The 72,089-nt window shown below is 45.5% G+C and overlaps 3 protein-coding genes and 2 long non-coding RNA genes across 5 annotated transcripts; 2 read left to right on the plus strand and 3 right to left on the minus strand.

The window, feature by feature from the left end:
- Positions 1-8,799: 8,799 nt before the first annotated feature.
- Positions 8,800-16,381, plus strand: LOC127326244 (malonyl-CoA:anthocyanidin 5-O-glucoside-6''-O-malonyltransferase). The gene is made up of 2 exons (XM_051353102.2): positions 8,800-9,596; positions 15,527-16,381. Exons 1-2 carry the CDS (start codon positions 8,928-8,930, stop codon positions 16,220-16,222), a joined length of 1,365 nt encoding a protein of 454 aa, XP_051209062.1. The 5' UTR covers positions 8,800-8,927; the 3' UTR covers positions 16,223-16,381.
- Positions 16,382-18,948: 2,567 nt separating this feature from the next.
- LOC139833378 (uncharacterized) lies at positions 18,949-20,196 on the minus strand. Its single transcript, XR_011749037.1, has 2 exons — positions 19,378-20,196; positions 18,949-19,311 (listed from the first exon to the last, which is right to left on the minus strand). It is a non-coding gene; the product is annotated as an uncharacterized lncRNA (long non-coding RNA).
- LOC127326229 (protein NRT1/ PTR FAMILY 8.3) lies at positions 19,796-22,380 on the plus strand. The gene is made up of 6 exons (XM_071823647.1): positions 19,796-19,865; positions 19,993-20,095; positions 20,180-20,397; positions 20,473-20,914; positions 21,226-21,319; positions 21,552-22,380. Exons 1-6 carry the CDS (start codon positions 19,812-19,814, stop codon positions 22,378-22,380), a joined length of 1,740 nt encoding a protein of 579 aa, XP_071679748.1. The 5' UTR covers positions 19,796-19,811.
- On the minus strand, positions 21,233-23,980 carry LOC139833377 (uncharacterized). The gene is made up of 3 exons (XR_011749036.1): positions 23,561-23,980; positions 21,522-22,980; positions 21,233-21,279 (listed from the first exon to the last, which is right to left on the minus strand). It is a non-coding gene; the product is annotated as an uncharacterized lncRNA (long non-coding RNA).
- Positions 23,981-26,988: 3,008 nt separating this feature from the next.
- LOC127326223 (nuclear transcription factor Y subunit B-11-like) lies at positions 26,989-27,944 on the minus strand. Its single transcript, XM_051353087.2, has one exon. The coding sequence runs from the start codon at positions 27,865-27,867 to the stop codon at positions 27,142-27,144; it is 726 nt and encodes a 241-aa protein (XP_051209047.1). The 5' UTR covers positions 27,868-27,944; the 3' UTR covers positions 26,989-27,141.
- Positions 27,945-72,089: the final 44,145 nt, after the last annotated feature.

Raw genomic sequence — 72,089 nt, forward strand, 5'->3', positions numbered from 1 at the left:
CAAAGTACCTTTCCGGTATAAGTGATTTACATGATCTCATGGTCGAAAGGACTAGGTAACTATGTATCGAAAAGCTTATAGCAAATAACTTAATGACGTGATCTTATGCTACGCTTAATTGGGTGTGTCCATTACATCATTCATATAATGATATAACCTTGTTATTAATAACATCCAATATTCATGATTATGAAACTAATCATCTATTAATCAACAAGCTAGTTAAGAGGCTTACTAGGGACTCATTGTTGTTTACATAACACACATGTATCAATGTTTCGGTTAATACAATTATAGCATGGTATATAAACTTTTATCATAAACATAAAGTTATATAATAACCACTTTTATTATTGCCTCTTGGGCATATCTCCAACAAAACCATAGCCTCATAGTCCAAAATCTCGATGCATTGCAAGAAATTTGCAAATCTAACCCAACCATATCAGTTACCCTAGTAGATGTAGTCTACATGTCATCGAAATCACTAGTATTATGTGTGTTCGTTCCAGTCCATGAAAAGGAAGCATCAGAGAAGATATTAGTTGTGCTTACCGCCATTGGAGATGGCTGGTCGTGGTTGAGGTCTAGGTCGCAGTGCAGGCAATGACGCTCTCGCTCTTCCTAGGCCGCGGTGGATGTCACATTCCTCTTGGTGTCCCACCCTGATCTTCCTCGGCGCGGCGAAGTAGTAAATTCGTCGGTGATAGTGAAACCATTGGTGTGATGTGACATGAGGGCAGTGAGAGTCTGAAAAGAGAAGAGTGAGACGAAGGAGAGTTGGCGGTGAGACGATTTATGGCGCGTATTTCCAAAGGGATGAGTCGTCGCCCACTCATCCCCACTCGTGCACCAAGGCCCAACATCCTTGATTCAGTGATAGCTTCGGGCCAGATCAAGAATTGTTTTAACTATCAATAACCGGCGCGGTGGCACGCCGCGCCAGGTCGTGGTAAATGGTACTTATACTGATGGACACATCTTACAAGTTATGTGTGAAATGGCACATAGGCTACATATGGCAACCACGTGGGCAAAAAGAGCTTGATTCATGTCCAATTGATAGATTTAATAAAATTGCAACCCTAATCAACGGACAACAAAATATAAGGTGCAAATTATTATTAGACTGAAGAAATGAGGAAATAGCATGTGTATAGGCGGAAAAACGAAATAAACAAATGATCATAGTCATAAGATAAGAACAGAGTCTTGAAATTATACAATATAAAACATAAGCAGTGCGGGGGAAAGATATGATACAGTGAAAACAACAACTCACAAATCGTGAAGGCTTCTAGCAAAGCCAAACACAACATCTATGAGGCTAAACAGCACATACAACCTAAACACATAGCCTAAACGGTTGATTGACGTAGATACATAAACATGGAAGTGTATTCAGGGCCAGGATTCTAGCATCTCCTCTTTCTCCAATTACAGTGTAAGCTAAAATTTAAAATGGTTACACTAATCTATCAAGTTCTTGCATTCAAATGCAGCTAGAAACTAAAAAAAAACACCAGATAAGTGCAGTGCTTGGGGAAAAATCATTCTGAAAATATAATAAAAGTATGTCCCGCATTTGGTAGAAAGAGACAACAAACCTTTCCTGCAAACAATGACAGACAGTAGCTATAGAACAGAAGTATATCCTGGTCCCAAATCCTAATAGTAAGTTGTAAGCAAAATAATGTGAAAAAGACATTGTTTGTGCAAGATGGATAAAAATATGACAACATGGAATGGAGAGGATTGCTCCAAAATAAAGGAGAGTACCTCTAGGAAAAACTTGCATGTTGCATATCTCAGTTTTGCAAATATACTGTAAATCTAACTGAATCTGTAAAATTAAATGAGAGCACGAGAAATAATATTCAAAATAGATTAATGGATCACATCAAGCTGTCTGCTTGTCAAATTTGTGTTGTACATGCACAAATGTTTTTCTCAAGTTGGTACTATCAAATATTGGGTTTCATGCGACGTTACTTGTATACACATACTAAAGGAATAAGAAAAGATAATTAGGGGGCATGATCAGATCTATTTTTGCAATAGGCTCACATGATTATTCTATTCTTGCAAGCCACACTAATCTTGTGACCTGATCTTCATTGTTCTTTGGTTGCAAAACCATATACATACCTGCTTACCTTACATGGATTAATTGGGCTATTGGAACACTAAATAAATCAAAAGTGGGAACCTACACTAAGCCCTATTTCCCTTGAGCTAACTAACAACTGAATATACAAAATTAGTAGGTGTGCATGAACCAACTTTTGTCTATGTGATATTCACCAAGTGAAAAGTAAGTGGACACTAACTGGACAGAACATGATATGAAATTAGAAGGCAATACCTGAATGTATGATTTAATTTGGGAACCACAGCTCCAATGAAGCACATGCACATCAACACGATCAACTATATGAAAATACGGGATACTGCGTTTAACCTTCGTGCTCGGTGTGTTCATTGTATACCATGCAATTTGACCACAAGAATGATATTTGGCTCAACTAGCAGTTGACCATCACATATGATGATAAACCCAAGAAAGCATCATGAAGCTTGAATGGCCAGCTATCAGGAAGAGGCTATTCAGCCACATGACTATAAATCTAAAAATAGGAAGAAGTAATCCAATTCTTATGCACAGACAATAAATGTTACTCTGCAATAGAATTCATATGAGGGTGTCAAATCCCTAAGAGCTCTAAGCTTCCAGGGTTCCCGGAGCCTGTGGTTCATCGCACGGTGAACCCTCATGTGATGCCATGAACGCAGGTACGTGTCAGGTTACCAACAAAAAAATGTTAATTAAAGTCGGTTCGTTTGGGGTCAAAGCCTGGGGGTCATTCTGAGAAAGAAAAAACGTATGCCATTTGAGAGGGAAGCCGCTGCCATTCTCGTGTTTCGCCGCCGACCCATCGATCCCAGATGGTCAGATGAGCAACGGCCTCCGAATGCACTACGTCTCCTCCAAACCCACCCCCAATCTCGCACACGAGGTGTCAAATCGAGCTCCATCACCCCCGTCGTCGACGGCAGGCACCGTTGCCACCAACATCGAATCGCCGTCAAAGAGGAGGAGCACACGGGGGGCAGCGCAGGGATGCACGGCTCTTGGGAACGCCAGATCCGGTGGTCCAAATCTCCTCCACCGGCGTCCCTTCTCCTTCCATCGGTGGCCCTTCCCTGCACAACAGCGAGGTACGGGGCACAATGGCACGCGTCGCAGTGGCGGCCGTCCACGGAGTCGACCGCCCGATGTGAATCCTCCTCTGTCTCCCTACTTGCCGCTGCTGGCGACAAAGCTGGACTTCCGGCCTCCGCCGATGCATCCTCGACTCCATGGCGAGCGGCAGGCCAGGCATCTGGCCATCGGTGTGTACTTCAGCCACGAGGATGTAACGCGGGAGTCCGCGGGCGACAGCCACGGCAGTGGCTCACTTGCTGCTGTGTCCCTTCGCTGCATCGTCATTCTTCTACGCCACGAAAAGGTCCCTCACCAGCCATCCCCTCCCCTTTCTCAGGACAGTTCATAGTTTCAGAGTTTACATTCAGCTATAAATAAAATTCATGGCCCTTTCACATTCAAATGTACACATTAATTAAAGTGATTCTAGCTTATATTTATTCAGGCTGCCTCAGCTGGCCGTGTGCTATGTACTTACATACAGTCAGCATCAGGTCATGCGTACTTGTTAGTTACTGTAGGAAATTTCCGTCAGGGCATCATCAAGACATCAACTAGACTAGGGCCGAGTCTGACTCAAATGACTAATTTTCCTTTGCACGCAACATTGAGTAAAAAATTCAGTATGCTCGAGAAAAACTACTTCTTTTTATTCATACCCACACCCATTTTGTTGTCACCTGGTAATTAATCACTTCATCAGCCATTCCCTTGCCCATTAATCTCGTGTGTATCATTCCACGAGGTAGGCACCAGATGAGGAACACCCATCTCCTTTGTGTTACTGCAATCACACAGCTGAGGTCTCACTTCTTCCAACTTCGACAGCCTCACAACAAGTTAAAAAAAAGCACCATGCCCTCCTCACAGTCTCACACACCTAGCTTGGTTCTTAATTTGATGCACACAACATGCCTACTATTCCCATGTTTGAAATTTTTGAAGATTCTATGGCTACATAATATCTGACAATTAGTACTTGCATGGCCAGACTGAGAAACTAAAAAAGTGATGAAGAGATGACACTCGGTACAACTTAAGAAAGTATAGCATTCCCTTAAATGTTCACACCATGCTTAGTTTAGACTTCATCCCAAACAGTAAAGTTTAATTGCTAAATACTGGCAATTTTCTTTTTGAGGAAATCCCATATGGGCTTTCGATACCACAGGAGCTCGACGGTGGCGCCTCAGTTGTACTTGTACCTTACCTTACATTTACTGGCTGTAGTATTAGGAAATGATGAAACTACTTGATATTTTATATGTAGAGGATTTGTTTGTTTCATTCCAATGCACTAAGTCCGTCTTCACGATACATCTAATCATTCTGATCTTCATCATTAAATGAAGGTATGATGTCCAAGCTCTAAATATGCATGCTCTGAATATTATGTAACTTACTGTTTCTAATTTGTTCAGGACTGCAGTTTGCATTCTAATTAGAATCGATAGCTCATGCACCCTGTGGTTTTGATTTGCCCTTCAGGGTACTTTAGTGTTAATATAGTATGCATTACCATGGAAGTATCACTAAGATGGTGTTATGATATGCACATTCTTATGCATAAACACACCTAGGAAGTACTAGCTGGTGATATGCTAAACACATTTGTATGCACAACGTACATCCTTTTTTTCTTCACACTTCATCTCATTATTGCTTTACTGGTGCATGTATTTTGAGCATTGAATTTTTTTGCTTTGGAATTGGTTGGTTGGTATTGAGTTGATTGCCAGTGGGCATAGGGTAGACCATCTAGCATTCAGGTAATCTTTCTGCAGGGTATTAGTTATTGAATTTGGTAGTACCGATTATTTATATTGCCATCGCTAACTGCTACTGCGATGCATATAATTATACTAAGTCAATATATATGTTGCAGCGGTCTCATATTAGTGAATACTGGCATTGAGTTTGATCAGATGAAAATTATTTCTTATTTTCCGTTTTAGTATGTTGAATGCTTCACATGACCAAGTGGGCATATCACCATGGTTTTCTTATTGTGAGCATGAGAGTAAATTGAACTCTTTCTGAGTTCATATACTTAGAATTTGTTGCAGACCAAATTAAGAGATCTAAGTCATCAATTGAATTGATGATCATGTTCCATGGCAGGCATGCACCGTCTAGCGCATTGAACCACACAGTCGATATTTGCATTAGACACCAGAATGTGCATTTTCTTATAAATGTTGGCACTGATTACTGCCAAATATTGTGGTTATGTTCGAATTGTGATTACATCATATTATTTGTAAATACTATTAAACCTAATGCTTTTTTTTTCATTCTTTATACTTCGGTTATAGCTTTTTACAGACCGGTATTTGAGGGAAAATTGTATGCTCCATTTTTTCTGTGTTCCTTCTAACAGATAAGTATGTTCCTGAATCCTCCATATTTGAGGGAGAACCGTTATGCTCCATTTGTTTGGTGTTTCTTCTAACTACTAAGTATGTTCCTGAACTCTCCAAGACGCATGCACCGTATCTGTTACCGTCGCTGCTACTGCTTATCTCTGATTATGAGAAACTTCGTTTTTAGTGATGCAAACATGAAATGTATGCTCAATGTACTATTCACTACATAAGAGTGATGACATATTTCTTGTTGCTACAACTTTGATGCTGAATTGTGAAAATATCACCAGAGTTTCTAGAAGTATATATGTTATTTCTATAATGTTAACTCATCTTCTCTTATAGAACCATGGTTATTTAGCTTGAAGACCCTTTTCTGCTGACTATAATATGATAAGAACTGATTCTGAGGTTGTTTGTTGTCCTATGACGGACATTTAATTGAGCATCCTCATACCGAAATTCCATGATAATGATGATTCTGGATTAATGATTATACTTTCCCTAATAGGAAAATTACATGACATTGGACTCTTATAAAAAAAATACAGAGATGTTGAAGAGTCCATAAAATAATTTGTTCCATATCTGCAATTTCCCTTGAGACATATGAACATTTCCTACTGTCCTTATTCTAGAGAAGTATGGTTCTCAGTTAGCGTTGCTTTTTTTTTCCTCGGAACTGGTAAGAATGATAACTTCTATCTATACCTTCTCATCCAAGTATGAAAATGATGAAATGTCGATCATTTCTACTGTAACGTGATATGTATGTTATAGCCACAAGCTGATAATAAAAGCAGATGTGATGTCTCATGCTTGAAATTTGGGTGTTGGAACCATCATGTAGTGATCTCCTTTACGCTAATACTCCTACAATTGTTATTTCTACCTTAATTTGCTATTATGAAGCTTCTTTTGTAGTATCAAACCCATTTATAGAATTATAGTTTCTAAATAGCCAGTGAATCTCTTTCAACCTTTGGTGCCATTGATGCTTTTTTTTTCTCTTGCCACCTATGTCTTAGAGTGTGCATACAATGCCACAAGTGAATACATTTTAATCTGATTCACTCCATTCTACCATGAAAGATTATAGATCACGTATGGTTACCTAGATAAAACCCAACTGAAGCCAAATGCAAAGAAAAACCGAGAACAACAAGAAATGGCGCAGCAGAGCGCGCAAGACCCTTCTAGTAGAGGAGCTATGCAGTGAAGCGCTCGGGAATAACCTATGATATATACGAATTTCTAAAAAAAATAGAAGCAAGGTAGGCAGGATAGGAGAACACCTGCAACACACATAGTCAATCACTGAAACCTTGTCAACGAACAGCGAAAAACCTGCTTCTAATCAAACCTAAGCACTCAGGGTCACACCTCAACATCTGCAAATATGTACACAGAAAAGAGAATAGTGCTCAACAACAACAATACAGGGCATGTATTTTGATTATTATGCCATTATGGTCATCACCACAAAACTAATAGCTTGAATTATCAATAGAAACGAGAAATTACCTAAAAGGTTATTTGTATCTTCTAGAGTATGTGACCTATAGACAATAAACATCCGGAAGAAGAAGAAATCAACAAAGCACGTTTAAAACTGATTTGTTGAGTGGATGGGAAAAAATATAAGTCATCTCCATGCTCCTCCATCTCAATTGACTAACATGTATCATTTTTAATATATAGCGAGACACATTAGTTTTCCATGATTCCGCCAGCTAAATCTGAGTGATATCAAAAGAATCCGCATCCATGTGCAGATGTTAATTATGCAAGTCAGTGGACATTTGAGCCATATATCATATAACACTGACCAGAAAATACAAACACACGAAATCTTTACAACTGCATATAAGTATGCGAATGAATTTCAGCATTGTATAGAAAACATGCACATGGCTTGTATAAAGGAGGAGACCTAGAGAGGATGCGAATGAATTTCAGCATTCAGCCCAACGTTGGCTGCTAACTCCAAGTTTATATAAAAACAAAAGAAGATGGCTATGATACATAATCATGACCAAACGGAAGACCAACATTTGTGTGTGAGGGTGGGGATTAGGCCGTACCTATAGTCTAGAAGGACGAATCCGGCCGTGGGCCGTCCAAGATTTGTGCGCTAAGAAGAGGGGTGGTGTGGAGGAGTCAGAACTTGGATGGCTTCCGTGCGCGACGAAGATGAGCATGGACTGGAGGCGGCGTAGCTCCGACCACCATCGTCGCATGATGAAGAGGGGGCGGCGCCGATCTCAGGCACCCACACGGTGGCCTGCCGTTTGCCCGCATGTCCTCCTCCTTGCACCGTCGGCAGTGGCTCGTTGAGCCCTCGTGCGGTGACCCGTCATGCGATAAAGAGGGGTGGCGTCGATCACAGCGACCCACGCGGTAGCGCGCCTTACTCGTGAGCTCCAGACCCGTGGTCGACATGGGTGTCACCTCCTCTTTGCTCCCTGCTCGCTGCCCCTCGTCCATGCCAACGACGGCACCGCCACTCAGCTCCCTACCGACGACCAAGCCCAGGGTGGGGCTAGTGTTTCGCACGCGCACGTAGGGCCGCGGCCGAGTACCGCAGTGGCGGGGAATCGAAAGAGGAGTAGGAGGCGGCGGTTCGGATGTGGCCAGGGAGGGGAGAGATGGGAGAGGTGGGGAATGAGAGGTGGGAGCATTGGTCGGCTCGGGACCAACGAAGCGTAAAGCGGCTGGGCCACTGTTTTGACCATCTAACAATGCTACAGCCACGCGCTGAAGGAAGCCAGAAAAAACTGCATAGGTGTTTCCCAGCCTATGTAAAAATAACTGCGGAGATGAAACTACCAAGCCCATACGTGCGAACACTACATTAATTCAGAAATAGACCTCAAAATTCTGGAGAAAAAAAAGAAGTTAGTTCCCCTTTGTCATAGTACTTATACTCGTGCTGCCATAACACATATAGAGGCCAAGCAACCAATCGACCTTAGAGGTCCAGGGCCAAGCTCGCCCTAGGAGCTGAGGCCGGCCAAGACAACTTCGTGCCTGCCTGCCTCCAGCGAGCTGCGAGCATATACTAATACTGCCGTTCGGGGAAATACACGACTGGGCAATACAACAAAGAAATACCGACAATCGGCGATCCCGGAACAGGTGCGAACCATAGACATCGCCACATCGCGATCGGGGAGGGGGGAGCATACGAGAGCTCTTCTGTCGGTTGTCGCCAGCAGCAATCGTTTTTATCTTCCTTTTCGGTTCCTTGGACAGTGCTCGACGTCGACGACCACTAAAAAACTTGAGCAATCCAAGGCACCTCCTCGTACTGCCCGGCCGTCTACCACTGCCAACTTGGCCCTCGTCTCGTCGACATGCCATCTGCCAAGATCGTCGAGGTCGCCCGCGTTGTCGTGCCAGCCACCGCCGCGCTGCCGCCTGGCGAGTCGTCGGCGCTCCTCAGGCTGTCCGCTCTGGACGCGCCGTGGCTCCTCGTACCGCTCATCCAGCGCGTGCTCATCTATGACGGCCAGCTCCCTCCCTTCGCGTCGCTCGTCGGCTCCCTCCGCGCGTCCCTCGCGGCCACGCTCGCGCGGTTCCCCCCGCTCGCCGGGAGGATCGTCTTCCTGCCGTCCACCGGCGACGCCGCCATCGACTGCTCCGGCTCCGAGCTGGACGGCGGCGTGCGGTTCTTGGTAGCCGAGATGGACGAAGCGGACGCGGAGAAACTCGCCGGCGACGCGGACCACGACGTGGACACGTTCCAGCAGCTCCTCCCGGAGCTCGCGACGAGCCCGCTCCCCGTGGAGGTGCTGGCCGTGCAGGTCACGCGGCTGCGGGGAGGCGTAGCGATCGGCGTGGCGCTGCACCACGCCGTGGTCGACGGTCGGGCGTTGTGGATGTTCCTGGAGGCGTGGGCGGCGGCCTGCCGCGGGGATGCTGTGGCGGTGGAGCCGACGTTCGACCGTGCGGCGATCGCGCTGCCCGGAGGCGAGGAGCTCACGAGGAGCACGCTGCGGAAGTACATGCCCAATCTGCCACAGGTACGCAGTAAGCTACGCTCCCTCGTATATTTTTCGAGTTCGTTCTTGCGCACACGGTTGGACTGACGATCTGACGCAAATGGTTGCTCTCGTTCTGTAACTCCAAAGAAATTTCTGAATCTTTAATAATTCCTACTCCGTATTAGTAAGAAGTACTTTCTAGCGGAAATGCACCTTGATCGATCAAATTAATGCTCTCAACCTTCAATTCGTATATCATTTGAATTTCCATGTTTCCATCCATTTGAATTTTTGAAGTGACATCATGCAATGGATTCCCAAGGAGCATTTATATTTTCAGAATAAGTAGTTTCAGTTCAGCCTATATACTAGTATGACATGAGGCATTGTCAATACACAAATAGTAACACTCCTTCCAATCTATAATAAGTGGCACCGATTTAGTGCAAAGTTAGTACTTCCTCCGATTCATATTGATTATCATTAATATAAGTGTATCTAGAATTAAAAAATTAATACATTTATATTAAAGTCAGTTAATATGGATCGAAAGAAATATAAAGTTGTAAATGATCAAGTATATATGAGGTAGTAAACAATCAAAGAAGTATATACATTCTTCTCTGAGAGGGTGTCAGTACGGAAATATTAATAACATATATTTCAAAATCAACCGGATCAAGTGCTCAGACTGTAAGCATTTCTATATTTCTCGATTATTGGCATTACACCTTTGTTCTCGAGGCGGGATATGCATTTCTATGTCAAGGCTAACGTAACATCCAAGGGTACCGTGCATGTGTCCATGTAACGTGATGACAACCTGCATGCTGTCAAATGTTTCAGTAATAGCGAATATGCTGTTACTAGTCAGACGTTTAACAGCTAGTGATTCGTCCTTGATAATATCGACCACTCTCAGAGAGGATGAAGATTTGAGACTGTATGTTCTTAACTTGCCTGAATTACTGTTACATCTAAGTCACTATTTTTATCCATTAATCAACACTAAAGTAGACACTTTTAGGCCAACTGATGTGTAACTTTAGAAGGCTAATACATATGAAACCTTGAAGAGCTAAGAATTAGCAAAAACGTTATCTGGTCCATTTAAGAAGTATCATGTCGAGAATTCTGGAAGAACAAAACAATAAAAAGGGCGTGATGTGCGAATCAATTCTTCAGACGCTCTGAACAAAGGAGATAATTCCTTGAACAAAGGAGATATATTATACTTTACCAACTTTTGTGCGTCATCGGTGGCGACATCTTCCCTGAACAAAGGAGATAATTCGTTTGATAGTGAATAAGGAAATGGATATTTAAAATTTATCCTCCATAATTCATTACTTCCATCAAAAGTAGCAAGATTATAACTATATCCTCACTCAAGGGTGCTCCACATAAGGGGATACATGAAATATATTATACTTTACAGGCACTGATATTTAAAGTACTGAAATTAATCTTTGATGTTTCTTTTCACCATAATCTCTACTACGTGGATGTTGTGTTCGTACGCGATGCTTACATCGTTAAATAGGTTTCCCAATATATGTACAGGGTCAAGCACGTACTCCCTATGTTCCATATATATATTACTTGTCACTAATTTGGATGTTACTAGATACATCTATAATATCTAACTAGGAGCAACCTACTAAACTGATTTATCTCAACATGCAAGCATGCTCACCTCAGCAAAAAAAAAATTCTTATATTAATTTTCATTGAGAAGTTCTCATAACATATTGACCATGTATAAATGGTATTGTTGTATTTTGTCTTGCGAATAATTTTGTTTCATATGTATTTAAAATAATTTTGTAGAAAGTGTAAGTGATAATAGTAAAATATGTGCATCAAAAATTTGAAAAACTCAACTGTGTATTAAAGTTTAGAGTGAATTACATAAAACTACCACAATTCGGCTAGGGTAACACTCTTTTGCTATAAGAAATTTGCAAAAATCTATCAGTTCTGGAACGTGTCATTACAAATTGCACGGATACCCATCTAACATCATTTTAATAGCATCCGTGACTGGTTGGATAAGGGCTGAGTTGGAAGCACATCTCGAGATGGAGCTGAGGTGGACGTGGGCATGTTGGATAATTAGGCACAATTTCCATGATTAATTCAGAAAATTAAGCATGACAACAACAACTAGTAATATGTGAAACTCGAACATAATAGATGCATTGATCAACATGAACACTAGTAGGGCATATGATACAACAACCATCACTAAATAGATCGGGACATGTACCGATCTGGTGGTGGTGGTGGAGGTGTAGCAGTCGTTATCGCAGCAGTAATATTGTTGATAACTATGTTGGTGAAGAGGGGTCGAAGTAGACGGTGTTGAAGACGACAGTGGGCAACACTTCTTGACTTGGACGGAAGACGACCCGTGATGACGAGCTTGAACTGTCGCACAAATGGCTTCTCAAAAACCTAATTCGCCCTCTCCCCTACATGATTGCAAAGGCATGCGGGATGGAGTAGGCTACTATGGCGGCGCAAGCAGAGAGGTGGAAAACCCTAACTCGTGTATCAGATATGTTTTTGCGGTAGCCGAGCAATAGATTATATAGGCTCAGGAAACCTTAGGCAACATAGGCCACGCATCGAGTTGGTTATAGATAGACCACGATCCGAGAGCGACCTGAACCGACTAACTGCGACACGTCCATTTAGGACTCTAGTTTTCCTGAACTGCAGAAAAAAGAAAGTCTCGGCTCCAGGCTCAATCAACTCAACATGAGCGCGGCACGCGGGTGCATCGTGTGGAGTCGAGATGAGCGGACGAGAATGAGGGGAGTGCGCGTGTACCACTCCTCATCTCACTCACTTAGAGCATCTCCAACAGAGGCGCAATATTTCGGCGCTGCAAAACGTGCTTCGCGCGCGTTCCAAACGCTTAGCACGCGCTGCGCCGAATTCTCCTCCACCAGATGCTCTATTTCGCATCGCGTGTGGCCCGCTGGAGAAGTGCCCGCAACGGAAGCGCTATTTTACAGCGCCACAAACACATTTTAACGGTACCTAGGCTTAACAGAAGATCTAAAAATACATTGAAAATACATTGAAAATACATTGAAAATAAATAAAGAGTACTTCTAGCTGCTAGTTCTACTCATTGTCGGAGGTGGTCTCAGTCCAAATGTCGTCCACCTATCATCATCGTCGCCTCAAGTCGTATTGGGGTTGACTAGCTCTCGCTCGGCAATATCCCAACGGAGGCACCGGTCTGCCCTCCTATGTGCCCTTATGTCATTGAAGAACGCCGCCTCGTCGATGATGTCGCTCGGGAACTGAACCCTCGACCGGCGCATCAGCTCCTCGTCGTGCTCGGCAATGCCGAGCCGGCGTTGCGCCTAGCGGTGGCTGTGACAATCCTCATCGTCGAGGAGGCGCGGAGGTGGCGCGAGGAACTCGGCCTCCTCGAGCAACTCCACGTCCAGAAAGTTGAGGTCGCGCCGCGGGCGCCGGAATCGCCACACGACCACAACGTAAGCGCGCGACGCTAGCTCCGACGCGTCGTACATGTCGAGTGTGATGCGGAAGGAGCCGACGTGGAGCTAGGCATAGTACGTGTCGTTGGGCCGCGCCCGGACGCCATCGAAGCCGGACGACCCGCGGTGACGCGGCGGCATCCCGACGGCAAAGGAGAAGCGGTGGCGGCGCGTGGGAGAGCGGAGGCGTTGGCGCGTGGCGAGAAAAAGCGGCGGGTGGAAATTTTCTTGCGGTTGGTGTGCGCGCGTTTGACGACCTTTATAGTGTGCGCGCTAGCCGGCACTGCCATATTTGCGTGCGAGATATCGCGATAGCGCGCGGGAAAAGATTCTTTTTCCCGCGCCGGTTTGGTGCCTCCTCTGGAGGAGCACAGGAGCGTTCGCGCGCGCTATTTGGTGGTTCAAACGTGATAGCGCGCCGTTTCCGCCACTGTTGGAGATGCTCTTATAATAGTGGTGGAACAACATACCTTATAAGGTGGTCTAACTTCTTTCCAATTTTTCATGTGGGACTAAACTTCCCACCTCTTGTCATTCCCTTTTAAGCTGCCACCAACTTGGACTCAAACTCACATGGGCTGACACATATGTGGGCTTTGAGATTTAATTATGGGAAATCTGAAATACTACATGGGCAAAGTTTTTATCCCAATATTTCAACAGGGACCTCATGTCAGCCCTATTCTTCCCCCTTCTCCTTCGCATGCCAGGCCCCTTTTCTTCTTTTCCATCCTAACTTCTTATTCCTCCGCATGTCTCTCCCTGCCAAAATCTGGTGAACTGGAAGATCAAAGCGCGATCCTCAGGCCTCCACCGTCGTTCACCGTGCTTTGGGTGTCTCTGCCCCTCTCCTTCCATATCGACCTTGAGTCCCCACCGCCGCCACAAGCTAGAGTCATAGGTCCCGCCACCCACGACCATGCGGGGCGGCCATACAACGTGCGTTGGAGCACGAGAGCATGCAGATCTAGGAGAGCATGATATTCTGCGTGGAATGAGCAGCGCACGCCCCTACAGTCACTGAAGATGGCGTCGGGGAACTTCCAAAAGGCGGCAAACATCTGCGCTCGATGACATCTTGGTATGTAGCCCACGGTGATGAGGCGAAGGGTCCATGAGGACTAGGAACTCACCCCCGTGCTTCTGACAAGGTCGACAAAGGTCAGGAAGGACATAGAGATCGACGACGAGCTCGGTCGGAGCGGAGGAAGACGACGGTCCGGTTGTCGGTTTGTGGCGGCTTGGCTCGATTCGTTCGATGGGGAGGATGCGGAACACTCGTCGGAGTCGATGCAAAGGCCGGATGGGCGTGGGGTGGTCAGCCTCGGTGACGCCACCAAGCAGCGGCGATGTTGGTGGCAATCTCGGGAGCCCTTGAGGAGTGACATGCAGGGGAGTGATGGAGGATGCGGTGAAGCGTTGGAATGGTAGAGGAGAGCTAGGGCAACGTCATAGGCTTGACCCTATCCCTGAAATACAATTGTCTCCGGGGAACTGCGGCGGTGGAGAGGAGAGAGAAGGGAGGAGGAAGAAGAGAGGAAAATATGGAGTTGACAGGTGGGCCCCACATCCACATCAACTCATATTTCACGTGGGCTGCCAACTCGGCACTTACAAATGGGCTCTACGGTCAAATTCCGAATTAGAGTTGTGTCAAATGTCTATAAGTGCGACTTGTAACGCTCCGCTCTACCTTAAACTTGTTGCATTTTTCCAAAAGGTAGCAAAAGTGGTACTAACTTGTTACCCCAGCAGTAAATTGAATTGTGATTGTGATACTTTCAGGTAATTTACTCTAGAGTTTAGGACCGAAGTAGAGAACCTCAGGTTAGGTAGTTATGAGAGTGGTTGTACCTCTAGCCCACTAAAGTTAAAATCCCAGGTTTAACATCTGTGTATTATAAAGGCTGAATATTTATCCAGTGGGAGGCGATGTTTCCGTCGACAGTGAGGCGTATGTGGTGACTTCGTCAATTTCAAGATCCAATCCATCGGCTCAGTCTTCTGGAGATGCTCATAGGGGTAGGTTCTGCGTGTGTACGTTCATAGAAGTGTGTGTATGCGCATGTATGTGAGCATCTGCGTTTGTACTGCGTTTCTCAAAAAAAAATAGAACTGAAGGAGGAACTAGTTGATTTTTTTTACAACGAATTTGTTAGTCATCGGGGCACTTGATCCACTGCTAGTTTAGCAAAATGGTGACTAGAAATTTAACCAAACCAAAGAACAATTTATGATCCCTCTCGCAAAACTTTTAGATTGTTTATGATACAAATATAACCAGTAAACATGTTATTTTAAGAGTTGTCTCTAAATACAAAGTTGATCTGTATAATGCAGCGCATCCGTTAATCGATTGCCAAGTAGCAAAAGTTCCTCTCTAATATGTACCTCAGCAGATAATACTTTTCCCGCTTCCCGCTTCCGCTGACACTCCCAGGTGCCATGCAGGTAGCGCCGTTCCCCGCCGGCCCTATCGTCCCCCGCCGTACTTTCACCGTCGCCGAGGAACGCATCGGCAGCCTGAAGCAGCGCATCGGCCAATTCATTCGCCCAACACACGAGTCATCCGCGAAGGCCGCGCGGCCACCGTCCAGCTTCGTGGCCGTGACGGCGCTCGCCTGGGTGTCGTACGTCCAGTCCAAGCAGCACGCCGCCGCCATCTCCGCCGACCAGGACGTGTACCTCTACTTCTTCTTCGACATCCGCGGGCGCCGCGGCATCGTCCCGCCGGTGAGCGAGAGCTACTTCGGGACGTGCGTTACCGGGTGCCTCGTCAAGGCCAAGGCGGGGGACCTCCTCGCCGAGGACGGGATCGCCACCGCGGCGGCGGCGGTGCAGGGTGAGGTCCGGCGAGCGGTGGAGGACCCGCTGGCCAACTGGGACTGGATTGCCCTGGCGGCTTCGACATTGTCTCGGGATACCGCGCTGGTGAGCATCAGCGGTTCGACGCGGTTCCCGGCCTACGAGGTGGCCGACTTCGGATGGGGGCCGATGGGCAGGACGGAGCTGGTCACCATGAACAGCGCCGGCCAGGTGGTGCTCGTCGCTGCCAAGGGCGGCGGTGGCGGCGTACAGGCGTCCGTCTGCATGCACCCGGATCACATGGAGGCATTCGACAAGCACTTTACTAACTCCTTCGATTAACTAATTTATGTGTACCACGAGACTGCATGCAGATGATCAAATCAACCGCTCTGCTCCCCGGCGGCACGAGTTGGAAGTACAATGCTCGGATACGTGTTTCGCTAAATAATACTGTTGGAATTGAGAAACTAATCGTTGAAGCAGATTTCGAGATTGCAACATCGCCTCCTCTCCGTGATTCGCTAATTCGGTCTCTTTTCAGTCCGAAACAAATGGCTGGTGCTAATTTGTGGCTGGGTATAGAAGACTAAATGAATGGCTAGGACTCTTGATTCAAAGAATTGTTACATTGATTTTTGGAGGATTTCAGTCTTAAAATAAACTCATGTTAGTTCTAGGTCAATCGAGAATTAAGTTAGTTCTAGATCGACTCTGTCACTATTGGATTTGCATCGTAATTTGTACACATGACAATTACACATGGATATGACGTGTTCCATACCTTTCTCTCAACTGTACATGAAATTGGGTGACCGTGAATTAAGTTAGTTCTAGATCGACCAAGAGCTAGTCGTGTCCTTAAACACAATTCCTATTGGGTGACCTTGTTTGAATTATATTAACTTTTCCTAAGGAAATTTCCAACTGAGTTTTCAACTGTTTCCTAAGAGTTTTATAGAAAAAATTCCATTCAAACATTCTTTTTTCCAAATAATAATTTAACTTTTCTTTGATGCAATCGAACAAAGCTTGATGTAAATAAAATCTTGGAGGAGTCAAGTGGACATGAAAAATAGTTTCTCCCCTGTTGCCCGTGTTTTTTTTTTATATTGTCAAATCAAAGAGCCCATGCTGGTGTCCGGGATAAAAGGTCGCTGGTAAGGCATCCGACATAACTTCATCTCATACTACCAGCGATGAGAGTTTTCCTATGCCCTTTTTTCGAGGACAACAAGCGCTCATATTTTCAATTCTTTCCGATGCATCGTCGCTACCACAGTTCCATGATGAAGTCGGCGCTTGTCCATTTTTTTTTTTTATGGAGGCAAAAACTTTGCATCGTGTCATTAATTAAGAAGTTTATGGAACAAGTTACAGTTTTCTATATGTCATGGGAGAAAATCAAGGTTTAAAATAGCGTCGGTCTCCTTCAAACGCTATGGACGCTATATCGTGCTAATTTCGTGCTATATTTTAAATAGCGTTTTGAAAAAATATATTAAATATAGTCTAAAAATAAAGGATTTCGCTAAAAAGGTTTGATATTTAGTCCAAAAAATGACTGAATCATACATACATAATCACATATAACAAATAGATCTCTAATTTTTCAGAAGGCTAACATCAGTATTCCACAAGGCAACAACATAATATAATTTTTTTATTAAGAATTATCAGCATTAGCGATATTAAGTTCTAATCTAGAAAAGGAACCGACATATTGTAGTTCATCACCACGAAAAAGTGAAAGCAACTTAGATTGAAAAAATAGCACGCTAATGCTATGAAGTTTTAGCACGATATATCATGCTATTTCACAAATAGCGCCATAGCGAGCAAAATTACTAAAATTTAGCGTAGACCCTCTAAATATGCTATTGCGTGGCATTAGCGGAGAAATAGCGCGCTATTTTAAACCTTGGAGAAAATACCCATCCCATTTTACACAAACCTACTCTCGCGGCAAAAGTTTACACAAGTGTTTTGCATCCTCGGTCACCCAATTTCTTGCTTCTTCCTTGATCTTCGCGGCAAAGAAAGAAGTGTGCCAAAAAAAACCTCGCAGTTCTTTCTTTTGAAATCTCCTAAGTGACCAACATAACAAGAGAGGTGATGCTTTTGCGTCGGCGACCAACTCCGAGGACAAGGGAGTGCCAGCAATCATGAACCGAGGTGATGGAGGCCCATGGGTTGGTCGTGATCTCCGGAGCTCTGACTCAAGCCTTTATGTTTTCCAAGATCCTAAGCAAGTATCAGCATTGGAGCAAAATATGCACCACGCTCTTAGGAGCTTGCTTACAGAGTTGGCAAAGTTCACACTTTGGCCTATCTCTCTTCGCAAACCTGCCTGTTGTAGTACGCTGTCCACACCTGGTTGTGATAGAAATGGCCTCAGCTCCAATAAACTGGATATTGATGCCGACTTGGAGGTATATTTGCCCAAGCACTTTTCCTTTTCTTTCAGAACACACAACATTTTTATTAAGATCGGAAGTGAATATTTACAGGAGTTTGTTGTTTTTCTACTAGACTAGATTGAAAATTCAGTAGATGACTGCCACATGTAGATGACAATTTAACAGGGTGCAGTGGAAAATATATGTAGACGAATAAGGAGAATTCTTATAAAACGGAGCAGATTTCCCAAATATACACATGTCGGCACAGTTTGTAGCAGTGCGAAAATGTTAAGAATAAACAATACCTAATACACGGGCAAAGAATAATTGTTCACCCTACACCGAAATAGGAGCATTAAAATGCCAAACACAACACGGACAAGCATAGGTTTTGACGGAAAGAGTACCTCACTAGTCGACCAAAGGCACTTGTGGTGATGCAGAGGTCTCTACACCGAGGCCAGCATAGGTTGAGCCTAGGCATGTACGGTAAAGCCACGTACAATGGGGTGTGCTTACGGAAAGGTGCCAGTATCTTCCTTCTGTAAATAAGCATTAGTGTCTAAATAAAACACGGGTGATTTTTCTAAGCATCTCTTTAAGCACCTTGCATTGTACATACCCAAATTATCTCTTACTGACGTAAATTCATGAGACAATAATGAGGACAAAACAGTTGATTACCTTGATTTGTAAACTCTGAATATTTAAAACTTCACAATAAAAACGGTTGTGTGCATCACTTTGATGCAGAAGCTAGAGCAATGCTCCCCATTTCGGAAAAAAAATGCAAAGTATAAAATAGTTATTCTAGTTCGCCAAAAGAGAAATACTAGTTAATGTTAGAGGTAGCCGGCCTTGTGCTGCAGGCGGAACGTCGCCAACTCCGTCTCTCTATCATCCAGATTTTGTCACATCTCTTTTGTTTTGAGCACCTCTGACCATGTGACGCCATTAACCGTCTCAGTAACTGGTCCTCCGGATGGCAGAAGCGCCAATGACCGTCGTCGGCGTCGCAACAACATTTATCTGTAGCAAAGTTTAAACTTCAAAACAGCTCACTTGTATAAAGTGAAATGTGAGCGAACAGTTTACCTTCGGATCTTGGCAGATCGAACTGCTAGGCGGGCGTCATTTCTTTGATTAATTTATCAGTGGCATCGTCGCTGTGTGCCTTTGGTTTGTACGTAGGCGACTATAGACGGCTATTTTGGACATGGAGGGCGACATGGGCATCTGAGACATCCGTCTTTTGTTGTCGCCCAATATACTCCATCTTGCTCTCTCTGTCTCTCATAGTATATGAGGCAGTGTCCTTCTTTCTCTTCTTGTTGCTAAACTTGGTATTGGCGTGCCACTTTTTAATCTTCTGAATGAAAAATTTCTAACCCATCATCTCTTGGAACCAAAATATATTTAAAAAAATGAGCACATGGAACCAACTTTTAGGTGCTTGCCCGCAGATTATTTGTGCTGCCCAGCACATTGCCTAACCCTCCTAGCTACTCCATCTGCTACACGCTAGAGCTATGGAAGCAGCAGATGAGGAGAGGCCTCTGCTTCATCTCCTACCCCATCTTCAGGTATCACCTACTCTTTTTCTTCTTTTCTCACACATGTGAAGAACAGAAGTAATTCAGTTCGTCTCAGTTCTCTTCGAAGATTCACAGTTTCAGATCCCAAACTCAATATCTGTGTACTGTACTATAGGATGGAAGTTCTGAATATGCCAGCGATGGATCAGTTGATATCAACAAACAGCCTGCTCTGAAGCGAAATACAGGCAATTGGAGGGCATGCTACATGATTTTAGGTAATATACCAGACAGAAGTTCAGGCAAACTGCTCCTGTTCTTCTCTTCTTTCCTTGCGGGCTAACCACTTGAACACATCCTAGGTGTTGAGTTCTGCGAATGTGTGGCCTTCTTTGCGATTGCGAAGAACTTGGTAACGTACCTCACCACTGTGCTCCACGAAAGCAAAGTCACTGCCGCACGGAATGTTTCTGCCTGGGTCGGTGCCAGCTTCCTCACGCCACTTATTGGAGCCTTCTTGGCTGACACTTATCTGGGAAGATACTGGACGATAGTTGTTTCCCTCCCAGTCTGCACCGTTGTAAGTGTAACACAGCTAGCAAACCTTATTTCAACTGTGTGATACCTGCATCTCTGAACAATTCCAGTTTGTCAGGGAATGCTGGTTCTCACAGTTTCAGCATCAGTCCCAACATCTTACTACCGTGCTGGTGTTCATCATATCGTGGTCTACCTGGGACTCTATCTTGCTGCATTCGGGAGCGGCGGTATCAAGCCCTGTGCACCAGCTTTTGGGGCCGACCAGTTTGATATTGGGGACCCAATGGAACTAGCTAAGAAGGGTTCCTTCTTCAACTGGTACTACTTCTTGATAAACCTCTGCTCGCTTCTGTCAAGCACCGTGCTTGTCTGGTTGCAGGACAATGTTGGGTGGGGGGTCAGCTTTGCAATCCCAACGGTGCTCATGGTCTTGGGCCTCGCAGTATTTGTTAGCGGCTCGAGGGTGTACAGGTTTAGGAAACTGGGAAAAAGCCCATTTATAAGTCTCTGTCAGGTGATGGTTGCGGCTGCCCGGCAGTGGCGTGTGGAATTGCCAGATGATAACTCGCTTTTGTCCAGGGACATGTTGCCCTGGTCTGATTCTTTCAACGGCAATGGTTTGTCCTATGGCAAACTACATTGGAGGTCCGAAAAGCTGATGATCAGCGATGGAGCCGCGTCGAGCTCAGGTGAAGAGGTGATCTGCCCATTTTTTCCTTGGTGGCTGCTACGGTGGTGCCAAAGAAGATGGATAGGCGTTGGTTTGTCACATAGGTTTATCCTATCTTTCCAGATCTGTAAGATCGGTGTATACGTACTTTGTATCTCGTCTTTTATTTATCAATGAGAATCGTATTACCATGCAAAAAAAAAAAAGATGATAACTCGCTTTTGTATGAGCTGACCAGATCGTCACCAGAAGCTGAATCAAGCCATAAAATTCAGCATACAAATCAATTCAGGTACAGTTAATGACTTAATGCACAATACATGTCAACTTATGGTCAATTTTGGCATTTGAAAACAATTCACTTTCATTGAGCAATTGCATCTTTGGTACGAAAAACAATAATTTACTTGCGAGTTGTGTCATCTTTAGTAGTGAAAACAAGTTTGCTATTGAACCATATGTAGAAAATATATCTATGATTAAAATGCTCTTACGTCTTATGGCTATATGATTGCAATCTTCAGATTCCTTGACAAGGCTGCCATTGTCCTGCCCCCATCAGACAAAACATGCACGGTGTTGCCGACGTGTTCATGGAAGCTCTGCACTGTCACCCAAGTTGAGGAGCTGAAGATACTGCTACGGATGTTTCCCATATGGGCATCTTTCGTGATCTTCTATGCAGTCTCTGGGCAGTTGACATCAACGTTTATCGAGCAGGGAATGGTCATGGACAAGCGTGTTGGCCCTTTTGCAATCCCACCTGCTTCCCTCTCTATCTTTGGAGTGTTCAGTGTCCTCATCTGGGTGCCCATCTACGAAACTGTGTTAGTGCCACTCGCACGGCGTTATACTAGCAATGAAAAAGGCTTCTCACAAACACAGCGCCTTGGAATTGGCTTTGCAATGTCAATGCTGACCATGGTCTACTCTGCATTGCTCGAGATGAAGAGGCTGGCGATCGCACAAGCCAGCAGCCTGGAAGATCAGAATGTTCCTGTGCCAATGAGCATTCTGTGGCAAGCACCATCATATGTACTGCATGGTGCAAGTGAGGTTTTCGCCGGAATTGGCATGACGGAGTTCTTTTATGATCAGGCCCCATATTCCATGAAGAGCCTCTGTGCAGCACTGGCGCAGCTTGCAATTGCCTCTGGATCTTACTTCAACACGCTCGTGTTTGGTGTTGTCGCAGTGGCCACGACACGTGGTGGGGCACCTGGGTGGATCCCAGACAACCTGAACGAAGGGCATTTGGACTACTTCTTCTGGATGATGGCTGCTCTTAGCATACTGAATCTGGCACAGTTTATGCACTACTCCTTGCGGTATAGAGAGAAGACAACTTCTTGACCCAAAATAGTGGAGACTCGCCATGAGCTTAAATCTTTTCTATTATACCACAATATAAAAATATTCTGACGCATTTTGTGTGTATGGTGCACAGCATTTGTAACTCCATCACCATCGTAATGATAGATAATGTGATCTAAGAGTTTATCGTCATATATATAATTGTGTCCTGTTTTCCTAATATTTGATGGTATTTGAACTATTATCTTACTACATATCGTCAAACACATGCGATGATATACCAGTTAAGGATTTAGGATGAAATGAAAAGGCAAAAGGATTTCCAGAGCCATTTTAATATTTGAATTTATACAAGAATCAATAACATAAATAAAGAGAGGTCTGAAGAATCTACTCACATCCAATGCAACGCCCCAACAGCAAAGGAGCTAATCCTTTTGAGAGCAAAGATGCAGAGGGGTGACTGAAATTACCATGATTCATCTGCAAGGTCGTGGGGCAGAGATGGTCCATGAGGAACCAGACTGGCAGGCTCGACCCTCCTTTACAAAATACAACGGAGTAGGATGGCACTCCTCTCCTCCTGGTGTGGGCCTCGACATACTGCAGCCGGTGCAAGAATACTTCTGCCAACAATCCCTGCACTTATATGCCATTAGGATCTGTCAAAGTGCAACGCCAAGCCAGGAGGAGAAACCGAGAAAAAAATAATGTGTTGGTCATGCCGACACACCCTCAAAAGAACATTCAGGTCAAATGAGAGAACTATAAATTTAAGAGATCATTACAAGATGTTTTGTTTCAATAAAGGTGGTCGAATTGGGAGGTTCTTGTAATAGAATGATCTGATGGCCCTCAATCATTTGAGGACATAACACCATGTCAGGGCTGCTTTCACAGTCAATTGCAGGACAACAGAAATAAGAAGTAGCACAACAGAGCATCACGAAAGTCTTTAATTATTTTCCTACATCATAAAAATTTGTCTATTTCAGAACATATACTGTCAATTTAGTAGCAGAATAATTTTTCAACACAATCTAGTAGCAAATTTATTTTTTCGGTGCACTGATAAGATAACTAGTCCCTGGGACTTACAACCTAGAGGCGTGTTCTACAGAGCTCATTTGCAGACATACCTTGACAACAGATTGTGCTAAAACTACCATTAATAAGGAGAATAGATTCAGAAATATCCCAATGATCGTTCTCTAGTTACCTGGTCGTCAGATGCAACTTTTATCTGCCTGTCCTGTGATCCTGTCTCAAGCGCTAAACCGTGCCTAGGCAAATCGACGAACAGGTTCCGTGCGTTCTACGGAAAGGGCAGAAGGCACCGGCGTACGAGAGAAACGATGGCCACTGAATTGGCATCAGGGGCGGGGTGGCAGTGATACTGATCACGCGCGTTGGCTGCTGCAAAGACCGTGGCAACCAGCGCTTATCACCGAGGTGGAAGTGGCGGCGGCGGGGACAAGCGCGAGGCTGGATACCTGCGTGCAGGAACCGCCAGTGCGGCGGCGGCGAGGCTGGTTCGCGCGGTGGCCGCGTGGGCCGGTTCGCATGGAACAAACTACTTAACCGATCAGCGACATTTCTTTACCAAAAGGGGAAATACACGGGGCAATACTGAGAAGTTCATACTGGAAATTGCAAAGGAAAACAGTGGATATCAGGCTCAAACAAACGCATAAATAAACTACTGTACATATTCAGCGGCACTTCTGATAAACATTGGCAATAGAGACTTGCTTATGTTGTATACGGATGGATATTCCTAATACAAAAACCTATCTCCAAGCCACGTGCTCCCAAAAGTGGGTATCAATAACTTTTCCAACCAAAATGAACCCCTAATAAGGCCTCAACCCATCTTTATCCCGGTGGCGTTACTAGAAAGGTGAACCTCTAGTTTTGGTTGTCACTAGTGAAAACATTTTGGAGTTATGAAATTTGTAGCAAAGTAACTCTTGTCAAACACCTTCCTCATTCAACATCTTAAACAAGCATTTACTTATGGTTTCTAGGTCAATACATCAATTTCTAGCCCCTGGTCTTTAAATTAGCCACTAAATAATGTTCCACTTAGTTTCTCGAAACAGGCTTCCGGCCGCCCTCTTTATAAGTAAAGCCACATAAGGTCGAACCGATACAAGGTTATGAGGAGAACCTCTTACACATCAGATCAAAGATAGATAAAAGAACAAGAAGAACTTAAACTTTCCACCCAAAGCCCTAATGCGTAGAAGGTGCCATCAAAGCCGCTCCCAAGAGAGTAACGACACCCGCAGGCATCGCCGACGTTGGCGTCGAAACGCGGAGCTTTGGTCCGGAAAAACCTTCGCCCACGCTCGTAATCGGTCTATGCTTTGTCCCCTAGCTTGGGCTTCGAAACGTGATCCGGGAGATGACATTGCCTAAGGTTCTCCATCATTAGGGACCCCCGTTGTTTCCTCCTTGTCACCCATGTCACCAAAGGACATGACCATCGCCACGTCGCCCACCGTAGAGCCGTCCCCGTGATCCACCTTCTAGGGCCACCACCCCGATGTTCGTGGGCTCAAGAAACGATAGGCAACACGGGTGGGTCAGCGAAGGAACAACCGTCGAACATGGCCACGGAGCAGCCCATCAAAGGGGTCCGCCCTCCATCACCGAAGGCGGTTGTTGATCTGATGCATCAGCAGGGACACACCAGTTCCAGTGAGTTAGACGATTTTTTTTTGTTTATGTTCATCACTTTGTGAGAATAATCTAGATCTCTAAGAATGTAATCTTTTGTGTGCTCTTCTAAGAAAACATAGAAATAGGAAAACTAGTTAGAACATCATTAAGAATAACTAGGCGGGTTCCTATAGAAGCGGAATTTGCTTTTCCAACTACTCCCTTCGATCCTTTTAAATTGAATCAGATTTAATACAATTTTATACCAAATTCGAGTCAATTAAAAAGGACCTATATTAAGATGACTAACATTAGTGAACTATTTTAGAGACATTGGAACATCTTGGCCTAGTGACTTTTGAGTTATAAAAAATAGGGAACAGTCTTGTCATTAACTTTGCTGCAAATATTGCCACCGCATGCACATGCTTAACCTTAGAGCATGTCTAACAGGCCCCTTATAACCCGCTCACCCCGTAAAATTCCGGCGAGATACGGGGCAGGCGCGGTTTGGTCCGTCTAGCAGGCCCCGTATTCGGGCCGCCCCGTTTCGGCGGAATACGGGGCCCAGGAAATCGGCCCCTCCGCCCACTACTTATACTGGGCGCAGGTGCGAGTGAGGAGTTAACCCCTCACTCGCAACCCTAGCTCCGCCGTGCGCCGCTGCCGCCTCCACCCTGCTCCGGCGAGCAATTCCTCCCTCCCCCGCGCCGCATTCGACCCCAGCCCTGGCATGGACGCCCGCCGCCGCAGTAGCGCCTCGCCGACGAGCGGATCGAAGCGATCCCGCTCGCCGGACAACGTGGAGGACGCGTGGCGCTTGAAATGCAAGCGCTCCGCCGCGGGGAGCCGCCGTGCGGCCTGCAAGTACGGCGGCGCGTATTACATGCCGGACTCGCTCCGGGAGTTCGCCGCCGGTGGGCGGTGGTACCGACAAGATCCGCCGCTCAAGCCGATGAGCGGCGCCGCCTTCGAGAAGTGGCGCGCTGAGTGGGAGCGTGAGCGCGCGGCGAAGGCGGCATGGGCGGCGCGCATCGGCAGCACCAGCGGCGGAGGAGGCGGAGGCGAGGAGGAAGCGGAGGCCGGCGAGGAGGAAGCGGAGGAGGCAGAGGAGGACGCGGCATACTTGCGGGCGGTGGCCGAATCCGAGGTGGAGGCCGCCGAGAAGGCGCGGGCGGAGGCAGACGAACAGGCGGCGGCCATCGCCGCCGTGGCGGAATTCCAGGCGAAGGAGGCTGTCGCCAGGGCGGAGGAGGAGGCTGCCGCCAGGGCAGAGGAGGAGGCTGCCGCCAGGGGGCCTTTCGTGCCATTCATCATCCTCGAGTAGCTAGGATCGCAGTAGATCGCTATGTATATGTATGATCCAGTGTATGATCAATGAAGATGAACTATGGTTTCATTTTCCCGGGGTTTTAATTTTTAAAAATACAGGGCGAAATACGGGGTCTGCTAGACGGAATGGTTCAGCAAGACGCACTTTTGGGATACGGGGCGAAAAACTCGCGTTATACGGGGCAGAGAAATAAGGGGCCTGTTAGACATGCTCTTAGCTCGCTGAGACCACTTAGCATCTCCGTGTCACTTTGAGCATGGCTACGTGCTTGTCAGCCCCCTCTTGGGACCGGGTGCATTTTGAGAACTACGTTGATGCGATATGAAATGCGAGCCAAACTAGTGGTGAGTCTAATGACATTTTTTTCAGAGTATCAAAAAGTTGGAGTGACAATTTTCTTAAGTTAGCTTTTGCGGGTGACGCTTTCCGAATTCGGGAAGTTCGGTGATATATATCGAATTTAACCATATTATTGTTCTTATGATTACGATTTGTGAATTAAGAGTCTGCCTCTCGGGTGTACACAATTTGCAAGTCAACGCATCAGGCCGGCGTTGTGATGGTGACACTCTTCAGACTAGGACATGTATATAGATAGAATAGCTCATATATTTCAACCTGCTGCTCATGGAAATGTTTTGTGGAGAAAATTCGATTAAGGAAACTACATACTCCTGGAGTGATTACAGCAGGAGCATTACTAAGAACGCTCGTTAATTTGCTAGCGAGTACGCTAGTCGAGAATACATATATGTATGTATTTAGTGCACCGCCTTGAGGCTGAGCGAGTCCTCTTCGATCGATCACCATTGCACGCCGTGGAGGTGGCCAGCGAACCCCCTCTCCCCTCCCGCGCCGTTCGCCTCCTGATCCCCACCGAAGGCGCCCTCGCCGCCGCCGTACGCCCTCCGCTCGTGCGCCGCGGCGTAGAAGGTCGTCCCTGTCCCGGCGCTGAACCCCACGTTGACGCCCATCATGAGCCCGACGTCGCAGTCCTGCCCGACCCCAGACGCGCCGCCGCGGTCGCCGGACCCATGCATCGCGGCCGCGGAGAAGGAGGAATGCGCGTCTTCGTCGCCGTGGTGCAAGCTGCTGCCTCCGACCACGGCGGCCTTCTCCCCTTCGACCTCACGGTAGCGGTTGAGGTAGGCCTTGAGCGGCGCGACGTAGGCCTCGAAGCCGAGCGTGGTCATGGCCCAGAGCAGGTCGTCCCCGTTGATGGTCTTGCGCTTCTCCCGCTGGCACTTGTCGGAGGCCTCGCCGGTGACGAAGCTGATGAACTCCGACACGCACTCCTGCACCGTCTCCTTGGCCTCCTTGGAGATCTTGGCGTTCGCCGGGAGGGAGCGCTTCATGATGCGGCTCACGTTCGCGATCGGGAGGAACCGGTCCTGCTCCTTGGACGGCGAGTCGCCCCCGCCGCCGCCGGGCGTCGCTGCAAGGCCGGACTCGTTGTCGGACGGCGGGCTGCCCACCGGGCTCAGCAGGTGGCTCTGCTGCTGCTGCCCGTAGCTCTTCCTGTTCTTCATCCTGGTGCACGCTAGCGAGTACGTGGAGTGAGAAGAGGAGGCTTTTGGAATTGTGGAGGTATTGAGCTCTCCGGTGCGATCTCCTTTTAAGGCCTTGTTTACTTGTCCGGTATATTTGGGTTTGGAAGGGTAAAATACCGGCCCACGACCGAATCCCGAAAGTTACCCGATGGGCCGTTTACTTCTCTGGTTTTTTGTGTAACATCCCGGCCCATCCCAGATCTTCCCGACCCGGTAAGCTGCACACTCCGGTATTCTCGTCCACGAGGTCGACCCCGTGTATTGGCTCGTGAAAAGGGGAACGAGGGAGGGAGGCGACGCAACGGCGGCGACAGGCGGCGGGGAAACGCAACGGCGGCGGCGGCGGCGGGGAAAGAACTTGCAGATCAAGACGGCGCCGACGAGATCCTCCTCCGGCGACCGGTATCCGGTGAGTCACCGCGCCCCCTCCCCTTTTCCCCTTCTCCCTAGATAGAGTTTCTTGGTGTCGCCGCCGTCCGCGACGGAGCTCCCGGAGCTCGCGGCTCCGAAGGCCATGGGGTGCGGGCGCAGACGAGAGTTCATGCAGTACATGTCGTGCCCGTCGCATCTATTGTGATGGATGTACTCCAATCTCCAACCGTGCAGCGACCGTGCGTTCGTGCGCAAGTGGGGACTCCGTGAGATTTCGTCATGTTTCGGGAAGTACTGGTGCGCCCAATAGCTTATTTCTGCCTCATAGTACTTGGATTGACTAGTTCAGCTAGTACTATATCTGCTAAGGGAGATGAACTGTGGAACTGCTAACTTGGAAATAATGTTATGAAGTGTTGGATTCCACAATATTCAGGAGATATATGCAGGGCCTCTTTGGATTCAAAGAATTTCATAAAAGTTTGGAGGATTGCAGTTTACATGATTTTTTTTCCTATGAAAGTCAGCTGGACCATAGTTAGCACAGTGGTTCGAATGTAGCATGGTTAGTTTTTCGGTACATATATGTACTGAGTCTGTAAGCACGCATTTTGTAGTTTCTAGTTATGGACTGAGGTGGAAAAAGGTTCAGACTTGTGATACATGTCCATTAGTTACACAGGACCAATTAGAAAGAAAAATGCAGAGGACAAATTTGGATGCATACATTGTTCATCCGATGTGCCATCCAAGTGGTCCAAGGGTCAGATTGTATTTTTTTCTGCTGAGCCTCTATTTTAAAGAGAGATTGAGCCATTAATATGCAGCAAGACTTTGCCAGCAACAAGAATCATGCGACCATTAATTTTCCGAGTTAGCTTATGTGTCCTAGTCAGATAGGAAATGTACATGTATGCCATGTGCACAGGGTGCGGTGCAGTTGGTGACCGTTCTTGTCGAATGGTATTTGTTGGTAACACAATGTTATCTTTTAAAACAAAAAGGGCTAACAGTGTTGTTGAGTTTGTTTGCTGGTTGATATTAACAAGTGTATAAGGATGCTCCCCAAATTGCTATACATTTGAACTATCTGTAAGCTATGTCTATGTATCAGTACTAAGTTTTACCTCTGCGTGTATTTCTAGCTGGAGGTCCTCTTGGCGGCAGCGTGGTTTCCGGCGTTTGGCGGCAAGCGCGCCATGACTTCTAATGTTCTTCAAACTACATGACACTGAGTTTATGGCGGCGGTTGCTCATGTGTTGGGTCGAGCATTTATTTATATGTTTATTCTTGTTCGAGAAAATTGTATGATAAAATTGCATGACACTGAGTTTATGGTGGCGGGTTGCTCATGTGCTGGGTCGAGCATTTATTTATATGTGTGTTCTTGTTTGAGAAAATTGTATGACAAAATTGCATGACACTGGGTTCATGTAAAGACAAAAAATTTAATTTACTGATTGTCCATTATCATCTCTTGGGATGAAAATATTGAGTTTTTATTATCTGAGCTCCATATCCCCTCTCATCCCCAAAACAAAGTAACTAGAGATTGTGGGGAGGATGTGGGGAAATTAGGGGAAATTAGGGGAAAAATGGGGATTGGGTGAAAGGAGGGGTTTCACCCAATCCCCTCTCATCCCCAAACCCCTAGGGGATGAAAATACCTGAGGAGTAAACAAGGCCTAAAGGTGGAGGAGGTGGGGCGCGGAGTGGGAGGACGGCATCGATGCGGAAGCAATCCTGGCTTTAGGGCATCTCGAGCGGCCCCGATGCATTTTAATGTCCGCGAGCGTATGTTTGCGTCGCGCTGCAGAGCAAAAATGACAGTTTTTATCCGTGCGTCCGTTCTGGGTCTGCTCCAGCGGGGTGACGCATTTAATTTTTTTTCCTTTTTTCCCTCTTCTCCATTTAAACATAGTTTCAAGGAAATATAACATTTTGAAACATGATTTTACACAAACTAACACATAGTTTGGAACATGGTTTACACAAACTAACACATAGTTTGAACCATGGTTGACACAAATATAAAATTTAAAAAAATAGAAGCCAGTTCTGTTGATTTCCGTATGTTCGCTGCCAAGAAAGAACATTCAAGGACACCCAGTCACCCAAACTGGAAAAACCAGCGGAAGGAGATGGTGCCCTTGTTGGTTCTACCAATGAAGCGAACATCCAGAAACCTCGACTACTGGCTTCGTCTGGCCCGTAGCCAGATTCGCTGCAAAGAAAGAACACTCAACGTTCTAACTATCGGTGTCGGAGCCGGAGTCGTCGGTGTGGTAGTGCCTGCGGCAGGCTGTGTCGTCGAACACCTTGACGATCATCTCACCGTCCCCCTCGTAGAGGAAGGTGATCTGGCAGCCGGGCTCGAGGTCGAGGTCACGGGCGAACTTGTCCCACCCCGTGTGCAGGTACATCTTGCCCTGCCCGTCGAACAGGACCTTCACGGTCCAGCGGCAGAAGTTGCAGCTGGCCTCCCGTAGCTGCAAGTGCGCCGGCTCGACGCTGTCGATGAACTCGGCGAACTTGTCCAGTAGCCGCTTGATGGCGAGTGGGTCGTCGTCGATGCGGAGGAGGAACTCGAAGCAGCGCTCCTCCTGCGAGGACGAGGAGGGCGCAGGAGACGGCGAGCGTGGGGCCGTAGCTGCTCCACCACGGCGGCCCCTGCCCCGGCCACGGGGGCGCCCAGGGCCGCGGCCTCGACCGCCTCGCCGGCCACCAGGACCGGCCATGGACTTCCTCACGGGCTTGGCTGCGTCGCAAGAACACCTAGGTGGCGCTACGGTCGAGCTTTGTGGCGGCTAGCTAGGGTTTCTTTGGAGGAGTGGATGAGGAAGAAGAACGCGCGCCCCCTTTATATAGGCCGGCGGCATGCGGTGGCCGCGGGACGCGTGTCGTCGCCATTAACCTGGTTCGCGGAGGTGGGCGGCCGCTCGGCAGCCGAGGCATCGTCGCCATTAAAGTGGCGCAGTGTGCCGAAGCGATGCAGCGACGCAGCTTTGCAGTCGCTGGCGCGTTTGAGAAGACGCATCGACGTAGGGTCGCTGTCAGGCGGGCCAGCCGAAACATCCGCCAGACACGAGCGGACGTTTCCGGACGTCCGCAGAGACGCATCGCTGGCGCATATTTGGGCCAGGTTTGCGTCTCCGCGGACGGCCCGGTCACTTTGCGTCGCCCAGCTGGAACAGGCCCCAGACGCATTTCCGGTCACGGCGGACGAAAACGGTCGCCGTTTGCATCGCGCCGCTGGAGATGCCCTTAGCTTAGTATATACACAACAGGTTTATACGAACTATTGTTTGTCTGAAGGCGCATCGGCTACCTATTTTCCCTCGTAAAAACTACCAGATGAATTTCCTTGGCATACGTCTGCTACGGGATTTGTGTGACGCACACAACAGACCATCCTCATAGCTCCTTTCGTCGTTCTCGCGTTGAAATATATCTGTGTTCTTGTATAATTCTTGTCATAGTTTTAGTTCAAGTTTAAACTAAAACCAAAATTATGGAAAGGCATGGGATACATTGCAGTAGAGAAACAGATGAAAAATGATACTGTACAGTAAATTATTAGCACATTAGAAACACACAATTTGGTCGACGAAAATAGAGAGTAGGAAAAAAAACATTTACAGTGTACAGAAATAGAAGTTGCACATTTGAAAATGTGCGACTAGGGTATATACTCAAAGTGCAATTGGCCAAATGAAGATTTGAAAACATATTTAGCGGTGTAAATATATTATTTTGCATATTTAAGTACCGCATTGCACAGTACAAAAATACTAGTTGCACATTTTTGAAATAAGCAACTAGTGTATATTTAAAATGCTACCAACATGACAAGTGAGCTTACATGTATCTAGTATTTTGGATCCAAAATACTAATTGCAATACATAAGTGGGTTTTCATTTTAGGGCGAAGGGAGTAGTATTAGGTATCTTTTCACATCCCGTCGGGCATGCACCCTTCGACACATGAATCCTACCTCACCAGAAACACACGTAAAGACGTACCCCAAGGGGATAAGGGCATCTCCAGCGGTCCCACGCAAACAGACCGATGCAGTTTATTTGTGTCCACGCCGACACGAGGAGAGAAACACCTCAGCCCAGTTGTCCGGCACAAGCAGACTAGCATGTTCGCGCCGACTCATTCATGGCCTAAATTTGGGTTGGAATTGCTTCGGTGCGGACACGTTTCTAACCTAGCGTGTGTTCGCACTCAGTTTCCTTGGACCCGTCTGCTAGTGACCCACACACGCTTTGCATTTTGCGCGTCAATGCGAGCGGGCGGCAACGATGCGACTTTCATGCTGCATTGATGAGCCATGGTTTGGCTTTTGCGCGCCAGTGGTGGTGGGCGGTGGTGGGCTTCCACGCCAGACATTGATTGCGGTGAGCATGCCCTTTCTTTTTAAGCCAAGCGGCCACGGCCATTTTTACCTAGGCCCGCACCATTACCATTGTCATTTTCCTTCATCTATAGACCAGCGAGAGCCACCATGGGTGATTCCTAGCCATTCTGAAAGACGAAGAATGACCACGAGGCCGGCAATTTATGCGGCCTCAAGAAGAAAAAGGAAGGACCGGCATGTGCCAATGGACTACGTGTGCGGCCTCTATGATGTGGCCCGCCTCGTGTCATGGCCAGACATCAACCTCCCTGGAGGTTGGCTGCTGAATTTGTGGCGGGTGCCCATGTCGCCCGTGCCGCGGGAGGGGCCCGAGCAACGCGATGAGATCCGTCGCTGAACTTCGGGGGGACCCAACTTACACGCTCGGCAGCTAGGCAGCTACAACAGGGACACATTCGGCTTGTGTGAGTTGGACCTCCATGCTGAGTGAGTTACACCTGGGCGGCGTGACCTACCTCAATGCCTTGTTAGGTTGTTGCCTCTTCGACAACCACAATGCCGAGGACGAACACAAGGATGCGGAGGAACACGAATACGGTGGGGGTAATGATGGTGGGCATGTCGATCTTCCCATCATCAACCCTGAAATCTAGCCACGAGAACTGACCAAGGAGGAGGCCATCTAGCTCACCATGGCGCAGAGCGAGCTCAATGAGCTTGCCAAGTGGCATGGCCTTGCCACCCAGATGTGGGAGTCCCTGTTCGCGCAGGACATGCTCGTGACAGCTTCTGTCACTCCTACGCGCGGCGCACCGCCACATCCTCCCGCAACAACGCCTTTGCCGCCACTTCGGCCATGGCGCTAGCACCGACGGCTAGACCTCCTCCAACGCCATACTGGCCCTAGCCATGGGCGTCGGTAGTCTTCATCTACCTCGGTGATGACGACTAGGAGGCAGACATGGCGTGAACCCTAGCTAGCTAGGATTTTAGTTATCTATTTTATTTTATTTTTTCTAGTATTGTGTAATATGTAAATTGCACTTTATTAATATAATTGTTTTGGAAAAAGAATGTGCCAGACCGCTGAGCAGCCTTCACACTAATGGGCACGTGCTGAAATTTAGCCAATTTTGTGTGCGTGTTTCGACCTAAACAAACCAAAACAGACACATTTGAGCTTGGAATAAATCAGACGGCTGGAGATGCCTTAATAGAGATCCGCAAACGCTAACTTGATATGACCATAGTTATAAATAAACAGGAAGATCGGACACAAAATTATGCAGTTGGTACTATAAAATTCCAAAAATGTTCCCCAATTTATATAGTGCAACACATTTCACAGGCTGCACCACTAGCCATGTCACCTCAAAGAAATGGTATCGACGAAGATTTGAGGTTCCTAGGCCAATGCCAAGGCATCACATTAGTGGAACTGATGCGCGACAACCTTTTTACCAAAAAAGGGGTGATCGTACGTCCCCTGCTTTGGCTTCACACAAAAAAGAAATGCAAGAAAAGCCCTTTGTAATGACGGTATCTGGAAAACCAATCATATAACCAACATGAATCGATTATTCTTTTTTTTAATAACGAATGCTTTATAACATAATTGCATCACTAATATGCATACAGCCAAAACAAGTTTAGTAACAAAAACAATGGTGAAGTACAAGCAGTCATGAAGAAACTGTAAAGCACCTATGATGATGGAGGATCAATCCAGAGGTAACGCTATCATCTATGTTAAATAAAAATATTTCTCAGCATGTTCTCCATAATGTAAAATGCAAATAGGTCTCTACTCTCTACATGTTATAGAGATTGTCGCTAGGACACCCCCTTCATCGTTCTTATAGGTTTAGCGAGTTGTCGCCAGAAAGCTGGTTTCGAAAATATCTTTGTATTCCTCTTCTAAGATTTTATGAATAATCTAATGAACAAAAGTTGTTGGATGCAGAGACTGGGGCAATGCTCTCATTTCAAAGAAAAAAAACATGTTATAGAGATGACCATGAACAATTAATCTAGGACACGTAAGAAGAACATAGTTCCTAATTGATAGTAGTAGACAGACTAATTTACTAGAACTGGGATTTACATAGGAGATTCGGTAACCGGGAGTTGGCAAAACTGCCATGTTTTCAGCGACCTTCGGACAGAAATTGTCATGAAGCTGACTATTTTAGATTGGTGTCACTTTGAGCCTTTAATAGCTATATATAATTCGTGGATAGATCCATGAGTCTGGAAGGAAGCCAGCGAGCAATATTTATGTGGAGCTCGGACGGCGGCCGGACTGTGTCAATATTACTATTTCTTATCTTGTTTGTCTGGAAAAGGCTACGTACTACTTGAAGCTACATACTCAGTATTATTTGGTGAGTAGATTCCAAAAAATATCTTTGATCGAATATGGTATCTTGTGCATTCGCAAAAGGGCAGGACAAAGTGCAAAGGGTCATCGTGAGAGAGATGCCACCCTTATCCCTAGCTCTCTCCCAAGAACATTATTTGTTTTTCCTCTCTTCTTCTTTTTTCCGAGTTCAAATATTCGCGTGATCACATCGCGCAATAATAGAAGAATATATGTGAGGACAACTTGTGTACCGGCGGAGGATTGGATTAACCTAATCATGGGATCAAGGCCGAGTTAGTTAAGTTGGTCTTTCAGTAGCATGCAGGCTTTGCATTAGGAAACTATTTAAGATGCGACTACGCGTAGTCCTTTGGAGGTTTGAATGATGAACGGCTGATTAAACTAGTTTCTAGCATCTGGCGATCAATTTTTTTTTGTAGAAACACCTGGATTCTGCCATTTGTCGCGTTCGTGGGCGCTTGCGGCCATGCTTGTTTGTTTTTAAGTGCTTAGGCGCCTATTCTTGGTTAATATAGTGTTAAGTAATGGTATTTTTCCTCCATAGTAAAAGACAACCATACGTTCAACCTAAAAAAGACCAAGATGTGCTTGAGCGAATTTGAAGTCGATCTACCTTTAGGATGACCTGTTCATGGCAGCCGGCCCTCTAGCATATACTACCTCTGTTTTCAAATGTAAAAGAAATAGAGAGCTATTTTGGAACTCCAACAAGAAAATTCAACTTAATCACCCCGTCTGCCCCATCAAATTGATCGGCATTAAAATCTGCACCAATGTCAAACTTCAGAAGATTGAACTACTAATTTCAGGCGCAAATTTAGGGTATTTCGTCCTTGAGTCCATGTGAGTACTTATTTCATTCCTCATTTTTCCTCTCCCCTTTGCAATTCAGCCTCACAAGCACTTAGATGGGGCGTTTCTGCCCGGTCCACACCATGGCTGGGCTACGATCATGGCATAATTAGGACCCAAAAGCTTATAGGTGACGCATGAGGGTGAAATGTTCTTTTTACCATCAACTTTGTAGTACAAATGAAAGATCTAAGACCCGATTGGGGCCGATTAAAAGCTTACAAGTGGAACCACATCCCGACGACTGACATGGTTATTTTTGCCTACACATGTGAGCATTGCACTAAGAACCTTTGGAGTAGCGGTAGTACTGTGGGAAAAAATCAAACCCAAAGTGCAAAAAAAAAAAATCATTAAGAGACAAATTAAATTGGATTGCCAATCTCATTGCATCGGTTGTTTATATTAGCTTCATATTGCACAATTGTCCGTTTGTCCTTTCCTTTACAAAATTGAACAACGGTTAAAAAAGACTCCCTCAGTAACTCATGATGAAATATCTATAGGCAAGCTTGTGATATACTTTTGGTTGCATGTCCATCTATTTATCTAAAACTACACGTGTATCTTCCTAGTTTAGCACGTACATAATCTCCAGTCACTTGATGCACGGTAATTAGGAAAAGACAAACTGTAATTAGGTTGGTCTGTAGTTTTTATAGCCTGCTATTTAAAATAGGGGCGAAGCTCCCAGTAGGGTAAGGTAGGGCATCCATCCTACCTTGATTTTTGGTGAATTCGTTACATGCATGTGTTTTTCTCAACAATTTGAGTGGCCATACGTCAAAAACGGACTCCGTATGAAAACTTTATGTGTGTTTTAGTAAACACTACGTAAAACCAACTCCAAACCGAAAACAAGGACAAAATACCAAAAAACATATACTTGTTTTCAAGGTTCAGTGTGAATAAAATTGTTTATCATGGATTTTACTATATACACGATAACCTTTGAGCTATCCATTATTCATACGCGAAGAATTTGAGACTTTAGAGATTTCTTGATATTTGAAGCCATATCATGTTTCCTCTGAGTTAGTGTTGCTTTTACTGGTGTACCGACAATAATTGACTGATTTTTCGTAAACCAATATCATTAATATCGACTTGCGCATCAAGCGAGGAATATTTAGAAGTCTTGCTAGAATTACAAAACATTTTCAAAAGAAAAGGTAAAACTTTGCAGCATTATTCGTATGTTTGTAGGTTATACTTATTAAATATATTTCTATTTTTATTATATAGGTGATTGTGTTAGAATCATAGATATAAAATTAATGTCTCGGAATCATTTTGGTGTTTGCATCATTTTCTAAAAATTCGCTCTACCTCATATTATTTCCGTCCTTCACCACTGATTTAAATCATAAGGTTTGTGTGTATGATGCAGTTGATTTTTCGATTTGTAATATCCGTCAAATGATGTGTTCCAAATTCATTTACAATGGGCATTGTAGTTTGTTTGCATGGTTTCCCGTTGAATTTGTTTTGTCTTAGCTTTAGACTACTCGCTTTATTTCATATCAGGGCAGAAGAGTGTGGATTTGCTACACACAAGGGTAGCTGCGCACGTACTCCTTATCGTTGGATTGGCCTTCAGATTCGCTCCGCGCCACGAGAAGCTCATGGCCATCAAACGGACGTGAAATCTACTTTTATTCCTTTGTGCTAGCTATTCTGCACTGTAGGGCCCAATCTCGCTGTGCGCTGTCTCTCCTTCCCAATGGATAAAAATATCCCTGCAAAATCTCTCTGCGTGCTCTCTTTCTCGTATAGAATTGACTGAGAAATAAATCGCCTTTCACGATATTGCTATATGAACAAAGATTAGAATGTTTCTGCCATCGAATCACAGAAAGCACGAGCCAGAGCAGCAGTGGTGGACACCTCTGGCTCCTCCTCATCGGCGTCACCCGGTGACATAGGCATCCCCAATGGGCCTGTCGAAGATGGTACCCGGGGTTTACTGAAGACCCTCGACCCGAAGTATAAGAAGAATCGGAAGTCCAAGTTGCTAGTTAAGGAAAGCTAGAGTTGTATTAGGAGATAGCACTTATAATATTGCGGGATGAGTTGGAAACCCTTCCGGACTCTGTAACTTGTGTATTACGAATCCCTCGGCTCCACCTCCTATATAAGGGGGAGCCGAGGGACAAAGAAGGCATCGATTCATTGTCTCACAAACCCTAGCTTTCATATCGTCGAGCACTTTTCGGCTGAAACCTTCGAGATCTACTTGCCCTCTACTTCTAACTAAAACCCTAGTCTACAACCCGTATGCATTGACAAGTTAATCCCTTGTCAATTGGCGCCGTCTGTGGGAATTAGAGGCGTCAAGGATCTGATCTCGATGGCACGTTCAAGATCGTCGACTTCGTCAACAGCAAGCAACGCGATGGATCGAGATGCGTATCTGGAGGAGCCCATGGAGATGACGTTCGGAAAGTTCCACTTCCGCGTCGAGAAAGAAGGAGCGTATCGTCTCGAAATTCCGATTTCATCGGGATTATCGGCGGTCGATTCCGATTTTTCGAGCTCAACATCGTCAACCGAATCAGGCGACGAGGAGACTTCATCGCCACGCTTCATCAGCACCAGGGCAAGCGAAAAGCTCGCCAAGATCTTCAGCGACATGTCCTTCGAGTCATCTGCGGACTCAGATATAAACGATGACTCAAACAGCTTCGACAGCTTCAACTTCATCGACAGATCCACTACCGTTGGCAAGGTCTTCACCAATCTCTATGATGGTGTCACCAAACCCAGCAAGGTTCAGAATTCAAAATATCATCAGATTTATGCCATTGGAGAAACAAGTCGCGATCAGGAGGAGACATCAGAGGCTTTCGACGAATTGGGAAATCCATATGTCGATCCCTCTGACCTAAGGCGAGGTTTAGGCAATAAATATGTCAAGCCTACACCACGTGTTAGGGTTCAACTTCCACAAGCAGCATGAGATAGAGCCGCAAGAGCTATGGATGGTTCAAAACCAATGGCCACAACCGCTACGACGGAAGAATTGCAGGCATACCAATATAGGCTCGCTCGAGCTGGAAGGGAATTGGAAAAACAGACAGCTGCTCTGAACAGAAGAAGGGAGGCAGCTTCCGCATCAAGCAGGCAAAGGGCGGAGTTAGTCGACATTCAGGAACTTCGGGAGATATCCACAGAGAAGCTCGGAACAGAGCAAGATCTAGGCTGCAAAACATACCTGAGGCTGATAGGGAAAACTTGGTTCAAAACCTCGATATGTCCTTTATGTCGATAGACACGAGAGGGAATATTATCCCTAAGACACCGGAAGCTGGGTACATGGCGACGCAAGCCTTTATCCTTGCATCCAAGCCACCCCCCGGAGATCCAAGAGAGGCATTGTACAATATGGCCATGGCAGGAGTTGCGGCCATGGGAACGGCGTTTGCAACGACGCCTCCCGAAGGATCAGCAAGGCTAAATAGTCCACGACCTGCTGCAGCAGCACCAGTTCCCGAGAGAACAAGTGGAGGAAGAGACACAGCAGCGCAAGCAAGGGTGGACAGAGCACGACAAAATAGAAGGGAACATCGGCACTCCCCAGAGATAGATGACGAGGATATGTGCGGGCTGCCGTGCTTTACAAGGAGGGTCCGGAAAACTCGAGTTCCTTCGGGGTTCAAATTACCCGATAACTTCAAAAAATTCGACGGCCTGCAAGATCCAGAGGATTGGCTAGTTGATTACCTCGAGACGGTGAAGCTGATAGGAGGAACTAGAGCGACAGCCATGCAAAGCATCCAAGTACATCTGAGTGGAGCTGCGTGATCTTGGATAAAGAAACTTCCTCCGGGTTCTATCGACAGCTGGGATAGCTTCGAGGATGTGTTCATCAAGAATTTCCGATCCACCTGCAAAAAACCCGCATCGCTAGAGAAGTTGAGAGCGTGTCGACAAAAGCAGGATGAGTCAATGAGAAAGTACATCCAAAGGTGGAACATCATTAAAAACTCTGCAGAGAATATATCTGACGAGAGAGCAATAGATGCGTTTGTAGCTAGAATTCGACGAGGAGATTTTGTCGAAGACTTGGGGAGAACCAACCCAAAGACAATGTAAGCATTGATGGAGATAGCAAACAGATGGGCAGATGTAGAAGATGCTGTCCACAATAAAAGGCACAGGTCGCTAGAAGAGGACCGTGGTCGAAATTATCAAAATAGGCGACGATTTCCTCGGCAGTACTCGAGCTATGATGCTCCTGGCCAAATTTCGGTGGCTTCCGAGGAAGCGCTGGCAGAAGCAATAGAGATGACTATCAAAGGAGCAACGAGCAGCGAGGAGACAATAGAGATGTCTCCCGAAATAATAGACAAAATAGTGGGCTGATACGTCTCAAACGTATCTATAATTTCTTGTGTTCCATGCTACTTTATTGATGATACTCACATGTTTTATACACACTTTATGTCATATTTATGCATTTTCCGGCACTAACCTATTGACAAGATGCCGAAGAGCCAGTTGTTGTTTTCTGCTGTTTTTGGTTTCAGAAATCCTACAAAGGAAATATTCTCGGAATTGGACGAAATCAATGCTCAGGGTCTTATTTTTCCACGAAGCTTCTAGAAGACCGAAAGAGATACGAAGTGGGGCCACGAGGTGGCGCCACACTAAGACGGCGCGGCCAAGGAGGGGCCCGCGCCGCCCTGTTGTGTGGGCCCCTCGTGACGCCCCTAAACCTACCCTTCCGCCTACTTAAAGCCTTCTTCACGAAACCCCAGTACCGAGAGCCACGATACGGAAAACCTTCGAGAGACGCCGCCGCCGCCAATCTCATCTCGGGGGATTCAGGAGATCGCCTCCGGCACCCTGCCGGAGAGGGGAATCATCTCCCGGAGGACTCTTCATCGCCATGATCACCTCCGGAGTGATGTGTGAGTAGTTCACCCCTGGACTATGGGTCCATAGCAGTAGCTAGATGGTTGTCTTCTCCTCATTGTGCTATCATTGTTAGATCTTGTGAGCTGCCTAGCATGATCAAGATCATCTATTTGTAATGCTACATGTTGCGTTTGTTGGGATCCGATGAATATGAATACTATGTTATGTTGATTATCAATCTATCATCTATGTGTTGTTTATGATCTTGCATGCTCTCCGTTGCTAGTAGAGGCTCTGGCCAAGTTCATACTTGTAACTCCAAGAGGGAGCATTTATGCTCGATAGTGGGTTCATGCCTCCATGAAATCTGGAACAGTGACAGAAAGTTCTAAGGTTGTGGATGTGTTGTTGCCACTAGGGATAAAACATCAATGCTTTGTCTAAGGATATTTGTGTTGATTACATTATGCACCATACTTAATGCAATTGTCTGTTGTTTGCAACTTAATACTGGAAGGGGTGCGGATGCTAACCCAGAGGTGGACTTTTTAGGCATAGATGGATGCTGGATATCGGTCTATGTACTTTATCGTAATGCCCAATTGAATTTCACACTACTCATCATAATATGTATGTGCATTGTTATGCCATCTTTATTTGTCAATTGCTCAACTGTAATTTGTTCACCCAACATGCTATTTCTTATTGGAGTGACACCACTAGTGAACTGTGGACCCCGGTCCATTCTTTTACATCGAATACAATCTACTGCAATACTTGTTCTTACTGTTCTTTGCAAATATCATCTTCCACACTATACATCTAATCCTTTGTTACAGCAAGCCGGTGAGATTGACAACCTCAGTGTTACGTTGGGGCAAGGTACTTTGATTGTGTTGTGCAGGTTCCATGTTGGCGCCGGAATCCCTGGTGTTGCGCCGCACTACACTCCGCCACCAAAAACCTTCAACATGCTTTCTTGACTCCTACTGGTTCGATAACCTTGGTTTCTTACTGAGGGAAAACTTGTCGTTGCACGCATCATACCTTCCTCTTGGGGTTCTCAACGGACGCGTGCTGTACGCGTATCAAGCAACGTTTTCTGGCGCTGTTGCCGGGGAGATCAAGACACGCTGCAAGGGGAGTCTCCCACTTCCAATCTCTTTACTTTGTTTTTGTCTTGCTTTACTTTACTTTATTTACTGCTTTGTTTGCATTATATCAAAAATACAAAAAAATAGTTACTTGCTTTACTTTATTTACTATCTTGTTTGCGTTCTCTATATTAAAAACACAAAAAAAATTAGTTACTTGCATTTATCTTATTTACCTTTTGCTTATTTCATCATGTTTCCTCCTAAGTTCACTCTTAAAGATGTACCGGTAGGACGAGGGTCTATCATTGGAAAAGATAATATAGAAGATTTTTTCACTCATATTAGTACGGTTGAAGATTTTGAAGATAGACACTTGGTAGAACTTGCTCCTACTTATGAAATTGCTGCTTCTTTAGTACACATGTTAGAAGCTAGATTTGTTAATCTCAACCCCGTAATGCAACATATGTTTCTTACACTCTGTGATATGGAAGAAGGAGAAAAGAAAGATTTTGTCTTAGAAACCCTTCTTAAAGAATTTGATGATGTAACAAGAGAAGCTAGAAAAGTCCTTACTAAATATAAGATGCTTGGCTCTTATACCAACTTTGCTAGTACCCTTGAAAAGATGGAAAAAGATAGACAAAAGTACACTAATAAAGTTAATTATGAGGGGGATATTAAAACATCAATACCTTGCAAGCTCTTAGGAATGTGCGAGGCACTAGAAAAGAATTTTGATTGGATTGTTCCTGAAAATTTGTTTGATGAGAGTAGCAAGCCTAAGAGTAATGAAAAAGGAGCCTCTGAAACTTACATATATAAGATACAATTAATAGTTGAGAAAACTCCAAACCCCGATGTTGATGCTCCATCTCTTGATAATACTTGATACAAACTTTCTGCGCCTAGCTGAAAGGCGTTAAAGAAAAGCGCTTATGGGAGACAACCCATGATTTTACTTCTGCACTTTTGTTTTATATTTGAGTCTTGGAAGTTGTTACTAATGTAGCAACCTCTCCTTATCTTTATTTTATTGCATTGTTGTGCCAAGTAAAGTCTTTGATAGTAAGGTTCATACTAGATTTGGATTACTGCGCAGAAACAGATTTCTTGTTGTCACGAATTTGAGTAGTATTCTCTGTAGGTAAATCAAAAAAATCTGCCAATTTACGTGCGTGATCCTCAGATATGTACGCAACTTTCATTCAATGTGAGCATTTTCATCTGAGCAAGTTTAGTGCCCCAGAAAAATTCGTCTTTACGGACTGTTTGGTTTTGACAGATTCTGCCTTTTATTTCGCATTGCCTGTTTTGCTATGTTTGATGGATTTCCTTATTCCATTAACTTTCAGTAGCTTTGTGCAATGTCCAGAAGTGTTAAGAATGATTATGTCACCTCTGAACATGTGAATTTTTGATTATGCACTAACCCTCTAATGAGTTTGTTTTGAGTTTGGTGTGGAGGAAGTTTTCAAGGATCAAGAGAGGAGGATGATACAATATGATCAAGGAGAGTGAAAGTTCTAAGCTTGGGGATGCCCCCGTGGTTCATCCATGCATATTTCAAGAAGACTCAAGCATCTAAGCTTGGGGATGCCCAAGGCATCCCCTTCTTCATCGACAAATTATCAGGTCACCTCTAGTGAAACTATATTTTTATTCCGTCACATCTTATGTGCTTTACTTGGAGCGTCTTTATGTTCTTGTTTTTTGTTTTGTTTGAATAAAATTGGATCCTAGCATTCTTTGTGTGGGAGAGAGAGACGCTCCGCTGTTGCATATGAACACATATGTTCTTAGCTTTATTCTTATTGTTCATGGCGAAGGTTGAAACTGCTTCGTTAATTGTTATATGGTTGGAAACAGAAAATGCTACATGTGGTAATTGGTATAATGTCTTGAATAATTTGATACTTGGCAATTTTTGTGCTCATATAGATCATGTTTAAGCTCTTGCATCATGTACTTTGCACCTATTAGTGAAGAAATACTGTAGAGCTTGTTGACATTTGGTTTGCATGATTGGTCTCTCTAAAGTCTAGATATTTTCTGGTAAGGGTTTGAACAACAAGGAAAACAGTGTAGAGTTTTATAATGCTTGCAATATGTTCTTATGTAAGTTTTGCTGTACCGGTTCATACTTGTGTTTGCTTCAAACAACCTTGCTAGCCTAAGCCTTGTATTGAGAGGGATTACTTCTCGTGCATCCAAAATCCTTGAGCCAAAAACTATGCCATTTGTGTCCACCATACCTACCTACTACATGGTATTTCTCTGCCATTCCAAAGTAAATTGCTTGAGTGCTACCTTTAAAATTCTATTCCTTGTCTTTGCAATATATAGCTCATGGGAAAATAGCTTAAAAACTATTGTGGTATTGAATATGTACTTATGTATCTTATTTCTTAATAAGTTGCTTGTTGAGCGATAACCATGTTCCTGGGGACGCCATCAACTATTACCCTTTGTTGAATATCATGTGAGTTGCTATGCATGTTCGTCTTGTCTGAAGTAAGGGTGATTTATCATGCGTTGAATGGTTTGAGTATGCATATTGTTAGAGAAGAACATTGGGCCGCTAACTAAAGCCATGATCCATGGTGGAAGTTTCAGTTTGGACAACAATCCTCAATCTCTTATGAGAATATTATCTGTTGTTGAATGCTTATGCATTAAAGAGGAGTCCATTATCTGTTGTCTGTGTTGTCCCGGTATGGATGTCTAAGTTGAGAATAATCAAAAGCGAGAAATCCAATGCGAGCTTTCTCCTTAGACCTTTGTACATGCGGCATAGAGGTACCCCTTTGTGATACTTGGTTAAAACATATGTTATGCAATGATAATCCATGTAAATCCAAGCTAATTAGGACAAGGTGCGGGCACTATTGGTAATCTATGCATGAGGCTTGCAACTTATAGGATATCTTATACATAACACATATGCTTTATTACTACCGTTGACAAAATTGTTTCTATGTTTTCAAAATAAAAGCTCTAGCACAAATATAGCAATCCATGCTTCCCTTGGCGAAGGGCCTTTATTTTACTTTTATGTTGAGTCAGTTTACCTACTTCCTTCCATCTTAGAAGCAAACACTTGTGTTAACTGTGCATTGATTCTTACATACTTGCATATTTGCATTCATCATATTACTTTGTATTGACAACTATCCATGAGATATACATGTTACAAGTTGAAAGCAATTGCTGAAAATTAAATCTTCCTTTGTGTTGCTTCAATGCCTTTACTTTGAATTTATTGCTTTATGAGTTAACTCTTATGCAGGACTTATTGATGTTTGTCTTGAAAGTACTATTCATGAAAAATCTTTGCTATATGGTTCAGTTGTATATTCATTGTCTTTACCATTGCTTCGAATCACTTCATTCATTACATATGCTTACAATAGTATTGATCAAGATTATGATAGCATATTACTTCAGAAATTATCTTTGTTATCGTTTACCTACTCGAGGACGAGTAGGAACTAAGCTTGGGATGCTTGATACGTCTCAAACGTATCTATAATTTCTTATGTTCCATGCTACTTTATTGATGATACTCACATGTTTTATACACACTTTATGTCATATTTATGCATTTCCGGCACTAACCTATTGACAAGATGTCGAAGAGCCAGTTGCTGTTTTCTGTTGTTTTTGGTTTCAGAAATCCTACAAAGGAAATATTCTCGGAATTGGACGAAATCAACGCCCAGGGTCTTATTTTTCCACGAAGCTTCCAGAAGACTGACGAAGATACGAAGTGGGGCCACACTAAGGCGGCGCGGCCAAGGAGGGGCATGCGCCGCCCTGTTGTGTGGGCCCCTCGTGACGCCCCTAAACCTACCCTTCCGCCTATTTATTCCCTCCGTCGCGAAAACCCTATTACCGAGAGCCACGATACGGAAATACTTCAAGAGACGCAGCCGCCGCCAATCCCATCTCGGGGGATTCAGGAGATCGCCTCCGGCACCCTGCCGGAGAGGGGAATCATCTCCCGGAGGACTCTTCATCGCCATGATCGCCTCCGGAGTGATGTGTGAGTAGTTCACCCCTGGACTATGGGTCCATAGCAGTAGCTAGATGGTTTTCTTCTCCTCATTGTGCTATCATTGTTAGATCTTGTGAGCTGCCTATCATGATCAAGATCATCTATTTGTAATGCTACATGTTGCGTTTGTTGGGATCCGGTGAATATGGAATACTATGTTATGTTGATTATCAATCTATCATCTATGTGTTGTTTATGATCTTGCATGCTCACCATTGCTAGTAGAGGCTCTGGCCAAGTTGATACTTGTAACTCCAAGAGGGAGTATTTATGCTCGATAGTGGGTTCATGCCTCCATTAAATCTGGGACAGTGACAGAAAGTTCTAAGGTTGTGGATGTGCTGTTGCCACTAGGGATAAAACATCAATACTTTGTCTAAGGATATTTGTGTTGATTACATTACGCACCATACTTAATGCAATTGTCTGTTGTTTGCAACTTAATACTGGAAGGGGTGCGGATGCTAACCCGAAGGTGGACTTTTTAGGCATAGATGCATGCTGGATAGCGGTCTATGTACTTTGTCGTAATGCCCAATTGAATTTCACACTACTCATCATAATATGTATGTGCATTGTTATGCCATCTTTATTTGTCAATTGCCCAACTGTAATTTGTTCACCCAACATGCTATTTCTTATTGGAGAGACACCACTAGTGAACTGTGGACCCCGGTCCATTCTTTTACATCGAATACAATCTACTGCAATACTTGTTCTTACTGTTCTTTGCAAACATCATCTTCCACACTATACATCTAATCTTTTGTTACAGCAAGCCGGTGAGATTGACAACCTCACTGTTACGTTGGGGCAAAGTACTTTGATTGTGTTGTGCAGGTTCCACGTTGGCGCCGGAATACCTGGTGTTGCGCCGCACTACACTCCGCCACCAACAACCTTCAACGTGCTTTCTTGACTCCTACTTGTTCGATAACCTTGGTTTCTTACTGAGGGAAAACTTGCCGCTGCACGCATCATACCTTCCTCTTGGGGTTCCCTATGGACGCGTGATGTACGTGTATCATGGGCCAAGGTTTCAGAGACCTTTCGTGTCCCCCGAGGATATGATGAACGGGCCATGTCAGATGCATTTCTATCTCGACAGCAATGGGAAGAGACAGTCAGGACACCTGCAGAAGGATTGTCAAAACTTTCAGGCAATGCTAAGGTTTGCAGGGCAAGCCAATGCTCAGGCGACAAATAGAAACCCTCAAGGGCCCAGGAGTGAGATTCACTTGCCACCTCCTCCCGCAATTACGGACGAAAATCGACACCAGCTCAAAATAGCGGCAGCACCACAGCCACCTCCATACGTTGATCCTAACTCCAACGGAGCGGTCTCGGTGATTCAGAAGGGTAGGCCGTCCAATAGAGCTCAGAAAGTAATCTCGCGACAGGTGTTCATGGCAGAGAAGATGCCTCCACCAACGACTGAGTACCTAAATTGGTCATGGCAAGACATTGGCTTCACAATAGCGGATCACCCGCAGCAAGTTCCTCGACCAGGGCAGTCAGCACTTATCTTACCAGCAGTAATTGCAGGATTCGATGTATCTCGAGTATTCATAGATGGAGGCAGCAGTCTAAACCTTATGTACGCAGATACACTAAGGAAGATGAACATATCTCTAGCAAATCTGAAACCAACCAACACACGTTTCCATGGGATCACGCCAGAGAAGCCAAGTTATCCGTTAGGGAAGATCAACCTCGACGTTCAGTTTGGGACCTGAGAAAATTACAGAATAGAGAGGCTGGAATTTGAAGTCGTGGATTTCCCGTCGCAGTATCACGCCTTGTTGGGACTGCCAGCATATGTCAGGTTTATGGCGGTACCACATTACACATACTTGTTATGGAGGTTACCTGGACCTAAGGGACCAATCACAGTCAAAGGAAGCTTCGCGTTAGCCGATAAATGTGACAAGGATTTTCATCGACTGTCAGAAACTTTCGGGATGCAAGCAGAATACATGGCGTCAAGGCTCACGACTGATTATGATGTGTTGCCAGATGTAGGAAGGCCTAACAAAGAACCAACTTTTAACACTGCAAAAGATTCCAAGGAGGTGTAGATTCACCCGACAGATCCGAAGAAGACGACGTCTATCGCGACAGACATGGAGCTCGCATAGGAAAGCGCGCTCGTCGAGTTCCTCCGTGAGCACTGGAAAATCTTCGCATGGTGTCCAGCTGACATGCCAGGAGTACCCAGGGAACTTGCCGAGCACCACCTAATTTTGGATCCAATAGCGAGACCAATCAAACAACCTTTGCAGCGTTTTTCGGAGCCAAACCGCAAAGCTATGCTGTCAGAGATTGATCGACTAAGAGAAGCTGGTTTCATTAAGGAGCTGCATACAGAGGCCACGTGGGTAGAAAACCCAGTGTTGGTTCCGAAGAAAAACACTAAAGTCCTTCGCATGTGTGTCGACTTTACGTGTCTCAACAAACATTGTCCAAAGGATCACTTTCCCCTCCCAAGGATCGATCAAATTATCGACTCCACGGCAGGATGTGAACGTCTTTCCTTCCTGGATGCATACTCTGGTTATAACCAGATCAGATTGAAAGAAGAGGATGAAGTCAAAACAGCGTTCATTACACCTTATGGCATGTTTTGCTACAGAACAATGCCCTTTGGTCTGAAAAACGCGGGAGCAACATATCAGCGGATGATGCAGAAGTGCTTAGCAACACAGATTGGGAAAAACGTACAAGTGTACATTGATGATGTCGTCATAACATCAAAAAAGGGGGCAACGCTAATCGAGGACCTGAAGGAAACTTTCGACAACCTCGACAAGTTTTGCCTCAAGCTGAATCCGACGAAGTGTTCTTTCGGTGCCCCTCCAGGAGAACTTCTCGGGTTCCTAGTCTCAGCGAGAGGGATTGAAGCTAATCCCGAAAAAATTCAAGCTATCGTAACAATGAGAAAGCCAACAAATCTAAAAGAAATACAGCAGCTAACTGGGCGAGTCGCAGCTTTAAGCAGATTCGTCACCAGGCTGGGAGAAAAGGCGTTACCGTTCTACGCCTTAATCAAGCAGGGAGAGAAGTTCCAGTGGAACGGAGAGGCAGATCGGGCTTTCAAAGATCTCAAGCGCACAATCTCGACACCACCAATCTTGGTGGCGCCTAAAGAAAAGGAACCTCTCCTGTTATATATTGCAGCCACACGTCAGGTGGTCAGCACGGCACTTGTTGTCGAGAGAGAAGAAGAAGGAAAACTACATGGAGTGCAGAGGCCGGTATATTTCATCAGTGAAGTTTTATCGCCTTCAAAACAACGGTACCCGCAGTACCAGAAGCTAGCATATGGAGTGTTTATAACCGCAAGAAAATTGCGGCACTATTTTTCGGCGCATCCGATAATAGTGGTCAACGAGGCGCCTCTATCCAATATACTAAACAATCCAGAAGCTACAGGTCGTGTCTCCCTTTGGGGAATAGAACTTTCTCCTCGGGACATCACGTATGAAAAAAGAAAAGCAATAAAGTCACAAATTCTGCCAGATTTCATCGCAGAGTGGATGGAGTTGCAAAACACAGGACCCCTGGATTTATCGAGAACTTGGACTATGAACTTCGACGGGTCCAAGAGGGTAGAAGGAGCTGGAGCAGGCGTGATACTCATACCACCTGAAGGCGACAAATTAAAATATATTTTACAGATGACGTTCCCAAATGCGTCTAACAATGAAGCAGAATATGAAGCTCTTATACACGGGATGAAGATGGCGAAGGCTTGTGGTGCAACTCGATTAAAAATCTTTGGCGACTCACAATTGGTGGCTCAGCAAGTCATGAACCAATGTGATGCAGTCAATGATAGCATGGTGGCATACAAGGAAGTGTACAATGAGCTCGAGAAATTATTTGATGGATGCGAGATAAATCACATCAGTAGGCTGAGCAATGATGAAGCCGATGTTCTCGCAAACATCGGGTCGCAGTGCCTCGCAATTCCACCAGGTGTGTTCTGGGAAGAGATAACCGAGAGGTCTACAAAGCCGAAGAAAGCACAGAAGAAGCAGAAGGATGAGAAAACCTCGACAACTCCTAAAGAAGCACTAGAAGAAGAAGAAGAAGAACAGGAGCTGGTGATGATGGTGCAAGTCCCATGGATGCAAGCGTACATATCATACAACTTAAGGAAAGAAATACCCGACGACCCAGTCGAAGCAAGGCGAGTTATTAGACGATCCAAAGCTTTTACAGTGGTCAAAGGGGAGTTGTACAAGCGAAGTATTTCGGGTGTGTTACAAAGGTGCGTTACACCCGAAGAAGGAAGGATAATCCTGAAGGACGTACACGAAGGAATATGTGGGTATCACGCGAGCAGTCGAGCTATTGCAGCCAAGGTTTTTCGATCAGGATTTTATTGGTTGACAGCAATCGAGGACGCGAAGGAGATAGTAAGAACTTGCGACGCATGCCAGAGATTCGCCGTGAAACCTCATTCTCCGGCAGCGGAGCTGATGCCAATACCATTGTCTTGGCCCTTTGCTCAATGGGGCCTCGATATGGTGGGAAAGTTACACAAGGTTTCGCCAGGAGGATACGAGTATATGCTCGTCGCTCTCGACAAATTCACCAAGTGGATAGAAGCAAAGCCAATAAATTCACCAGACGCAGCATCAGCAATAAAGTTCGTGAAAAGCATTGTTTTTCGGTTTGGAGTACCTCATAGCATCGTCACAGACAATGGCAGTAACTTTACATCCAAGGAATTCAAGGCATACTGCGCGGAAGTAGGCATCAAATTGCACTTCGCGTCAGTTGGGCACCCGCACACCAATGGTCAAGTCAAGAAAGCCAATGGTATCATCTGCAATGGTATCAAGAAGCGCTTGTTAGGACCGCTGGAAAAAGCTCGACATACTTGGCCAGAAGAGTTGCCAAGTGTATTGTGGAGTATTCGAACAACGCCAAATACAGCGACACAAGAAACTCCATTTTTTCTGGTCCATGGAGCTGAGGCAGTACTGCCGATAGAAATAGAGCATGATTCTCCAAGAGTCACAGAGTACGATGAAGAAACTTCCAGAAGAGCACTAGAGGACGATGTTGATGCACTTGACGAAGCTCGAGATGAAGTACTATCACGGGTCACCAAGTACCAGCAAGATCTGAAAAATTACCACAGTCGACGTTTGCGGCCAAGATCCTTCCAGGTTGGAGACCTAGTTTTACGACTCAACCAAAACAGCACTGAAAAACTCGAGTCACCATGGCTTGGCCCTTACATCGTCACGGAAGTAATCGAAGGAGGAGCGTACAGGATAAAGGACAAGAAGACAGGGGTTCCCGAGAAAAACCCCTGGAACGTGGCGCAACTCAGGCGGTTCTACACTTAGAGTCGAAATATAGTCCTCCTTTGTAAAAATACAATGTACTGAAACGCCCGCGAGTTTTCAGACGCACTCTTTTCCTTTTCAGGGCACCGAGTGGGGCTGAAAAGTTTTTTAATGAGGCGGGCTCGCGGTGCTACAATATAGTAAAAGATATTGGTGATATACATCTTTCTTCGTCGACAGGCTCGGGGGCTCATAACCCATGGCAACAAAATATATATATACTCTCGCAAAATAGAAAATCCATCGAGACGACAAAATAAACAAGAGCTCCGGCCAAAAGGCTCGGGGGCTTCACAATATAGAGTAAACTTTACAATATAGACAACTTCATCGTCAAAGAGAATTCGACACAAAAAATATATGACTTCTCACAATATAGTACAACTCAGTTGATACCTAATATACTGTCTATGGTTAACCCTTTGTTGCTTGCAGCAGTTGTCGTATGTTCAGCATAGCTCGCTCGCACGAAGAACTCAGAGTCCATCCGAAGAAGTTCGTCCATCATATCTTCGGCAACAGGAGTTACAATATCATTGATCTTGTCAATGTTCCTTTTTCGCTTCGACTGCTTGGCCAGACACTTGGCGACAATCTTCGTCAGATCTAATTTTCGGTAGCATATCTGTATCATAATCATGGCGAATCTTGCTCCAGCAGACAGTTGAGCTTGCACAAAATTACGGATACGAGGGGCATCCCGAAATTTTTCCATCAGAGCAGGAAGGGTGTCTGGTATCTTGTTCTGAGGAAACATGGTGATGTAAACCAAAGACAAGGTTTTTGTACAGAAATCAAGGAACTCGCGAACTTGACAAGCGCGGTCTTGAAATCTGACAATTTGTCGGGTGCGGTCTGGAGTGGCCCAGAACAGAGAACCATGGTCAAGTGAAAGGTTAACCAGGAGGTTCGTCCTTGTGTCTACCCTTTGGTCTTCGGCAGCAGTGTCTAGAAAGGAACCTATTTGGCGACAGCACAAGAATTTCAAAGGAGGAAACAGCGAAAAACAGAAGGATTTTTGGTTTGCGAAAGCATACCTGACATATCCAAACTGGCTTCATTCATCAACTCGAGCATAAAATTTTCTCGAGTGGTAGCCTTTGCAGCTTCAGAAATGGCAGCTTCCTTGGCAGCTATGGCTTCCTGAGCCTGCTGCAGCGCAACCTTCTCTTTTTCGGATGACTTTCGAGACTGCTCCATCATCACAAGTGTTTGCTTCTTCGCATACTGAAGTTGCTGACGAAGTTCCTCCAAGTCTTGCGCTAAACCCTTACTCGAGGAATCTTCACCAAATTCACTATCAATAGGCGTTTTCTTCGAGCGAGAGGAAGCAGGAAAAACATCGGAGGGACGAGGAGTTGAAGTGTAGTTATCAAATATCAACTGAAAACAAAAGGTTCGACATCAATCATCAAGCAAAATAGAATTCCATTGATTCTCAGAATATTTACAAGGCATTACAATGGAGGACACCCTAGCGAACTAGTGGGAGAAATGTCGCCAAAAGCTACTTTGGCGACAGCATCAAAAGGAGAAAAAGAAAAAGAAAAAATAAGAAAGACAGGGTGGTCTACTTGACCTCCGGCTTGGATGAGCTTGGTGCAGGAGTTGGCTTGCAACCGAGGAAGGCAAGGATTGGCTTGGAGTTAGGCTTGGCAGCCTTGATCAGAGATTGCCATTTCTTCGTCTCCATCTCTTTCACCTCGCCAACTTTGGCCCAGTCGACGTCTTGCTGGCTGTCAGGAACCAGAGCAATGGTGCCCTCGACGCCAATCTTCAGGCCTTCTTGGCGAAGTTTAAGCCCAAGATCTTCTAAAGAGTTGAAGTGCTTGGCGAGATTTGTGAAAATCTTGGGCTCTTGTGTCTTTGGGAAGAAATAAGGAAAAAGACGCGACAGACCTGCTCTGGCTTCAGCAAGGCCTTCGCGTGCTTCTTCGGCATGAAATTCAAGAAGGGAAAGCTTGTCAAGCAGCTGATCGCCTTCAGGACACTCCAAGTCAAAATCTTGATGTGTTTTCCCTACAAAGAAGCAAAAGAAAGATCGTCAAAGATTGCACAAGGATAAATTTGACAACCCGAAGAAGTAGCAAAAATTGGAGGGCTTACTGACAAAACGTCGACTTTGCAATTGCAAGCGACTCAGGATTTCAGCTTCACGAACAGCTTGCTCGGAGATGTTGTCGCTCAAGGAAGTTTCCGCGTCATGAAGTCTTTTTCGAAGATCTTCGACAGCAGCGGCATCTGCTTTGGCCTTTTTAGCATCTGTTTCAGCCTTCTTACGAGCCTTTTCACTTTGCTCCAGTTTTCGAGCAAGTGCATCAGCACGCTTGTTGGCTTCCACAAGGTTTTCTGCCAAAATAGTCGACACCAATCAAAATCATGACAAGAAAAGGAGAGAGAGGTCATTTGCCAGAAGAAGTAGCAAAATATTACCTTCGGCTTTGTTAGCATGGTCACGGTACCCGACGAATTGGGTACCGAAACGGGTGAACTCCTTAATTAAAGGCTGATAGAGAAAGATAGAGAAAGAAAACATCAATATAGTAAAAAACTCGACAGCAAAAAGCAAAAAAGAAGCAAACAACAAAGAGTCGATAGCATCGAAAAGTACTTTGCACAAAAGAGGAGAAGTGAGAAACTTACATCATCCAGAGGAGTAGTCGTGGAGCCACCAAGTTGTAGGGCAGGCTCCGTGACGGGCTCGACCCTTGCCCTCTTTGGCGAAGGAGCACGGGGGCTTGCAGGTGGAGTTGGATGCTAAATGTTTTGCTGAGGAGGCGAAGTTTCATCTCCATCAGGCTGAGCTTCAGACACAATTAAAGTACGCGACGTACTCGTTCGAGCAGTCGCATCAATAGGTTGATCTTCTTCCTCGTCACCACTGCAATAAAATGACGACAATATAAGAATAAACATAGACAAAAACATCGAGAGCGAAACAACAAAAGAACAATAGAGAACTTACGAGCTGACAAGGGCATCATCGTAAGGGTTGAAAGTTGTTTTCCTTTCGGAAGGACCAGCTTCTTCGGCTTTGGAGGTGCCGAAATCGGTGACTTCATCCATTTTCTTCTTGTTCCTTGAAGAAACAGCGGAAGGAAGGGAGTGTGTCGAGGCAGTGGCCTCAGACTCGGCTTCTTTTTCATAGGAAGCCGCGGATTTTTGAGAACCCGCGACTTCACTCTCAGGGCGAGAAGTACCCTGGGGGTCCTCGTCGACAATGGTACGTTCTTCGACTTCTCCACCTTCAGGAAGAGGAGGAAGAGAAGCCAAAACAGGGTGGTTCTGCAAAAACTAAAAAGTATCGACAAAAAGTTATGCAAAAGACACTAGCAAAGATAGTAGTCGACAAATACTAAAAACTCGAGAAGGCAATATACTAGTTAAGAGGAGCGATTACCTCGGGACGGGGATTGGCGCCACTATATGGCGTAATGCGGCAAGAGGATGGAATGGTATCCTTCTTGCTGAGCGATGAGATCCTTCGGATCAGCTTCTCCAAATCCTTCACAGGAAGGTCTTTGGAGAGCATGTCGACTACTTCTTCACCAGCGTACATCCAAAGAGGATTTTTGCGAGCCTGAAGAGGCTGCACTCTAATCCTAAGGAAATAGGTTGTGATCTGAATACCCGACAGCTCCTTGCCACGGGTGTTCTGGAGCTCGTGGATGCGAGTCATCAGCGCCTCTGTCGCCAATTTCTCATCTTCGGTAGCTTCAGCATCCCAGGAACGGCGGCAAAGGATTTTGGCTCCTCCGTCGAAAGGGGCGATGTTGTTCTCCACTGAATTGGAGCTCTCTTCGTGTACATACAGCCATCTCTTGCGCCACCCTTGGACGGAGTCGGGGAATTTGACGTCGAAGTACTCGACGTCAGAACGAACACAGATAACAACGCCGCCGATGTTATAGGCGACGTTGTGGGAGCCATTGCGGCGGACGCAGAAAATGCGCTTCCACAAAGCCCAATTAGGTTGGACTCCGAGGAAGCACTCACACAGTGTGATAAAAATCGACACGTGGAGGATGGAATTGGGCGTCAGCTGATGCAGCTGAAGCCCATAGACAAAAAGGAGACCCCGAAGAAACTCGTGGATAGGGGGAGAAAGACCGCGGATGAGGTGGTCAACAAAACTGACCCGATACTCGATTGGAGGCGATGGATAGCTCTCCTCCTTGGGGAAGCGCAGCGTGTTCTCCTTCTTGGTGAACCCCAGCTTCTTCAGCAGGTTCATGTCCTGGTTGGAGATCTTGGATCTCTCCCACTCCAGATCTTCGGTGGCCATCTTGGATTCGGGAGTGCTATGCCTGGTCAGACGCGCGCGAGGTGGCATCAATGAGCGTGGAGGAGAAAGGCGCGAGCGTGGTTGAGCGCTTGAAGCAATGGGAGCAGTGGAGGATTTTGCAGAGGAGAACCAGAGGTGCGGCACGAGCGAAAGTATTGACGGAGGAAGACGGTGACCTTAAATAGAGGTGCGGTGAATCGACGCACCGTTGGATGAAGAGATTGTGGGATAGATGGTGTACACGTGGACAAGGGGTAAAAAGTAATTTCATTCAGACGAGAAAGAACATAAGCTACAGTACGTGAGCCAGGAAAAGTGGAGGACGTGTGTCTCCCACTTGCACGACGTGTCAACTTGATGAGCAATTTGGGCCCGCAGGGCAAAGAGAGCAGTTCTCGCATTTTCCCGATACAGCGGTTGTGGCTATCGTCAGCAATGATGTCACCTTGACAAGAGAACAATTCGGCTAAGCAGCTTCATAATAATGGCGATAGCAGAAGATTGTTGATTATTACGAGAGCCTTTGGTCAAATACAAGTTTTTGATCAAATGCTCGGGAGCTACTTTGGAACAATGAAAAACTCGAGAATGACAAAATAGAAATGGCGAGAGCCTATGATCAAATACAAGCATTTGCTCATAGCCTCGGGGGCTACTCCCATCGGGAGCGCTGTTCGCGCACCCGACAGATATGAAAACTTCGAGAAAGAAGGAAAATATAGCAACATAAGGCGTTGAGCCTACACCCAAGCACAAGTCCTTGGCTGTAGCCTCGGGGGCTACTCCCATCGGGAACGCTGTTCGCGTGCCCGATGAAATTATAAAAAAGAGAGAAAAGGAAGAACAAGTGAGCATATTTCGAGTTATATAAATAACTCTACATATACTCCCATCGGGAAGGCAATATAAGTCATCCGTTGACTCAATAAAATGTGCTATTCCAACAGCCGAAAAAGCACTCGACAATATATTCTCAGAACGCCAAAGTTGCGAACAATTTCTGAATGCCGCAAAACTTTGCGAAGGTAAGACCCCAGATCCGTTCTGTGTGGCGTGGCGCCGTCTCTGACGTCGGTTTGCTACTTTTTTCCGTATCAGCAGATACGAAGAAAAATCCTAACGGACGTGTTAGGTACCCGATAAAATATGACTGGGACTCGACAGAATGGTAAGACCTTAAGCGGCACTTGTCGAAGTTTACACCAGTATCCCGAGATCATGTCCAGGGACGTGATCTTGAAGTAGGTTTGTGCGGATTGCCACTAGAGCAGTTAACTAGTACCTGATCCGTCAGATGAACTAGCCCCAACTACCATTATCCCTGCACAATATATAATTTCGTATCCAAAGATATGTGGTGAAGTTCAGAGCTATTGAATAAATATAAAGTTGGAGATTTTCCCTGACTCTGCGATTCAAGCAAAATCTCGGGGGCTACTGACATAGGCATCCCCAATGGGCCTGCCGAAGATGGTACCCGGGGTTTACTGAAGGCCCACGACTCGAAGGATAAGAAGAATCGGAAGCCCAAGTTGCTAGTTAATGAAAGCTAGAGTTGTATTAGGAGATAGCACTTGTAATATTGCGGGATGAGTTGGAAACCCTCCCGAAGTCTGTAACTTGTGTATTACGAATCCCTCGGCTCCACCTCCTATATAAGGGGGAGCCGAGGGACAAAGAAGGCATCGATTCATTGTCTCACAAACCCTAGCTTTCATATCGTCGAGCACTTTTCGGCTGAAACCTTCGAGATCTACTTGCCCTCTACTTATAACTAAAACCCTAGTCTACAACTCGTAGGCATTGACAAATTAATCCCTTGTCACCCGGTGTCGTTGCCTATTCGACGGTGCCTCAGAGGAGGGATCCTCACGAGGGGGAGAAGAAGTAGGGGCCATAGGGCGGAGAGCACTCGGGACGGTGGTACGCGATTTACCCAACTTCGGAACACCTGCTCGAGGACAGGGCCTACTGCTGCTTGTCTGGAATTATCTGGGCGCTTTCGCGTTGTTACAATGAGTTGTGGTTGTGCCTCTAGGGCTCCCGGGATCCGGCTTATAAAGGCGCACGGATCTAGGGTTTACATGGAGAGTCCTAGCCGGATTACAGGTCGCCTAACAACGGTACAATGTCTTGCCGTGCACGTCAAGGATCCGCCTTCCTATCTACGTCGTACTAGTTCCAGGTTCCTTATGGGCCTCCATGGATCCGGCTTCCTCCGAAGGTCAGCTGGGATCCGGCTTCCCTATCCTGGACTGGACTTCATCCTTCAGGATCAACAGCAACTGGGCCGCCCGATGGGCCACATGCCACACCACCATCTATGGGCCACCCGGGCTTGCCGGATCTAGGCACTGTCGATGGTACACCCATGAAGTATACTGTGGTGACCCGGCATACCACTGCATGGTGTAGTATGCAAGTCTGATATAACACCAATGAAACACAGTTCCACTAGTATTATATCGCTCAGAGTGGTACAACAGAAACATATGCGGGTCCAAGGCATGTCTATAGAATTACAACATTGACTCTGTTACAAAAGATCATCACAGCCTCCTACTTTACAATGAGGTAAAACTGCAAATAAACTCCAGAAGAACGACTCGTAGGCTAATCATATCACAAACTCTATTTGTAGAGTATTTGACTAGCTATAGAGGCTCAGAATAGATTCTAGCTAAATAGGAGCTAAGTTTAGGAAGCTAGTTCCTTTCTATTGCTAATCTAGGTTTTCTCCTTGCTGGATGTGGTATTTGACTCCTCTGACAGGGTCCTGTCTATTGAAGTAGTTGTTGACTCCTCGGCCTTCGAGTTGCACTGTAGATCCTCCTTTGATGCCTCCATATCTAAGCAGGGGATTTAAGAGTGGGATGAGTACGAGAGTACTCAACAAGTTCATTATAGGAAAGAGGTGTTTAATGCACCAGCTACAGCATTAGACCAGAAAGTCTAATACCAATGCAGGTTTTCATAATCATTTCTTCAAAAGGTTGCTTTTATTCAGAAGAACTATGTCCGTCAGCCTTCACCGGTTTACTAGAACTTCATGGAGCTCCGTTCCGGCCGCGTTCGCAGTTCCATATCCCGGAACAGGGAGTGACAGGTCACCGTTCATTACACTCTGCAGAGGTGTGTTGCTTTACCCATAAGAGATCTTAACCTTGGTGCCAACCGGGCAATTTCCCCGTCCACACTTCCTATGGTGTGAGGCCCGGTATAAGGTCTAGCCAATCATGTTCCTCCTCTACCTCGAACACCCACCCTTTGCTGCAAACTCCGACCCTGGGTCCACGCCGGTCCCATTATTCCCATATATTTCAGGGTGGACCCCGACCACGACGTCAATGCAGGGCTCTACCATACATTCCTACGCCGGCAGTTGCAACCCATCATAGACCTCATTACCGTTGGGACTTCTACGGGTTCCCACCCCTGCATCATGTCTCGCAAGATCATGTGCACCCAGTAATGAGCATCCGTTGATGAACGAGAGGTGGAAACACTTTTGACTACTCCGTCCCACTCCGGATCTTATGGTTAACACGGGTATTACGGCACAAGAATCACTGGACGACATTTGTTGTTTAATCCTAGATGGATATAAACCCTTGCAATGGAACCTCCACCATATCAACACAATCCATGGTTCCATTGCCCACCACATAGTCATATTCATAGTTATGAAAATAGTGATTTTGGTTTTTATGCAATAGCGATAAACATAGTACTTTGCAAGTAATTTGATAAAAATACTCAAATGGTATGAGCAAGCGATGAACTTGCCTTTCTTGACTGCAAGATTATGCAGTCAAGGTCTTCGATACGCAATAACTCCAAATTCTGAAATAGCATCATCGTCCGGTAAGGACGATGTTTAAAAGATTGGCAAGGATGCAATAATGCATAAGTATGAGATGCAATCGCTCTAAGCGTGACCTAACCCCGATGATTTAGGATCAGTGAGTTGTAATGATTGGTTCAGGGTGTGTTGCACTTTTAGAGTGATTCACAAACAAGGTTCTTATTCAGGTAGGATTATTTGGTATCACGGACAGGTAGATAATAAAGCATAGTAATCAATTGAGCACACAAAGAATGACATTTGGCATAATGTTAACATGTAAAGAACAGTTGTCAGTTTTAGTACTATTTGGCATGGTTAATGATTAATTATCATATGCTTCAAAAGAATAACTTTTGAAGAACAAGTTCTTTAATGAAGAACAAGTATGATAATTAGGTTTGTGGAGTTCTATGGTTTTCTATGGTTCTAATTGGTTTCTGGAGTAAGTAGTAGATGGATCACAACCTAGTTGGATTCATCAACACCAAGGGTTTGTAAGGTTGAGTTAAGCCTGGCATTCTAAGCAATTATTCATACAAGGTTGCTATTAAGATTGGTTCATCTTGTTGGTGATAGCTAGCTAGGGTTTATAGGTCCTTGTAAGCAGGATTGTTGATGATTCCTTATCTTCTTCAAAAGAATAACTTTTGAAGAACATACTTCTTAAGTAATAAGAAGTATATCAATTAGGGTTGAGGTGGTTTGGGTTTTACTATTGGTTCTATTAAGTAAGGAATAATTGGCTCCTAATTATGATGGTGGATAAGTATCCAACACTAATAGGGTTTAGTGGAATATGGTTATGGAATGCTCAAGATTTGGCATGGTTGCCCCTAAGGTTCATCATATTGGTGTGATGCTAAATAGGGATGAATAAGTGTGATGGCTTTGGTAATAGGATCTAGGGTTTACACTTGGTTGCCCCTACTTGATTATTTAGGTCTGATGCAGATGAACACATGGGATGCTAATTAGTAGTGATAGGTCTTCTACATTTTATGTGGCCAAGACAGGTATTTAATTGCTACTATGTATCTATGGATACAAAGTAAGTATTATGATCATAAGTTCCACCCGAGGGTTTAGGTTGGAGGCAATTTAAGGTTCTCATGTAATAATAAAGCTAGGTTTCTAAATGAACCTAGGGTTTAGGATTACACATGAAATGATGAGTTCCTAGTTTTCTACCATATGGAACTAGGGTTGCAATATTACTATTTAGTTCATAAGTTAATAACTTCATTAATAAAGTTGAAGTTATTAATAACTTCAGAATAAAATAATATTCAATTTGGCTTTTTATTATTTTTAAATAATTTACTAATTAGGGTAATTATTAATTATGGTTTAAATTTCCCTAATAATGATTTAATAGGATAGCAAATAAAGAAAATTAGTTTTCATGTTTTCTTTATTTGCTTACTGGTTTTATTTAATTTATAAATGGTTTCTTAATTTCTGAATTTTTAATTGTATTTAGAATTAAAATTAAAGGCTTAAATAACAAGTATTAAATAATTGAATTTTTATTACAAATAAAAATTTCATATTATATTTTTATTGGATAGAGTTTGCTTTTGTAAGAATTTTGATATCTTATTTTCATTTTTCTGAGTTATTATGAATTTTATGAATTCATTTGAAGTTTCTGGAAAAATGGGATTTAAATTAAAACAAGGAAATGACTAAATGTACCCGGTGACTCTACCCACATAGTCACTGACTGGTGGGGCTAAGCCACGCTGGCTGCCACATGGTGCCGATGTGGCAACCATGTGCTCCGCCGGCGGCCAGTGGTGGATGGCGCCGGCGATACAGGGTTCCCGCGGGGATGTGCGTAGGCTCAAACGAACGAGGGCGTCAAGACGAATTGATTGATGGTGGCGCCGCTCCGATTTGGTCACCGGAGCGTGCCCGGCGACGAGGTGCTGTGGCGGCACATACAGGCTAGCGACGCGGGGGCTCTACGGCATGCAATCGAGCTCAGCGATCATGCTAGGGAGATCAGTAGCTCACCAGGAGCACGACGCGCATGACGGCGAGGCTTGCCGTGGCCGGGTTCGCCGGATTTCATGGCACCGATGATGGAGAAGACGGGCTCGATGGAGACGCTACGGATCGCCATGGCTCGATTCCTTTTACACGATGACCATGTCGAGGACGGCGATCACAGTGGTGGTCACGGCGGGGCCTGGGGCTTCCCCAATCGACGACGATAGCCGGGGTCCGAGCGCGTTAGGGTTTCGGTTTGGGGAGGAATTAGGCGAAGAGAGGGAAAACGGAGGTTCTCTACGCCTTTTATAGGTGCTCCTGCGTGCTCTGGCGGTCAGCAACAGCGGCGGCGACCGCGGGACGTGGCGTTGGCGTCGCGGTGGCGAGCTCCCGCGCGTCCCGTGGAAGAGACGAAGACGACGACGTCTCCGCGTCTTTATCCACGCGAAACGGTATGCTGGGCCGCGATGGGCTGTGCTGGGCTGAGGCTGCTGGGCTGCTTGGTGGGCTACACGGCCAGGTAAGGTCCTTTCCTCCTTTTCTTTTATTTGTTTTCTGTTTTCAATTTTCCCCTTTGAATTCATATTTGAATTATGTGATATTTGCAGGTGTTTTATATGTTAATTCCATTTTGATGTTGTGTGGTGACTATCACATCATTATTCTGTTTGAAACAAGTATTTCACATTGGATTATATTACATATTAATGAGTGATTCAAAATAGCCATTAGGCATGTTGTTATGTGATGTTATATCTTCATTTTAAATGTTATTTTCTTCTTTTGTATCCATCTGTTTGTATGGTTAGGTTTGGATACTTTTTAACTGAAGGTATTTTAGGGGTGGTTCATAAGGCTTGTTTTCTATTTAAGATGGGATGACTTACATATAATTTATGTGTGCCCAACTTATTAGGGTTTAATAGTTTCTATTTTAACCCCCTTCTGAGATTAAGATTATCCTTATCCTTGAAAGTATTTGATATAAGTATTGTTTCAATCATGATTTGATATTAATTATAAGGATAAGTGGTGGATAAGTGTTTCATTACCACACATGTGTTTGAATTATGGAATTTTAGCATTAGGTGTTTCTTATGTTTAATAATTGAAGCATAAGATTTGATTAATGAATCATTAGGGTTCAAATGCTAATTACCTAATGACACATGGGTTGAATCTCCATTATGGCCTGGTTTTATATTATGATTACCATAGTGATGTATAAACTAGGGTTGAGATATAATTCTAGTTTATAAGATTTGGGGTGACATCATATTGCATTTGCTAGGGTTTATTCTCCCCTAACCAAGGTAACATGGTTACTTGCTTAATTGTTTCTATTCTCCTTGAATTACTAAGGACTTGAGAATTAGTTTCATCTAATCCCAATTAACTTCTATTACTATCCTCAATTTATTATTAAAGTAACTAAGGTGGTTATGGTTCTTTTTATAGTTAACTTTGGTTATATGGATTAATGGTTTCTTCACCATATAAAGTATGGAGTGTTACTCTAAGGTTTTCTTAGGTCCTTTAATTGAGGAATAATTGGAATATAGATGTGACAGGGTTCTACTGATGATCACCATGTGATTCACAAGTTAAGGTTGGAATATAAGTTTAGGGTTTCTTACTAGTTACCTCCTTATGATTTCATGTGGTAAATGATATCTGTTTATCCTATTAGGGTTTAACTTATCCTCACATACCTCAAAAGCATGATCATGGATTAGACATGATCAACTTGTTCTTTTTATCTCTACCTCAAGTTCTTAGGGTTTATGATCATCACTCAATTTATAATGATCCAGGTTTGGCTTCCTAAGGTATCTCCCATTAAATAGGTTTATCACTTCCATGATCAAGCATTGTCTTTATCAACTAGGTATAGTACTTCTTCTATACTATCTTGAGTGGACATGGCTATGGTTGTCTCCATAATTTATATCCCAGGAGAATGCCTGAGAATATCACTTAGATTTCTTTCCAGTGAATGATGATATAATCATCTGGGTATATGGATGGTTCTCTCCCTCAAATCCAAGTGTTGTCTCAATTAACTTGAGTGTAGCACCATAGCTTGAGTTCTCTTTCATAGGCAAAGTTATTCTAGGGTTTATGGTGCACTCACAAGATTTCTTTAGGTGTGAAAGGTTAGGTCTCCACCTAGACTTCTTAGTTGAATTACTCTCCTCCTTACTTTATTGATTCAAGGATCTGGTATTATTCCATTTGTCATTAAGTTATATGACTACTCCAAGATGGAATGGTTTATTTCCTCATCCTTTAGTTCAAAGATTGTCCTTGAGTCTTTAATAGGTAAGGCTAGGATTAGTATGATTGGTCTCTCTCATTTGGGAAGGTCTTTAATATTAACCTAAGGTTAGGCTCCATAGAGGTTGATGTGATCATCAATATCTATGTTTAAGATAAATGGTTATCTCTCTCTAGGGTTGTCTTGAATAATACCCTGGGGTTTCTCTTAAAAATGATGGTTTGAATACTTGGATGTATATCCAAGGTTTAGCTCAAAGTTTGTCATTGCTTCTCTTCTAAATAACATAGAACTCTCACCTCTCTAGGAATTGTATTATAATATGTAATAGGGAAGAATATATGTTTCTAGAGTTGATCTCCTTGTCATGTTTCCAAGAATGAAGTAGAATGAATACCATGAGGTTTCATGGTAGGATCATGGATTAGTTTTAAGACATGGAGAAGATAAGTCAAGAATGGTTTCTCCATTTATTGTTACTTGATTTCCAAATAGATGTATGTTCATATGTTATGGTAAGGATTACCATATTGTAATCTTTTATAAGATCAAGCAATTGATCATTGAGTAAAGTGTTGCTGTGTTGATTATTAGTTCCATTTGATCTAACCCCTTAGATCAAATCATATTTACCCAAAACAAGGTTTTAACAAAGTCACAATGAGGTTTATAGCGCTTGACTTGATGAGCTACTTCAATTCCACCAAGGTCAAGTGAAACTTCAGCATCGTGGATCGTTTTACTTTAAAGCGCGAAAATTCCCCAGATTTTCTATGCATGAATGCAATGCACACATCTGTTTCCTCTATTTTTGTAACCCCATTACCTGGGATATTACATATACCCACAACAGTAGCCCCCAGAGTTCTCCGAGTTTCACCTCATGTTTCCGCCTTGCTAACGCTTCATGATTTCCGGCAATTTCGGTAACGCGGAGAAACTTGAAGAACTCCAACTTCACATTTTCTTCTTTCCCAACTCTTGGTCGGAAAATCCCCCATCCCGCGGGACTTCATCCATCGACAGCATATGGCTTGTCTCCGGGTTACTCCCCCGCTTGCGGACAAGAGTCTACTTATCTTCACACTGCAACTCGGAACCTTAAAAGGTTCAAACGGTTCCGCCAATCCTAGCGCCATTTTTGCGCGATTTGAGCGGTAATTTATCCTTAGCCATTTTTACCGCTTAGGGTTTTGACACATGTCGCGCATCCAACGGTGCGACCCTTGCGTTCCGACCACAGGATGCGGAGCACGAATCTCCTCCTTCGGCCTATAAATACCCGCCGTTCAAACCCTAATCACCTCATTCTCCCCCTTTTCACCTCTCAGTGCAGCGCCGCCTCCGAGCTCCTCCTCCGTCGTACCGGAGTTCGCCGGAATCTCGCCGGAGTCATTTCGCCACCGCGCCGTGTTCTTCGTGTTCTTAACTTCAGCGTGCCACCTCAACTAAACGTCATCGCCAGCGACTCCGACCACCGTGGAAGCCATTCCGGTAAGATCTCAAGCTTTGTCTTCGCACCGTAGTTGGTAGGGATGAGGTAGGATTTTAACATTGGATCCGACTAAGTCAATTCTTCCGCCATGTTTCCTCTTCAGATGTCTTCTACGACTCCGCCTCCAACCTCCAAACCGATTGATACATCTCAAACGTATCTATAATTTCTGATGTTCCATGCTAGTTTTATGACAATACCTACATGTTTTGCTCACACTTTATAATGATTTTATGCATTTTCCAGAACTAACCTATTAACAAGATGCCGAGGTGCCAGTTCCTGTTTTCTGCTGTTTTTGGTTCCAGAAAGGCTGTTCGGGCAATATTCTCGGAATTCGACGAAACAAAAGCCAAACATCTTAGTTCACCGAGACGGACCAGAACACCGAAGGGGAGCCGGAGAGGAGGCCCAGGGCCTCCAAACCATAGGCTCGCGCGGCCTAGAGGGGGGGCACGCCGCCCTATGTGGTGGGCCCCCCAGGCACCCCCTTGCGCCGCTCTTCGCCTATAAAACCCCTCGTGACCTAAAAACCCGACACCAATTGACGAAACTCCAGAAAGACTCCAGGGACGCCGCCGCCATCGCAAAACTCCATTTCGGGGGACAGAAGTCTCTATTCCGGCACGCCGCCGGGACGGGGAATTGCCCCTGGAGTCATCTCCATCGACACCACCGCCATCTTCATCGCCGTTGCTGTCTCCCATGATGAGGAGGGAGTAGTTCTCCCCCGAGGCTGAGGGCTCTACCGGTAGCTATGTGGTTCATCTCTCTCTCCCGTGGTGTGATCTTTATGAGATCATGAGCTTTGTATCACTTAATCTATGTGCTACTCTAGTGAAGTTATTAAAGTAGTCTATTCCTCCTCCATGATGTAATGTTGACAGTGTGTGCATCATGTAGTACTTGGCGTAGGTTATGATTGTAATCTCTTGTAGATTATGAAGTTAACTATTACTATGATAGTATTGATGCGATCTATTCCCCCTTTCATAGCTATTGTTGACAGTGTGTATGCTATGTTAGTACTCGGTCTAAATTGCAATGGTCTATTATGCACTCTAGAGGTTACTTTAATATGAACTCCGGATGTTGTGGAGCTTGTTTACTCCGGCTTGAGGTGTGCTTTTATAGCCCTACACAATGAATGGTGTTTGTTATCCAACAAGAGAGTGTTTGAAGTAGCATTGATTTATTCAGTTATTTGATCATTGTTGAGAGTGTCCACTAGTGAAAGTATGATCCCTGGGTCTTATTTCTAAGCATTGAACACCGTTTCCAACAAGTTCTGCTACATGTTTGCTTTTGCTGCCATCTTTATTTCAGATTGCAGTTACTACTTATAATCATCCATATTACTTGTATTTCACTATCTCTTCGCCGAACTAGTGCACCTATACATCTGACAAGTGTATTAGGTGTGTTGGGGACACAAGAGACTTCTTGTATCTTAATTGCAGGGTTGCTTGAGAGGGATATCTTTGACCTCTACCTCCCTGAGTTCGATAAACCTTGGGTTATTCACTTAAGGGAAACTTGTTGCTGTTCTACAAACCTCTGCTCTTGGAGGCCCAACACTGTCTACAGGAATAGAAGCGTGCGTAGACATCACCGATCATGGCAACGCCTCTCTCCTCCGCCCCTCCTCCCTTTGTCCCAGTTCAGCTGGATCCTTCCAAGGATTCCGACAAGAACGTCGAGGGAACATCTGCCCACCCGGAGAAATCCACCGGAGCAGAACAAGCAGAGAAGAAGGCGAAAGAGGCGGCCGCCAAAAAATCCAAGGCTCGCCAGCGAGACAGCGAAGCCAAGGGGAAATGGTGGCCCTGCACCACCACCGAAACGGAGCTCAACAACCTCGAGGCGGAGGGCTTCCTAAGACCTAGGTCCTGGCGGACGCTTCCGGGTTCTCTGGCTCCAGCTCCTGAAGCCGAAGAGATGGTGGTAACCAAGGCGCTTGTGGAGCGCGGCTTCTCATTTCCGCCAAGTGATTTCTTCTCGGAAATCTTGAAGGCGTATGGGCTCCAGCCCCACAATATATCCCCCAACAGCATTCTGGCCATCAGCAATCACGTCACTTTATGTGAAGGCCATCTCCGGGTACCCCCAGAACTTTCTCTCTTTCAGTACTACTTCTCCGTTAAAAAGGAGAAGGTTCCTCAGACCTCCGAGTTGGCCACTTGTGGGTCAATCACCTTCATTCTCCGCCCCGGCCGCGTCTATCCTCCCACCGACCGCCACGAATCCGCGCGATACTTGTCCGGAGGCTTCTTCTACCTGAAGGACGTTTCCGAGCCGGCGAGCGAAAGGATGTTGCCGCCCTTCAAGAACAGCCCCGCCAGCGAGACTCCGGCCTCAACACAATGTCCTCACCTTTCCGAGTCGCCTCTGCTGACTCGCGCAGTTAGGCGGATCTGCAAGCTGACGGAGGAAGGTCTGTCGGGGAAGGACCTCAGAATGTCCTGGTTCACCAAGCGGATCCAACCACTTCAACATCGGGACTGCCTGATGTTCCAATACACGGGGCGCGACGATCCTATGCGTGCCTCCAAGGACAATCTTTCTATTGATGCCATCGACAAGCGGATCCGACTTCTCATCAAGATTCTCCGTGATCTTCGGATTCACGTGTGTAACAAGGACATCCACACCAACGGCTCCGGGACCGCGGTACGTTGCCTTGACCCAACCGTTGATTCCTTTATATTCTGAATTTCGTCTAAATGTTGGCTTGGTAACGCAGCTCGAAGCCCTCGAGGAGGGTGAACTCGGAACTCTCCTCCGGGTTCCTCACGCAGGCAACACCGACCCGGAGGTCGCATCAGACGCGGAAGCCCCCGAGGCTCCGCGCCCCTCCAAGAGAAAGAGGGCTGCTCCCTCCAGCCCCACAGCCAAACGTGCCCGCAAAGTTCTTAGCACCGCGGCTACCCATAAGGCGGAGGCGGAGAAGAAGCGCATCAAGCTCATCGACACCAGCAACCGAGCCCAACCTGACATGCATCATTTTTTCAAACCATCCGGGTAAGTGCTTGGTTTCCGCCTTTAAAAATCCTCTGTCACCATGAATCAGCATATGCTTAACTATTATGCTTTTTCTTTTGCGCAACAGAAGCTTCGGAAGCCAGCCCCCCAAGGTCCCCAAGAAAAGAACGAAGCCATCTCCGGCTTCCATACCAGTCACACCGGAAGTCGAGGTTCCTCCCAAGGCCTCTTCTACCGCCAAGCCGGATCCTAAGGACGTCATCAACCTTGATGACCTCCCCGAAGACCCAACTGCCGAAACCGGCCACGACGAATATTGCAAGGGCGCATCCTCGTCTGCACCTCCGCCTGAGCAGCCAACCGCCACCTCAGCTGAGCCTTTGGCTGAGCAATTCGAGCAAAAGTTGCAGCTAAGTCGTGCCACTGGCACGCCCCAAACTCACCCTCACCTCTTTCCGACTTTCCAAAAGGTCCCCCTCTCACAGCTCCATGCGGAAGTCTCCGCCATGATGGACAAAGTGTGGGGGCCTGCGAACACAGAAATACAGGAGCTCTCCGACCTCAAGAGTGAACTCAAGGTCTTCTTTGCTAAGCACAAGAACGTGCGCCAGGTAACACTAGCCCCCAATCATTGGGTTAGACATTTTTTCCGAGTAACATGTGTTAGCCGATGCTTTTTTTAGATATGCACCTTAGCGGAAATTTAAAATTTTCTCAATCCAAGACTTTGAACTCCTCGCCAACCCCCAGAATTTTGAATTTCCGGCTAACTCCTGCCTGCTTCTCAGAACACGCGGAAGCTGCAAGAAGACTTGTGCGTCCATGTGCTGGAGCAAATGACGAAGATAGAAGGGATGCGCCAGAATGCTGAAAATAGCCAAAAGGCTATAAAGCACTTGGAGACCCGCCTGAATGGTAAGAACTTCGGGTTGGATTCGAATCTTTCCATGAACAATCTTGATGCATAACTTTTGTGATTTTCCGCCTACAGAAGAAACTGCCAAGCGCCCCGCCATCGACGACCTGTCCGCCAAAGTCCAAGTGCTCGAGGCGGAGAATGAATCCCTCAAGAACTTCATAAAAGATACCTCTGAGAAGGAGACTTTGGCGAATAAGGAGCTCTCGGAGAAGCACGCCCGCGACATGGCGGAACTTGCAGACAAGCTTAAGAAGAGCCAGCAAAGGGTATCAATCTTTGCGGCTAAAAATAAGAGTCAAGAGGCGGAGGCTATCGACAAAATGATCTTCCGTAAGAATCTTTCCTGTTTTAAATCCAATTTCCTCATCTTTTGCTATACCCGCGGAAGAACTGATCGTCATTTTCGCAGTGAGTCTGGGCTTTGAATGGACCAAGGATTCAACCCTCAAGAGGACGGAGGCATATGATGGAGCGCGGAGTTCAATTGACGAGCTGGTCGAGGCCTGTCGCGGAATCGCCAAGTCACTGTCCCTGAAGAGGGCCAAGACCACGGTGATTGACACCATGTCAAAGCTTATGAGGCAGGTGCCGGAGATCATCAAAGATTGGCAAGAGTCGTCTGCTCGCGGAGTTGCTTCCCTTGTCTTAGCCACCTGCAAAGCGCACTTCCCCACCATGCAGTTCGCGGATGTTGCGCGCGATACTACCAAGGGTACCAACATGCGCGCCATCCTCGCGGAGACCCAAGGGTTTGATCGGCTCTTCGTTGGACGAGTTAACCACTCGTTCTGGTACAACAAGTACGATCTCCCCAAGGGCTTCTCGGATGCGGAAGACGAAGAGGAAGGTGCTGAGGGGGGCAACGCGGAGGGTTCCGGATCAAGCGCTGAATAATCCGAGGGAGGCTCTGATGGCGACTCCGGCATTGGCTCCGGCGATGGCTCTGGCAACGGCTCCGCCTATGTAGCGTCTGATGAGGAGCAATCCTCCGAGTGAAATCCTGTGAAACAATCAAACTGATGTATCATTTTGGCCCCGGAGTGGGTTTGTAAGATAACTTAAATTCTTAAGTAGCAAGGAACGAAACACTTATGCATGGGCGGAAATACTTATCCTGCTATCCGTTTGAATGTTATTTCCATGTTTCGTTTTGTTCGAAAGCAAGTGCTGGTTTCATATTTTCCGGCTTGCTCACTTGACCTTCCACGAGCGGGAAGACCATTAACCGGAAATGCTAGCCAGCGGCGACGAAGCCCAATGGCGTCCGTCAATAACCGCGGAAACAAGCCCCCAGCGTAGGTGTCGGAAATCGCTACCAGGAATCCATGAGTTTGCAACAAAAACTATTTCCGCCAGAAAACTTAAGCTTATGTCCAAAAAAGGACGATTTTGAAAATCACAACTTTCGTACACGCCTAGGCGGAAATATCCAGCTCTGCGGTTTTAGTCGGAAAACTTACAAGATATAAAAATGAACAAGTAAAGGAGGTAAAAGACTCAAAGAGTGAACCAGAAGCTTTATTTCGTTGATCATGCATAACTATTACAAGGTATGTAATTCTAAAATTTTGCTAAGTGCGGAAAGGACGTAGTTGTGCAATGTTCCAAGGGCGATCTGTTTCATCGTAAATGTCATCCGGATCCTCTCGCTTGCGTTTCCGGTACCAGTTAGCAGGTCTGTCCTTTAGTTCCCGGAAATCGATAAGGTAGTACGATCCATTGTGAAGCACTTTGCTAACGACGAAGGGTCCTTCCCATGGAGATTGCAGCTTATGGTCTTTCACCTGACGAAGGCGGAGGACCAAGTCTCCGGTCATGAAAGAGCGATTCCGAACTCGACGACTATGATAGCGTCGGAGTTTCTGCTGGTATATGGTGGAGCGTTGGTCAGCTAAATTCCGAGCTTCTTCGATCAGGTCCACAGATAGCTATCTGGCCTCGTCAGCAGTTTCTTCATTGTAGGCGGAAACTCGCGTTGAATCGTGGATGATGTCGGAGGGGAGCACGGCTTCGGATCCGTATACCAAGAAGAAAGGAGTAAATCTGGTTGATCTGTTAGGGGTAGTTCGTAAACTCCACAAGACAGAATCTAACTCATCAGCCCAAGCTCCAGATGCGCGTCGCAGCGGCTCTTCAAGGCGTGGTTTAATCCCTGATAATATGAGACCATTAGCCCTTTCAACCTGACCATTGGACTATGGATGAGCCACAGAAGCAAGGTCCAGTCGTATCCCGACGTCCTCACAGTAATCCTTCAATTCTCCTTGTGCAAAGTTTGTGTCATTATATGTGATTATGTTGTGTGGGATGCCGAATCTCATCACAAGGCTGCAGACAAATTTTAGTGCCGTAGCACCATCGGCTTTTCTCACTGGCTTTGCCTCGATCCACTTACTGAACTTGTCAGCAGCGACCAGGAGGTACTCAAAACCGCCAGGAGATGATCTCTTTAGTTTACCAACCATATCGAGCCCCCAGACCGCAAATGGCCAGGTGATAGGGATGGTCTTCAGCTCTTGGGCTGGAGCGTTTGGTTGAGTAGCATAGTACTGGCAACCTCGGCAGGTTTTCACCAGCTTGTCAGCATCTTCTTTAGCTGTGAGCCAGTAAAATCCAAGCCGAAAAGCTTTTGCAACGAGTGAACTAGGAGCGGCATGATGCCCGTAGTCCCCTGCGTGGATCTCTCTGAGTATCTCAATACCATCTTGGTTGGAGACGTTTTTGAGAAAAACTCCTGTTGTGTTTCGTTTGTAGAGCTGTCCATCAACGATTGTGTAGGATCTTGCTCGCCTAATGATCTGTCGTGCGAGGACCTCGTCCTCTAGCAACTTTTGATCAATGAGGTAGTCCAGGAAAGGCTGTGTCCAAGCTGGAGTGATGACCATCACTTCCCTAGCCGGAGATACCGCCACCTCTGGGTTTTTCGGGTTAGCGCCCTTCACCGAGGGTATCCGGAGATGCTCCAGGAAAATACCGGGCGGAATTGGCTTCTTGCTGGATCCGATCTTGGATAGCATGTCTGCCGCTGTGTTGTCGTCTCTCCTGACGTACTTG

This window comes from Lolium perenne, chromosome 7 (genome assembly GCF_019359855.2).
Source record: "Lolium perenne isolate Kyuss_39 chromosome 7, Kyuss_2.0, whole genome shotgun sequence".
Classification (NCBI taxonomy): domain Eukaryota; kingdom Viridiplantae; phylum Streptophyta; class Magnoliopsida; order Poales; family Poaceae; genus Lolium; species Lolium perenne.

What these genes read in the sequence shown, in the direction of transcription:
- LOC127326229 (XM_071823647.1), top strand. Translation starts at nt 19,812, where the DNA reads ATGGAAGCAGCAGATGAGGAGAGGCCTCTGCTTCATCTCCTACCCCAT. An exon ending in GGCATGCTACATGATTTTAG is followed by an intron (nt 20,096 to 20,179) that starts GTAATATACCAG and finishes AACACATCCTAG; the next exon opens with GTGTTGAGTTCTGCGAATGT. An exon ending in GTGGCGTGTGGAATTGCCAG is followed by an intron (nt 20,915 to 21,225) that starts ATGATAACTCGC and finishes TACCATGCAAAA; the next exon opens with AAAAAAAAGATGATAACTCG.
- LOC127326223 (XM_051353087.2), bottom strand. Translation starts at nt 27,867, where the DNA reads ATGAAGAACAGGAAGAGCTACGGGCAGCAGCAGCAGAGCCACCTGCTG.
- LOC127326244 (XM_051353102.2), top strand. Translation starts at nt 8,928, where the DNA reads ATGCCATCTGCCAAGATCGTCGAGGTCGCCCGCGTTGTCGTGCCAGCC. An exon ending in ACATGCCCAATCTGCCACAG is followed by an intron (nt 9,597 to 15,526) that starts GTACGCAGTAAG and finishes GGTGCCATGCAG; the next exon opens with GTAGCGCCGTTCCCCGCCGG.